Source organism: Ochotona curzoniae, unplaced genomic scaffold (genome assembly GCF_017591425.1).
Source record: "Ochotona curzoniae isolate NIBS_2020 unplaced genomic scaffold, NIBS_Ocur_1.0 contig_3255, whole genome shotgun sequence".
Classification (NCBI taxonomy): domain Eukaryota; kingdom Metazoa; phylum Chordata; class Mammalia; order Lagomorpha; family Ochotonidae; genus Ochotona; species Ochotona curzoniae.
The window spans coordinates 3,971,180-4,039,697 of record NW_024465777.1 but is presented as its reverse complement, the minus strand read 5'-3'; the positions used below and the strand labels follow the sequence as shown (position 1 = coordinate 4,039,697).

The 68,518-nt window shown below is 53.4% G+C and overlaps 3 protein-coding genes across 4 annotated transcripts; 2 read left to right on the top strand and 1 right to left on the bottom strand.

Annotated features, from left to right (window-relative positions):
* The first annotated feature begins 8,204 nt into the window (after positions 1-8,204).
* SLC30A2 (solute carrier family 30 member 2) lies at positions 8,205-13,603 on the top strand. 2 transcript variants are annotated; one of them, XM_040979756.1, is made up of 8 exons: positions 8,205-8,254; positions 8,900-9,120; positions 9,557-9,703; positions 10,678-10,831; positions 11,157-11,331; positions 11,934-12,039; positions 13,028-13,162; positions 13,387-13,603. In XM_040979756.1, the coding sequence occupies exons 1-8, from the start codon at positions 8,205-8,207 to the stop codon at positions 13,530-13,532; spliced, it is 1,134 nt and encodes a 377-aa protein (XP_040835690.1). In that variant the 3' UTR covers positions 13,533-13,603. The 2 variants fall into 2 exon arrangements, with proteins under 2 accessions (XP_040835690.1, XP_040835691.1); XM_040979757.1 differs by lacking the exon at positions 9,557-9,703.
* Positions 13,604-16,293: 2,690 nt separating this feature from the next.
* On the bottom strand, positions 16,294-27,034 carry EXTL1 (exostosin like glycosyltransferase 1). Its single transcript, XM_040979732.1, has 11 exons — positions 26,271-27,034; positions 21,986-22,076; positions 21,637-21,744; positions 20,659-20,778; positions 20,016-20,148; positions 19,743-19,849; positions 18,930-19,019; positions 18,300-18,386; positions 17,835-17,995; positions 16,603-16,771; positions 16,294-16,476 (listed from the first exon to the last, which is right to left on the bottom strand). Exons 1-11 carry the CDS (start codon positions 27,032-27,034, stop codon positions 16,294-16,296), a joined length of 2,013 nt encoding a protein of 670 aa, XP_040835666.1.
* Positions 27,035-37,890: 10,856 nt separating this feature from the next.
* On the top strand, positions 37,891-65,835 carry PAFAH2 (platelet activating factor acetylhydrolase 2). The gene is made up of 11 exons (XM_040979612.1): positions 37,891-38,008; positions 45,590-45,727; positions 46,631-46,784; positions 47,474-47,570; positions 52,053-52,121; positions 52,457-52,598; positions 53,488-53,601; positions 57,565-57,656; positions 59,754-59,924; positions 61,150-61,304; positions 64,735-65,835. The coding sequence occupies exons 1-11, from the start codon at positions 37,898-37,900 to the stop codon at positions 64,827-64,829; spliced, it is 1,338 nt and encodes a 445-aa protein (XP_040835546.1). The 5' UTR covers positions 37,891-37,897; the 3' UTR covers positions 64,830-65,835.
* The last annotated feature ends 2,683 nt before the right edge of the window (positions 65,836-68,518 follow it).

Below are 68,518 nucleotides of genomic sequence, written 5' to 3'. Positions count from 1 at the left end.
CAATAATGCCTGGTCATTGTGTGACTGGCCATGTCAGAGAGCGGGGAGGGAAGCCAGGTTGATAGAGCTGCCCACTTCCTCTCCCTGGTGGGAGGTCTGGGAAGCACCTGCAAGCCTAGATGGGAATGTGTACCCTAGGTCAGGGCCATCCCGAGGCCCGGGGAGGCCCCTGGCTCTGTGCTATCTGTTGTTTCAATAAATGCACGATGCTCTCTTCCTGTTACCACAGAAGAATTAATGGTGGCTTGTTCTACTTGTCTTCCTGGAGGAGAGAATCTTCCAGCGGTGCTTGAACAGAGGCCCGACAGGCAGGAGAAGGCTCAGGCGAGGTCCAGGGTTCCAGCCTAGCGGGGATGCCCTTTGCCGCAACATTTCCCCAGCGAGTGAGTTGTGCTCAGTGGTCACTGGGAGACAGAGCCTCAGGCCAAGTAGTGAGGCATTGGCTGCAGGTGCAGTCCTTGGGCAGGTAGAAGGAAGCAAGGAACTGGTGTGCAGCATTGCATAACTGAGCTGATAACCAGTGGTTCTCCGGAGAGGGTCCCAGCCAGTCATCAAATATACACATAGGGGTCCATGTTGGGGGACCTTGGGTTGAGTTGCCTACCTACAATGCTGGCAGCATTCCAGATGAGTCCTGGCAACTCTACTTTTGATCCAGCTCCCTGCTACAGCACATGGAAGAAGCAGAAGAGTACCCAAGGTCTTGGGTCCCTGCCACCCCATGGGAGACCCAGATGGAGTTCCAGGCTTGCTTGCTTGCTTTCTTCCTTCCTTCCTTCCTTTCTTCCTTCCTTTCTTATCTATCTTCCTTCCTTTTTTAAACTCTGTCTTTCATATATATATATATATATATATATATATGTTTTATTTATTTTTATTGGAAAGATAAATCAGATATACAGAAACAAGGAAAGATTTTCCATCCACTGGTTCACTCCCCAAATGGCCACAATGGCCAGAGCTGAGCTGATCTGAAGTCAGGGGCCAGGAGATTCTTCCAGATCTCCCATGTAGGTATAGGGTCCCAAGGCTTTGGGCAGTCCTCGACTGCTTTTTTCAGGCCATAAGAACTGAGCTGGATGGGAAGCAGGGCAGCTGGGATATGAATTGGCAACTACATATGATGCTGACTCTTGCAGGCAGAGGATTAGCCAGTTGAGCCATTGCACCAGCCCTTGAAATAAATCTTTAAAGTACATTGACATACACACACAAATTCTGAACAGTTCAAGAGAGAGGCAAAGACATAAGTTTGCCTGCTGGGCCCTCCCTGTGTCCCAGTTCTCAGTAGTGAGTTTGCCTCCCAGAGCATTAACTGCTCTGGCATTCCCAGGTGGGGTCACTTGACCCCTTGGGTGGGGAAGTTGATGACTCCCCTATCCTCAGCTCGCAAGGTACCCCAGAGGCTGCTGGCAGTGGTAGAGGGAGCCAGGGCCTGCATGGTCTTTTGGGGTCGGGCAAGGGTGCTCTTATCACACCTCAGGTGTGCTGGAACCAGACTGGCTCAGGGAAGGCCAAGGCAGGCACCAACGTTAGGGATGGCACCATAGTGAGGCCATGGTGGCAGTGGACTCTCAGTGGGTGAGGGGCCAGGGACCTGCCAGAGAGGCGAGAAGCAAAGGCTGACACAGTGTGGCCTTGAACTCCAGGGAGCACTGCCAAGTCTGTCCTCTGCACCAACCTGCAGGACATGCCGGAAAGGCTTCAGGCTCTGAGCAGTCCAGACATAGCAAAGGCCAATTCATGCCCAGAGAAGGACCCCAAACAAAGACCATGCAACCCACAGTGCCTGGAACACTGCCTGACCCTCAGAGTGCTGTACCTGTTTAATGAACATTCCCCAGAGCTCCTGTACCATGAAATTCACCCTGCGAAAGTACTCCACACCCTCCCACTTCAGTTGGCTTTCACTTCTAGGAGATTTTTTATATTATTATTATTGCTTTATGATCTGGTTCCATAGGTCTAGGACTTCTTGTCCCCTTCCCCAAGTTTCCTGCACTTTGAGTTTTTTTTTTTTTAAGATTTATTTTTATTATTTTTTTATTGGAAAGGCAGATATACAGAGAGGAGAGACAGAGAGGAAGATCTTCCATCCGATGATTCACTCCCCAAGTGAGCGCAACGGCCGATACTATGCCGATCTGAAGCCAGGAGCCTCTTCTGGGTCTCCCACGCGGGTGCAGGGTCCCAAAGTTTTGGGCCGTCCTCGACTGCTTTCCCAGGCCACAGGCAGGGAGCTGGAAGGGAAGCGGGGCTGCCGGGATAGAACCGGCACCCATATGGGATCCCGGGCATGCAAGGCGAGGACCTCAACCACTTGCGCCACCACACCGGGCCCCTAACTTTGAGTTTTTAAAGATCTATTTCATTTAGGCCCCAGTGCAGTGGCCTAGCAGGTAAAGTCCTTGCCTTGAAAGCACTGGGATCCCATATGGGCATCAGTTCTAATCCTGGCAGCCCCACTTCCCATCCAGCTCCCTGCTTGTGGCCTGGGAAAGCAGTCCACGACCCAAAGCCTTGGGACCCTGTACCCACATGGGAGACCTGGAAGAAGTTCCTGGCTCCTGGCCTCAGATTGGCATAGCACTGGTCATTGCAGCCACTTGGGGAGTGAATCAAAGGAAAGAAAACCTTCCTTTCTGTCTCTCCTCCTCTCTGTGAATCTGACCTTCCAATAAAAATAGCTAACTCTTTAAAAAAATCTATTGAATTTACTTGAAAGACAGAGTTCCTGAAAGACGGGGAGAGACAGAGATTTTCCATCTACTGGTTTATTCTCCAAATGGTTGCAACATTCAGAGCTAGGCTGGTCTGAAGCTGGGAACCAAGAGTTTTTTCCAGGTCTATCACGTGAGTGCAGGGTTCCAAGGGTTTGAGCTATCCTTCCCAATTTCCTAGGGTATCAGCAAGGACCTGGATGGGAAGTGGAGCAGCTGGGACATGAACAGACACCCAAATGGGATGCTGGAGCTGCAAGGTGGAGGATCAGCGTGTTGAATCACCGTGTGGGCCCCCAACCACTACACTTCTGATCCTGCTCCCTGCTAATGCATTGGGGCTCCTGCCACCACGGGATACCCTGAGAGAGTTCCTAGTTCCTGTCATCCAGCCCAGGCCATCGTGGCCATTTGGGAAGCACATGGAATCTGCCTCCAGGTCTGCCTTTCAGATAAACAAATCCCCCCACTGCCAAAAAAAAAAAAAAAAAAAATGGCTGAAGTCCTCGCCATGCACACGCCAGAATCCCATATGGGCATCGGTTCTAATCCCAGCAGCCCTACTTCCCATCCAGTCCCCTGGGAAAGCAGTAGAGGACAGCCCAAAGCCTTGGGACCCTGCACCCATGTGGGTGACCTGGAGGAGGCTCCTGGCTCTTGACTTTGGATTGGCTCAGCTCTGGCCATTGTAGCTACTTGGGGAGTGAATCAACGGACAGAAGATCTTCTCTGTCACTCCTCCTCTCTGTATATCTGACATTCAAATGATAATAAATAAATCTTAAAAAAAAAAAAGTGCTTACTTCCAGCCCCTTCTCAAGGTCTGAAGCATTTTAATTTTTATAAAATTGCATAGAATGTAAACAATAGATTATTGTTAGGATGAAGCCCTGTGGTACAACCTCTCGGTCAAGAAAAACACACTGTGGGCCTCAAGCTCTCCATCCTGCCGGCGAGCTCTCCGTCCCAGTTCCTCCCACTCCCATCTCTGGAAGACCCCCATCTGGTCGGTTGATGATCCCATCCTCACTGGCCTGGACAGTTTTAGCTCCTCAAGGATCTGAGGCCAAAAGAAAGACAGAGGTTCCAGCAGGTGGAAATCATCGCAGGACTCAATCCCCCCAGCCCTGTTCTCATGTCTCCAGGTTACTGATTACATGGAAAAAAGTACATTTCATAAATGTGTCCCTCTGGGGAGGGAAAGAGGGAGGGCCTCAGTAAGTCTTCACAGTCCGTTCAACCATCAAATTCCAGGAAGACAGCTGGTAGTTACACATGAGGGACTCAACTCTGCTGTCCTTGCAAACTGCCAGACTTTTAGTATGTGCGTGTGCGTGTGTGTGTGTGCGTGTATGTGTGTGTGTGTGCAGTTCTGGGGCCACCAGCTGCCTTGGAGAACATACTGCTGGTGCTGCAAGAGAGAAAAACGGGTCTCCAGGGTTTTCCCAATGAGTCTTGGGGACACTGCAGAGGCTATGCATCTGAATCACAGAAAAAGCTTATTTACCCCCGAGAAACTTCACACACACACACACACACACACACACACACACACACACACACACACACACACCTTGGACCACTTTGTCGGGTCTCTCCTCTCTAGGTGCCCACTATTGACTGCTGTGGCATGAGACCCCTATCTTAAGGGTGGGGATAAAACTCAAAGGGCTGGAGTTACAATCCCATCTAGCCTACTCAAAATAAAATAAAAAGCCATTAGAATGGGTGGTGTGCTTGGTAACTTGCTTATTCTCATGGTAAGCTAAAATCTCAGAATGGTGCACTCACTGCCTCCTTGCTATTCTGACAGTAGAAATAGAAGCCCAAGGGGGGCCCGTGTGGTGGCTCAAAAGGCTAATCCTCCCCCCGCAGGGGTGTCCGCATCCCACATCGGCTTCAGTTCATGTTCCAGCCGTTCCACTTGCAATCCAGCTCCCTACTTACTGCCTGGGAAAACAGCAGAGGACAGCCCGAGTGAGAGACTCAGAAGAGGCTCCTGGTTCCTGACTTGGCATTAGTTCAGCTCCGGCCATGGCAGCCATTTGGGGAGTGAATCAATGGATGCAAGATCTCTCTTTTTTGTCCTTCTCTCTGTAAATCTGCCTATCGAATAAAAATAAATAAATCTTTTTAAAAAAAAAAACACAACACTTTGTCAAGTAGCTCATAGAACTTGGGGGGACACCAACATCTATCAGCTGCTGCTAAAGGTGGAGATGAAGAGAGGCAGAGGGCAAGTCACGTGCGAAGGAGCCCGAGGCTCCCACATCTGCTCCAGGCACTTCCATACATTCAGTTTTCTGGAAGCTTCTTGAACCTTGTTTTTGGTATTTTTGGTGAGTCCACTACATGCACATGTTGGAAGCATGGACAACCATGCAAAAACGAGACTGAGCTAGAAGGGTGTAATCCATCGGTACGGAGTGGGTGGGAGAGCCCAGCAGGCTTCTTGTAGATCTTTCTAGAGTGAGGAGGATCTGGAGACCTCGGGACAAGGGTGCTCAGAGGACACCTTTGCGGCCATGTCTCCACATGGTGGAGAGGGGTCAGATTAATCTTTGTGCTCCACCCAAGAGAAGAGAGAGTCTCGCTTCTCTCTTTTCAAGTTTTTTCTATTTTTTATTATTTTATATTTTTAATGTTTACATAACTGAGATGGATGTATGACCATGTGGACCACTGATTAGGGTGGGAATGATTGAGGAATGGGGGAAAGTGGATGAGATATTGCTCTCAATTTTTTTTTTCTTCCTGTATCTGAGGGAAAAGGAGAGGGCCATTCCCAGCAGCTAACCACATTAGTGCCCAGGGATGGGGGATGGCCACTCGATGTCATCCTAGGGTCTCTATGTGGAGCATGTTCCAAGGGTTTGGATAGTTTTGAGATGCTGTTGATTTCATTGTTCCAAGGTCGAGGAACTCCTGCCGAGGTCCACTGGCTGACATAGTCCACCTTAAATTCTCCCCTGGCTCAGACACTGCGTCAAATCTTGGAGGGGAGAGTTGTCCAGTTTGCCCTGCGCTCTATCCTCTGACATGGTGGTAGATGTCCTCTGCAGGCTTCAATGAGCTGTCATGTCCCCTATGTGCACCTGAGCATGCCTTCCACTGCACAGGCTTCGGCAACCGTGGAGACCCAGTTCTGACACATGCACTCCCAGTCAGACAACACATTCTGGGATTTTCTCCTTGATTGGAGTTTTGAATCCAGTGGTCCAGTGGGGGGGATCCCCAAAGAAACCTAGTCTGCAGTGACCCCAGATCTGACTCCTGTGGGTGTCAGCCAGTGCGGGGTCCAGCTCAATCTGTCACCCATATCAGCCAACATACCCATTATTGGTTTCAGTCTCCTGGTCAGTTGTCTCCAGCCCCATCTCATACACAAGCCAACAGATGCTACCCACCACACACTCAGTCCTCACGCACACCAGCAGAGAGATTGCAGCCTAGTTAGAAAAACTCCCAACAACCTCCAATCAGGCCTGCCCCCAGCCCTAGTTCTTGCGAATGCTGCTATGTGCAGCAGATTGGTCCAGTCTGTCGCGTATCCCATTTGGTTTTTATACACGTTAATGGGTGCTGCAGCCTAGCTCAGCCTGACTGACCCCACTATTCAGCCCACACTTAACCCTAGCAGATGCTACCACCTGTTCAGCCAAGTCCATCCCCCAGCCCTGGCTCTCATGCTCATCAATGGGGGCTACAGCCCATCAGAGGGGTGCCCATAATTTTTCTACTAGGCCCACTCCCAGCCCCAGATGTTGCACTCTCCAGGTGGTTCTGAGGTCTAGCCTGGCAGGATTTGCCCCCATTCCTGGCACTTGCCAGCTGATACTGCAGCAAAGCCCTATCAACCTGCACTTACTCTAGCTCATGGCATCAGTGAGTACACGGTTGCTTAGCCCAGCCTGGCTCTTCCCCAACCCAGCTCACATGCAGGCCAATGAGTTTTGTAGGCCTGCCCAGCCTGATCCATCCCAAGCCCCAGCTGTCATACATAATTACCAGGAGTGGGGTGGCTCACAGGGGAGCCCCCTGATATCCCTCTACTGGGTTCACCCCTCCTCCTGTCTTTCAAGTGTTAGTGGGTGCTGTGGCCCAGGCGGACACATTTTACCTCACCTTGGCATTCACTGGTGGGTGCTGTGCCCTGACTTGGCCCAGCCTGCCCCTGGTTCTACCTCATGCTGGTGGGTGCTGCAGAGATTCTAACTTCTACGACCCATTTTGGGGAGGCCATTATGAGCCAGGAGTGCTGCGTAAAAGCAATGCAAAATGTTCATGAGAGACCAGCAAGGTGGCACAGTGGGTTAAATCAATGCCTGTGACACCAGCATCTCATATGGGTGCTAGTTCAAGTCTTGGCTGCCTCATTACTGATCCAGCTCTCTAATGCTTTATCTGGGGAGGTAGCAGAAACTGTTCCAAGTGCTTGGGCCCCTGTACCCACATGGGAGGCCTGGTTGGAATTCTGGGCTTCTAGCTTTGGCCTGGGCTCTCCTCGCTCCATAAATACGACTTTCAACAGAACGAAATCCTTTTTAAAAGTTCATAATATCACAGGCATTACAAGAAAATGTTGGTTAAAAATACAGCTACAGAAAGAAGGGGAATGGCCGAAATGTTTCACCTGCTGGCTCAACCCCCAAGTGGCTGCAACAGCCAGGGCTGGGTCAGCCTGATGCCAAGGAGTCTGGAATTCCGTTTGAGTCTCCCACATCGGTGGCAAGGGCCCAAGTACTTCGGTCATCTTCTGTTGCTTTCCTAGGTTCATTGGCAAGGAGCTGGCCTGAGGGAGTCGGCGAACGCTGTCGCGCTACCACGGTGGTAGCAGGAGTGGGGACAAAGCCACAGCTGCTGCTGCACAGAATTCGCAAGGGATGAGAATGGGTCCATCACCGGGGAGAGGATCCTGCTGCAGCCTGAGGCGGGAGACACCTTTCCTTTCTGGGGCCAACAAAGCAAGGGCCTGGGACTTGGCAGTGCAACCCAGGAATCCCGCGCTGGAGACGCCAGCGCAGCCACCTGCTGCCGCAATCCAGCACCCCCGGAGCAGCCGCCGACGCGGGCAGCTGGGCTCCTTGGGCCCTGGACCGCCTCAGAGGTCCGGTGCGCGAGACCAGCGCCCGGGCGTCTCTGCAGCCGGCCACCCCCGCCCTTTCTCCGCGGGCTTTTGCACACGACGCGCCGCGGGCTGCTTCACACGAGGTGGCGAGCGCCGGATAAAACGAGCGGGCGCGGGCGCAGCGGCGGCGGTGACACGTGGGAGCGCTCGGAGCGGAACCAGAGTCAGAGCCGGAGACAGAGTCCGAGTCCGAACGAGAACCGGAGCAGCAGCGGGCGGCCTCGGGGGCGCCGGAGCTGGAGCGGACAGGCACGGTGCGCGGGCCCTGGGCGCAGGTGGTGCGCGCTACGGGGCGTCCTGTGCGCAAGTTCTAGCGCACTTTCGGAGGGGCCGCAGCGCGGGGCGCGAGGACCTGCATGGAGGTCACTGAGAAGCGGTACCTGTTGGACAGCAGGACTGGAGTCCGGTAAAGCGACAGCCCGGGGAGGGTGGGAATTTGAGCGGCCGCACCTCCTGTTTTGCGGTCTAGGCTGTGGTTAGTAGTAGTAGGCTGGAAGTAGCTCCAGGCCGAATGGGTGGGGCAAGGTTAGGTAAGAGAAAAGCGAGCCTAGCCACCTGACCAGGGATCATCTCTGCCCCTGGGCCCAACACGAGCCTGATTCCTGCTGGCGGCGGGGGGCGTGGAGGGGTGCGGGGAAGGGGCTCCGATGCTTGGCTCCCCCCACCCACCTTCTTTGCTTCCCAGCATTTGGCCTCCAGGCAGCTACGACCTGGGGTGATCCCCATTGGTCTCTGGAGCCAGAGCCCTGCACTCCTTCTCCCTGCTCCACTAATCAGCCTGTCCCTTGGCCCTTTCCCAAGGTCTCTGCTAACTCTATGCCTTGGAAAGGGTGGGGGAAGGGTGGACACCCAGGGCCAGAGCCCCAGGACACTCATTCCCCCAACTCCCACCCCATTCCTTCCTTCCACGCACAAACTTCTCACCTTCCGGTGGCTCCAAGGGGACTTGTGGGAACATCGAGACCCTCCCGGGAAAGACAGGACTGGCTTTAGTCCTTCCTGTCGCTATCTGAGAACTAAGCTTCCTCTTCCCTCCTTCTTCCCTGGCCAGGTCATACATGGGGTCTCTGTGGCAGGAAGGGATGGGCTGGATCCCCCAGCCAGGGCCTGGCCCAGACATGCAGGCCATGGAGCTGGCTGCCCAGAGCAACCACTACTGCCATGCCCAGAGGGGTGCACACAGTCAACACGACCTCAAGCGGGAGCAGGCCCGGCGCCAACTCTATGTGGCCTCTGCCATCTGCCTGGTGTTCATGGTTGGAGAAATCATTGGTAAGGACTTTGTGCCCGGTAGAGGAAGTTGGTGCCTCCACCGTCTGGGTGTCCCAGTGAAAGCTGCCCTAACAGCCCCATTCACTGAGCATGTACTGTGCTCGTTACAGACACATGAGCTTGCCAGTTCTCTGACTAGTTTTGTACTGTCATTCTCCTTAGTCTCTGATGAGATTGAGGCATGTCCGGGTTAAATGGCATGTTAGTATCAGGTAAGGAAAGGCCCGCATGCCCACAAAGCTCTAATTCAACTTGATTTTCACCTTTCCTCTCACAGTGGATGTTGTTGGCCCATTTCAGGAAGTGTGAAAGTCGAGACTCAGAATAGTCACTTACTCACAGTTGTACTGCTAATGGGTAGAGAGATCTAGAAAGAAGTGCATGCTTTCTAGAAGGCTGCTAAGGGTCCTCTACTTTCCTGGTCCTGTCCCTGCAGGTGGGTACCTGGCACACAGCCTGGCCATCATGACTGATGCAGCCCACCTGCTCACTGACTTTGCCAGCATGCTTGTCAGCCTCTTCTCCCTCTGGATGTCCTCCCGACCCGCCACCAAGACCATGAACTTCGGCTGGCAGCGAGCTGGTGAGGGTCCCTGCAGGCACTGGAGATGGAGCTAAGAGAGGGGACATTGGCTGGGGAGAAGGGGCTGGACAGGGGCTCTTAAAGGGCTCTAGCCAGTGGATCCCCAGGGGATGATAGGAGGGTGACTTGAGTCCAGGAAGGAGGTGTCAGCTTTGGCCTTGTCCCCCCAAATCTGTTGGGGGATCCCAGGGCCCAGCCTTTCAGGAGCTCCCAGTCTGCAGGGAAGCCAAGTTCATCATCCTGAGGAACACATTGGTTTCAACAAATGACAGTGGCATTCACATTGCTCAGGACTACACAGGTCAGCCCTGGAGGAGGGAAAGGTCAGTGGGAGTGACAGGCTTTAAACTCCTCAGTCCCCTGGACTGCGCTGTCATTGTCCTGTATGTGGGACATAACCCAACCACTCCTCCTGGGTCACCTTGGGTTGCCAGCTGAGCAAAGAACATTATTTACTTATTTTTTAAAGATTTATTTATTGAAAGGCAGAGTTACAGATTGAAAGACAAAGAGAGAGAGATCTTCCATATGCTGGTTTACGCCCCAAAGGGCAACAACAGCAGGGACTGGGTCAGGCTGAAGCTGGAAGCCTGGGATTCTATCTGGGTCTTCCATGTAGTTGAGGGGCCTAAGCACTTGGACCATCTTTTAAAGCTTTCTCGGATGCATTAGCAGGGAGCTGGGTCAGAAGTAGAGAGTCAGGGACTCGGAGCACACACAGCAGGTGCTGTAGGTGGCTGCTTTACCCACCGTGCCACATTTGTTCAATAAGCCAGTTTCTCTCCATGTAAAGCACAAAGGTTTGACCTGGATGCCTTCCAGGTTCCTTCCAGCCCCTTCTCAGACACAGTGATGGGATAGCAGCCCTGGCTTCAGCAGAAGGAGGCTCCGACTTGGCAAAGGGAGGGTGGCTCGTGGAGGAGGAACCTTAGGGTCCATGCTGAGGTTGGTCCTGCGGTCTGGTTCCTCCCCAGAGATCCTGGGAGCTCTGTTGTCCGTGCTGTCCATCTGGGTGGTGACCGGAGTGCTGGTGTACCTGGCCGTGCAGCGGCTGATCTCTGGGGAGTACGAAATCGAGGGGGGCACCATGCTGATCACATCCGGCTGTGCTGTGGCTGTGAACATCATGTGAGTGTGACTGGGTTCCCACCTGTGCCAGGCATCCCCAGGAAGGAGGCTGTACCACAATCTGCATGGGCCGCAGTGACAGGCCCAAGCTGTAGCACCTGGAACTCCTGGGTTGCACCTTAAGCTTAGGCCAAGGATGTCAGAAGCTTAAGTCCTGGCTTTGGGACTGGGCCCCTGTTCCTGAGACTAGTGGCTCCTTAGGGAGCCTCAGGGGTCACCCAGCATGTGGGGTTTGAGATTTTGGCGCACAGGGAGGCCAGCCCTGACAGGTAGTCTCTCCTTGCTTACCTATGACAGCCCTTGAACTTTGTCTCTGCTTTTGTAGCATGGGGTTGATCCTTCACCAGTCCAGCCATGGGCACAGCCATGGCCATGGGCACAGCCATGACGCTGGTCAATCACAGGAGAACCCCAGCGTCCGAGCCGCTTTTGTCCACGTGATTGGAGACTTTCTGCAGAGCTTGGGTGTGCTGGTGGCAGCCTATATTTTATACTTCAAGGTCAGATCCGGGACAGTGGGAAGGGGTGGAGGCGGGACACAAGACCCTTCCCAGATTCTTGCTCCCACCTAGTCCACAGTGTTTTCCACAGTTCAGAAAGGTTCTGTGGCTTGAATGTGTCACCTAGCTGAAAAGTTACAGTGTGAGATTCGAACCCAGGACTGTGTGGCTGAAGCCTGGGCATGACCCACCATATTGGGGTGATAGAAAGAGTCAGATCTTTGTCCAGAAGTTTGGCTGTCTCCCTAGCCAGCCATTTGATGTGGAGTGAGGTGTATGCTCTGGGTGAGTCTCAATTTCTCCATCTAGAAAATGGGCTGGCGGCCCACAAGGTATCTAGGATTCTTGTTAGCTCTGTCCTTGTCTCAGCCCACAAGCCAGGAAGGGTAGGAAGGGGCCAATACTGTTTCCTGAACTGTACCCTGTCCTGTCTGTTCAGATTCTGGCAAGGAAGAGGAGGAGAGAGCTGGGAGGCAGGGTCAGAGGGAGGCTCCCATCAACCCTGCAGGGGGTTTACGCACCTCTCACCAGCCCCGGCCTGGGTGGGAGCAGAGAAGGAAGTTAGGGAGAGTCAGGCAGTCTGCCTTCCCCTCTTCTTGCAGCCGGAGTACAAGTACATAGATCCCATCTGCACCTTCCTCTTCTCCATCCTGGTCCTGGGGACAACCTTGACCATCCTGAGAGACGTGATCCTGGTGCTGATGGAAGGTAACGGGCCTCAGGGCCTCCCTTTGGTGCTTGGCCCTCGAGCTCTAGGCCTCAAAAGAAGTGTGCGTGTGGATGCAAATGTGTGTGTTGAAAGATCCCTGCCCATTGGTGGGGAGCCACGATCTGGAACTTGGCAACGTCTGGAAGACCTTGGACCAACCTTGGATGACTTTGGCCTATAGCTGAAACTATTCTTGAAACTGTCTCCTGGCCCATGCCTCCCCTCTGCTGAGGCATCCACCTGGCAAGTCCGGTGGCTACCTGTGGGGTCTGGCACCAGGCACTCCAGCTGTACCCTATATACTTTCTGCTTCCAGTTGCGTTCCCTCAGGAAAGAGAGGGGGCACCAGGATCATGCTTCCCATTGCACGGAGAGGTCGACTGAGGCTCCAGACCGAGTATCAGCCCTGACCAAGTCTGCTGAGTGTACTAAACTGTGCCTCAGGAGGGCTGGCTGCCTGGGGAGGGGCTCAATAACCTCTCATCTGGGCTTTCCGGGGCGCTTGGGCCTTGTATTGTAGGTCATGGTTGTGGGCCTCTGTGGAGTCAGGGTTAGGCTGGAGTGAAGTCAGCTGCTGCCTGGGGTGCAGCTCAGCGCTTTCTCTCCAAAGAAGGGGGTCCCAGATGGCAGTGGCAATGATGATCTTGCCCTGGGGGTCCAGGACTTCACAGGTTCTGTCTTGTTCTTCCTTTCTGCCTTCTGTTAAACATCAGCATTTACATAGCACCTGCTAGGCCTTGGGTCATGTTCTGGGAATGGAGACTACAGTGGTGAACCATAGACCGCCCTGTGTTCAAGAGGGGATAGTAAATAAGTCCCATGGACATTCTGGGGTTCTTGGAACAGGCTGCTCCCATGTAGGGACTGGGAGACACCATCCTGCTGGCCAACGGGACCAACGAGGAGGAGAAGGAAGAGGAGCCAGCCCTGCCCCTCAGCCAGAGTTAGGGGAGCTGTTGACTTTACCTTGTTCCCTGCCATCCTCAGGGACCCCCAAAGGCATGGACTTCACAGCTGTGCGGGATCTGCTGCTGTCGGTGGAAGGGGTGCAAGCCTTGCACAGTCTGCACATCTGGGCGCTGACCATGGCCCAGCCCGTGCTCTCCGTCCACATCGCCATTGGTGAGTGGGTGGGACACTCAGGATGGGGCGAGGACATGCCCAGGGGTCCTGATAACCTCAGCTGTAGGAGGCATCCATGCATCAGGCCTGGCCCAGGTCACTGGTACACTCCCATGGGCCCTGTCCTGTTCTGTTGGGGAGGGGTGGGGAAGGATGGGTGCACAACTTGGGCTTCTGATTGTCGCCAGAGACCAAGAGTAAGTAAACCTTCTCTGGTGCCCTAGCGGAGAATGCAGATGCTCAGGCTGTGCTGAAGATGGCCAGTGCCCGCCTCCAGGGGAGGTTCCACTTCCACACCATGACCATCCAGATCGAGGACTACTCTGAGGACATGAGGGACTGCCAGGCATGCCAAGGCCCCTCAGACTGATCTCCTAGCCCAGGGCCCACAGGGACACAAACAGGACCTGCAGGGAGCCGGCCTGACTGTCCCCAGGCTCAGCCAGGACTGTGCCTGCCCGAGCCGTGTTATAAACCAGCCCTCCTCCGGACTTCAGCCTGCAGGTGTGGGACGGATCCTTGCCTGACTCTATGAATGGATCTCTTCCTGGCCCCTCCCACCTGACTGCAGCCAGCCCTGGGGGTTCCTCAGCAGATGTGCAGGTGATGGGATTCAGGCCTACAGCTCCCTGCAAGGCTGTGTACCGGCTATGCCCGCAGCCAGCGCTGTCCTCCCCCACAGCATGAGTGGGAGTATAGGGCAGGCAGACCACAGCGTCCTCCAGCTGGCACCTCACCTTCCCTCACGCAGCTGGGAGGAAGCCCTGAGACCGAGTCCCTCCTTCTGCAGGAACAGTCGAGTTGAAGGCAGCCTAAGGGGGTGCAGAGCTGTGAGGAACCCACATCCTCCTTGGAGTCCCCCTGAATCAGGGAACCAGGTGTCTGAGTCCTGGCTGAGCCTTAGTCCCTTTGGCTGGGAGTCAGACACATCCCTTTCTTGGGGGGGCTTCAGGAGCTGCCTCCTGGATAAGGACCTCGCCTTTTGCCTCTTTGCTTGCTCTCCCTGCCCAGGAAGTTGCCCCAAGTGGTATGAGCACATCCAGGGTTCACCCGGGACCCTCCGCGTACAACCTCTCCCTGGGCCACTCCCCTATCTAGTTGCAAAAGCTGAACTCTGACCGGGCTGAGCCAGCTCTACTGCCTGTACAGCCTGATGGGGTTGCTGTACCGGACACAGCTCAGGGGGCCAGGGAGCCATCTGCAAGGGAAGACGCTGACTCCTGGGCCGAGAGGGGGAGAGAGAGAAAGAGAGAGAGTTCACAAGAAGGAAGACCAGTGTCTCAGAGGTCACGCACCTGAGCCCCAGGTCCAAGATCTGTTCCTGGCCATTGCTAAGCCTTTCTGTGCCTCCGTCTCACCTGCAGTCAGTGCCTACCTCACAGAGCTGTGGGGAGGACAGAAGTCAACTCAGCCACGGACCTGGAGTGGTTGTCTGCTTTGATCATTGGCCTGGAAAGCTAGGACCCCACAGCCTGAGGCTGCCTTGCTGAGTGGCTGGGCCCTTGGCAGCTCCAAGTCTGACTCTGTCCTTGCAAGAGACAGAGGGAGGAGGAGCAGGCCATCTGCCTTTCCCTTTCCATCTGTAAAATGACCTCTGCGCCATGAGGCCTGCAGGAAGGCATTAGGGTTGCCCTGGAATGGGGCCTATAGACTCCAGGATCCTAAGTTTTGCTGTGTGCCAAGTCCTTACCCCTCTCTGAAGAGATGGCCACAGTTGTCCTCCACGTTTCAAACAAGGCTCAGAGAGGCTGAGTTCACTGCCTCAAGTCACACAGCGAGGAGGAGTCAGGTCTGGGGTTTCTGCCTCACCAAGAAGGCCTTCTGCTCCTATCAGGGCTGGAAGCTGTGGGCTGTTGCAGGCTAAGCAGTTTGCCCCATGTATGGGGCAGCTGCGACTGGAAAGGTGCCCATCTCCTGGCTGGGCCTGGCACCTGGAGCCACTGGCCCTGGGAAGGCCTCTGGTGCTGCAGCTGTGTGCCTGCACACCCACCTCCTTGGCCTTGACTCTGAGCCAGATCTCACCTGCTTTTCACTTGCAATCCCCCTGCACCTGTTACTGCATGACCCACATCTCCCCCACAGAGAGCCCACTCAGTAAGCCCAGCTGTGACAGGCCCCAGGGACAGCCTGAGTCACCCCTAGGCTGAAGGCTTAGGGGACGGCATGCCCAGCCAACGGGCCAGTCACGGGAGTTTCCAGAGCCGTGAGGCCATCAAAGCAAGAACACACCCAACACCCCCACCCTCCCAAAGTCGCCTTCGCTCCAAGGCGAGTCCTGAATTTCCTCCCCGCGCAGCTGCTGCAAGGGTATTTATAGCCTGGGCGTGAGGGGGCAAGGACATGAGCTTTATTTCGGAAGTGATAATTCCAGTTCCAGGTGGGTGAGTCCTGGAGAACCTTGGGTCCCCTCCCAGCCGTCTCCACTCCCGCGCAGCACCTCTAGACATGGCCCTTTGCTGAACTGCAGATGTACAAGCCACAGGGGCCTTCTGCATTTCTTCTGTACTGTGGGTTTCCAGTCCTGGGGCTGCGGATGCCCCTGACCACTTAGGGGCTGGGCACTCTGCTGGGATACCAGGCGGAGGCAGTGCAGCGCGGTGCTGGCCTCTAGTGGTCCAGTCCGGTAGCACAGGGAGGGCGGGAGCGCCTACACTACTGGCTTCCTCACACTCTTTACCCAAGCACCTGTGGATAGCTGCCTCTCGCCCCATGCCTAGCAGGCCCAGGACTGGGGCACCAGCTTTTGTCTCGGCGCACCCTGTTTCAGATTCCTGTGTGACTGGCACACAGGTAACATCTCCCTCTACCAGTTCCCCAGATAGTGGCCAGCCGGTGCCCCTGCCAGGCTGGAGAGAAGCTGACATGATCCATCCTCCAGGGCTCTCTGGCTGTTTGGGACCTGAGGGTCTAGAGCTTGCTAGGGCTGCAAGAGCGCCAAGGAGCCCGACCCCCCAGCGGGCGGGGGCAAGGGTTGCACAGTGCTGTAGGAGCAGGCAAGGACCCAGGCTGCAAGCAGTTGTCAGCGTGGGGGAGGTGTCCCGGCCGTGATCGACTGGCTCGGCTCTGACGCTTGGCTTGGCTACCTGGCCACCCGGGGTTGGTTCTCCACCTTCCTGCAGACAGGTGCCGCACTAGGACTTCTCCAGACTGCGGTACTTCTTGCGTTGCACCGACACTGGGTCTTTGAACAGCACTGGGTCTAGCCGCAGGCGAGATGATACCAGGGGCATGTCGCCAAACCATGCAACCACCTGGTTGATGCAGTCCCGGGCTGAAGGCTGCGACTCTGGTCCAGGCCCTGAGCCCCCCGGTGCCTGAGAGAGTGGGGCAGAAATGTCTTGATTGGCTTCTCTGTCCTTGCAAACTTCTGCCCCGTCCCCCAACAGGAAATAATCAGGTTCAAGCACTCCTAGGGCGGCTGGTCCCCCTAGCTCACTCACCGACAGCTCAGCTTCCTGGTGCCACCTGGCATGGGGCACTTTGATAGGGGGCAGCTTGGTGACAGCTGCCACTAGGAAATTCATCAGGATGTCCAAGCACGCAGGTGACTCATCTGCCAGGGTCCTCAGTGACTCGGGCAGGGAGTGAGTGAAGAGGGTATGGTAGTACCTGGGCCGGGTGGGAGAGACAGACTGCAGCAGAAAGAGGGTGTCCCCCAGGGGCCCCATCCCAGGGACAAACAGCTCCCCCTGTCCTGGGCCCACGTGCAGCCAAGTGTGCATCTCCACTCCCTCCCTCGCAGCTTCCTGGGGCTCTGAGCTCACAGGCCGACTTGGGGTTGAGGGAGATCAGCTCATTTCAAAGCCACCTAGCAGGCACAATAAGAGCAAGTTCAAAGAGCTAAGGCCTGAGCCCGGGCTGCCTGGCTGCCTGGGACAGTCTTCAGGCATTCGGGTCACTCTCCAGAAAATTTCCTGCTGAGGTTCTGGGTCAGTGCACGGGGGTCTCCAGGTGAGACACACACTCAGTTTAAACCTGTGCAAGGAGCCCCTGCAAAGGAGTGAGTCCTTCAGAGTTCAGAACCTGCCGCAAGGCTGGGGTACCACAGGCCTGAGATGGTCCCTCGAACACATCACACCCACATTTATGGAGCATCAGAGCCAATAGGGTGGCACGGTGAGTTAGGCAGCTACCCGCCAACACTGGCATCCCATATCAGGGTGACAGAGTTCCAGCTGATCCACTTCTAGCCCTGCACCCAAGAGAGCAGCAAAAGATGGCCTAAGTATGGACCTGCCACCCACATGGGAGACCTGGCTGGAGTTCCAGGCTCCCAGTGCTGGCCACCGTGACTGTCTGGTGAGTGAACCGGTGGATGGAAGCTCTGCCTCTCCCTTTCAAATAAATAGATAATCTTTTTTTAAAACAATGATCTTGTCCTATGACCACCAACTTTCAACCTACCTGCTGACTCAACTCATGCTGTAATTCTACCTACAAAAGTACCAGCTGGGATTTGGGGGACATCATGTGCCAGGTGTTCCAGGTTCCAGTCATACCAGCACTGTGGCGTGGGGATGTCCCATTTTATAGATGAAAAAGCAGAAAACTTCAAGGGAGAGGAAACTTGCCCAGGGCAACATGGTTGGAAGGGGCCGCTGCAGGCCTTGCACCTGGGCTCTGTACTTGAGGACCTGGTGCCCTGACCCCTGGGATAGGGTTGGGTTGGTACCGGTGGTAGAAGGTGGCTGTGGTGAGAACCATGGAAAACTCATTGGCCCTCTCAGCAGTGTGGCTCCAGCCACCCCCGGCTTCGTTCCAGAAGTGGCTATGTGTCACAAAGCCCACCATCCGCTCTGGAAAGCTCTGCCACACCCCGAAGGCAAAGTCCACCTGTAGGGGAATTTAGGCGAGTTATGAGAAAGGACTTACCAAACACCTTGCAACAGCCAGAGACAGGGAGAGGAAGCCTGCCTGGCTGAGGGCTTAGGGTGTGAGGCTCCAAGGACAGGAGTTGGAATTGTCTAGAAAAACAATATTCTCAAGACTATGACAAACCTCTGACTTTTCAAGAGCAAGCTGACATGGCTTGCTGAGGATGAGGGGGCGGTGTCAAAAGCAAGTAGCTGAACCTGCCGTGTGTGGCCCTGCCAGCTCTGGGAATTGGGGTGGAAGGGGGTGCTGCCAGGGCCCTCACCTCACTTGTGGAGACGCTGCTCTGGGCGTCCAGGCTGAGGACAGCGTCGGTGCTGATGGTGCTGTACGGGAGGAAGCGGGCGCTGGCCTGCAATGGGAGGGGGCGGGCATGACTCAGCTGGGGAACACCCTCCCTCCCTCCCAGTCCAGAAGGAAGGGTAAGAATCCACAGTCCTGCCCAGAACCCACTCTGGACCTGTTGAACATGTGTGGATTTCAGGTCCCCTTGGGAAAAACGGGATGTTTGATCTCTGGGGGTCCTTCCAGCTTTGAATCTCAGGATTCTTCCATCAGCAGCCTATTGGATACTCATATCAACCCTGGACGGGGCTTTGGAGGAAAACAAGGCTATGGAGCCAAAAGATGTGACCAAGAGTCTATGGCCAGCAGGTGGCAGGCGTCAACCTTTGGCCAGCCCCAGGGGCTGCCCTCTGACCACTAGTGTTCCAGATGTATCCCTGTCCGGGGCTCCAGTTCACAGGGTCAAGGAGACCCCGGAATCGTTTCTACTAAAAGCACAGCCTGATTTCCCCCGGTGTAACCTGACATGAGTGTGGACTCAGGACCCTGGAACACAGCCCAGGGCACCCTCCTGGCTGCCAGCATGAGCCCACCCCTTCCCATTCCTCACCTTCCTAAGCCCATCAATGACGGTCACAGGCACTGCTGTGTCTGGCCACCTGGTTGGCAATGGTCTCGCACTGCTCCAGAGAATCAAGATCTAGCAGGAAAGGCAGTGAGATGGAGGTGAGGTGGGTGGTTCCTGAAGTCTGGGGCCTCAGGCAGAAGTGGGGAGCCCAGGAGGCATCCTTCCCAGGACAGAACAAGAGTGGGAGATCAGCTGCATACGGGAGGGTGGCTTAGCTGGACTCCAGGTTCTTCCATGGCCATCTGGGCTTCTGGAAAGTGGCACTTCTGGAGACAGGAAGGCACCTGCTGGGCCTAACTACATGCTCCACCCCCACTTGCTCTCTGAGATCTCCTCTCCAACTGGTTCAGAAGTACCCTCCACCCCCAGCCGAGTTCATGGCTTCTTTCAGACTTCTCCGGGACTGAGATCTGACAGCATGCCAGGCGATGCTAACTGCATTGGAACCCTGCACAGAATCCTTTCCCGTCTGTTTCTGGTCCAGTTCCTGACCTCAGAATAGGACTGATGACTGAATGAATGAATGGCTTATTTTCTTTTAGTCCCACCTCCCCCACCACCCCCAGAAAAGGCAACTGCTTTTCAGTGCGTTTCACCACATTCCAGGAGAGTCGGTGGGGGGGTGGAGGGAGGAAGAACAAGAAGCTTGGAACTTGGGAAGGCAGCCAGGGCCCCTGCCCCCCACCCCAACCTGGGGTGTATGGCCAACCTGGGGCCCTCCTGGTCTCCAAGGGCCCAGTCCCATCCCTTGCCCCAACTCTGGATCCCAGGACCCTGGTTGGCAAGGATGCAGACCTGGGCGCAGTGCTGGGACTCTGCTACTGTGTGAATGAGCTTCAGAGGTGGCTGGCTGAGGGATCCAACCCAGATCAGGGCACTGAAGCTGCTCTCAGGGCGGGAACCTGGGCAGAGGAGACGTGGGTGTCAGGGAGGAAGGGGACAGAACCCTTGGAGAGTGATGGAAGTTGGGAAGAGGGTAGGGATGGGGGCCGGGAGAGGTGCTGGGGGCTTGGAGCTCCATGGGGGCAAACATGGGGAGACTTTAGGCTGTCCTTCACCCAAGCATACCCTGCTGCAGGTGGTAGAAGGGGAAGTCCCGGGGGCTCATGGAAAAGGTGGGCAGGGCCAGGAGTGCCCCTGGGGGGTTATTCCACAGCAACCAGTCATGCACAGAAGCTCCAAAGATGCGAGCCCGCAGAATCTGAAATGACAGGTGGCCATGCAGAGGAAGTGGCCAGTCTGGTGGTGGCCACAGGCCCTTGGCGTCTCCAGGGAGTCAGCAGCTGCATGGCCAGGCCTCAGCACTGGGAAGCTGCGGTCCAGCATGGAGACCCCTGAGATAAGGATGCAGAGGTGGCAGATGGAGACAGGCTGGCCATCCCCACTCTCCCTCCCCCTTCCCATTTCCTTCCTCACTGGTGGGTCAGGATCTTCTTTCCTGACCTGGGATCCCTCCTCTGAGACCAGCGCTTGGCCAAGGAAGTGTGACTGCGGACTGACCAAGTGGGCACCTGCTTGGAAATCGACCTGCCACAGTCAGGGACAGCAAGGGCAAGACAGGAGCAGAAACCCACCCAGGGTCTCACAGCCAAGTCCCAGATCCACTGCAGAAGCATTTTCAAAGGAGAAGCCCAGGAAGAAAGAATAGAGTGGGGATGAGGATGAAGCAGAAGTTCAGGGACCGGGCCCTGCTCTGGGGAGTGTCTCTTACCTCCAGAGCCGTGTGCACGACCTTCTCCACGGAGGAAAAGTAGGCTGCCCACAGAAACTGGGTCTGCTGCCGCAGGGCGAGGACCCGTGCAGGGGGCATCTCCCGGAGGGCAGCCAGGACCTGCAGGACACAGACAGGGGAAGTGAAGAGGCCTGGAACCTCAGCCAGCCTGGTTTCACTGGTGGGGCAACCTGCAGAGGAACCCCATGATCTCAAGTGGGTAGCAGCAGCCACCCCTGGCCAGGCCTCAGGGAATGGAAGAGCCAAGGGGCCAGGGCCCACCAGAGCTGCAGTAACATGGCAGCCAGGCGATTGTCATCAGATCGCCCAACCTCCCCATCTCAGTCTCATCATTGATGTGGAGGGGCTGCCCTCACAGGGTGGGTATGAGAGTTAAAGTGGATGACATGCGTGCAGTGCCTGGCACACGGAAGAGGCCCAATAAATAGACAGTAGCAAAGCTGGCACCATGGCATAGCAAGTTAAACCTCTTCCTGTGGCACTGATATCCCAAAAGGGTACCAGTTCAAGTCCCAGCTCACTTTCCATCCAGCTCCCTGCTAATGCACCTGGGAAAGCAGCAGAAGATAACCAAAGTGCTTGAGTCCCTGCTCAAGTGAGAAACGCGAAAGAAGCTCCTGGCTTCTGGCTTTAAACTGGTCCAGCTCAGGTTGTTGCAGCCATTTGGGGAGTGACCAGCAGATGGGTACTGAGGTGGCCATGAACCATGAGAGCTGGGTACATGGCCATCATCTGGTCTAAGTGAAGAACTGGGGAAACTGGACCTGGAGGAGGACTGGGACTTGTTTTTGAAACCCCTAGGAGTGTCTGCCTTCATGGGATTTTAGGGGTGTCAGGGGTGGGGTGGGAAGGCTGAGAGACTCATCACCAGGCATCAGAAGCAGGGAGAGCTGAGGGCTGAGGCCAGCCTGGGTACCAGCATTCTTGGGGTCCTTTGCGGATTGCTGCCCGAGTTACCTGTAGGGCTTGCCTCTCATCCACTACGATGGATGCCTTCGTCCAGTCGATGACCTCAGAGAAGGGAAGCTCCCAGCGTGGGCTGAGCAACACAGGGATACAGCCAGCCTGGCAGGGGAGTCACAAGGAGAACCAGGTCCACCCTGCACAGATCTGCCTCTTCCAGTTCTAGGCAACAGTGACTGTGGAAGCGGTGGTACAGGGGGCGGTGTATGTGGCCCCAGGTGCACCCTGGGCCCCGGAGTAAAGATGTGGGTGACTCCCGGCTTCCTCCCTAGTTCCCTGCACCCAGTTCCAGCTCAGGAGTGAGGGGCCACTGATAATGAGGGATGCCCCTGTTGGGTTGTACCTGTAGAGCTTGGAGAAAGCGCCAGGCGTCAGGAAGTTGGCCAGGGATGAGGCAGAAGGTGGCATTGGGCAGCATCTCCCTAGGCTGGCTCCTAAGAGACATCTGCACTTGAGACAGTGCCCCTTTGCCCCTACCCCTGCCAGGCCCCCGTTACCAACACTCCCGGGTGCAGCCACACCAGCATGGTCGCCCACCCATGTAAGCAACACCAGTGCGCATGCGTGGATGCACCGCCATAACCACAAGCCACGCGCCACCTCTTCTGCTATGGAGGTAGGAGCCCAGTGTGGCCTCCAACACTTCATTTCCTTCCCTGTGCCTCAGTTTCCTAGGCTGCAGAATGGGAGGCAGTGAAACCCCGATCCCCCAAGGCCGTGTGTGGCTCAGGAGGGTGCATGTCTGTCTTCCCACTGCCCTGCACACACGCTCTGGGTGGGGGCCCTCACCTGAGAGGCCTGGCGCCTGACCCTCCCCCAGCCCATGAAAGGCTGCTCTGTCCGGAGGCGGCAACTGGGCTGCAAGCCTAGAACCGCACAGGAAGCCGCTGCCCGGAGGCCCTGGGTGGAGGACAGGCCGGCTCTGTTCCTCCCACCTCCTCCAGCCCCGGGCCACACTCGGGCTGTGTATGTGTGTGGGAGAGGAGTCAACACTGCCTCCCCCGGGGTGTGGCAGGAAACGCTGCTGCTGATCACACCGGGCAGGTATGGGGTGGGGGCCGCAGGGGTATCGGGCCCAGAGGGTCAACCTCTGCACCAACCCCAGGTGAAAGATAGGGAGCTGGAAAGACCTAGAGACGGGCCAATGATCCCAGGAATGGTTGAGCCTACCCCTGACCCCAGGCCATCTGAACCACCTCAGAGCTGGGGCCTGATGCCCATGGGACAACACCTTCTTTCTCCTCTTTCTCCTGGAGGAAGCCACATCAAATCAAATAGCAGGTCCCCTTCTCGTGTAAAGCTGTTGCATCTGCCCCAGCCAACCAGGCACAGGCCACAAACCGTAAGTGTTACAAAGTCCTAAGTTAAGGTTTGGAGGAGACCAGAGAGCAGCGCTTGGATCCCTGCCTCCCTGGACCCTTGCATGCCCTTTTGCTCACCCTGGAGTGCCCCTTTTCAAAGGTGCAGAAGTCACCTCTGGGAAGCCCCTCTTGTTTCTCTCTCTTTGTGTCCACCTCCTATATGCTGCGGTCATCATGATCCCGGCTAACCTTTGGTGAGTATGTACTTCTGCTCCATGCACACTGCTAAGTGTTTGTCTCAGCCTCATGGCAGCTCCATGAGCTGTGCAATGTTACTGTTAACATCCCATTTCACAGACAAGGAAACTGAGGCCGAAGGTGTCCCGCCGCTCTGCAGCTCACACAGCCTCTCCCTGCTCTGCAGAGTGTGTCCAACCCCCGACTTGTCTGTCTCCCAAGAGGCTGAACTCCTCAGGAGGCTATTCTGCCCTTGTCTCAGTCTCTCCAGAGCCTGGCAGGGTGTCTGGTGGAGAATGGGCACTCACTGGGTACTGAGTGCATGCCTGCCCTGTGCGGCCCTAGAGGACGGGTCTGAGGCCAGCGGACCCAGGGCCTGGGAGTTCGGTTTCTACACAGATGGAACTTAGTGTGGTCTCGGGCGCTGCTAAGCTGCCAGTCAGAGGAGGAAATAAGTATTTGCGGGCAAGGAAACCCCTGTGTAGGGGGCAGAGGGAGGGTGCTACAGAGGGAGTTGTGTGGCACTCACTGGGGTCTGACACAAACTCAGGATCTCTGGACTCATGGGGTTGTGTGGCCCTTCTCCCACTGTGGGACTCTTCTGGGGCCTGGCCACGGGCAGCACCGCACGCTGGCTTCCACATGGTCAAGGCACTTCGACCTAGACAGCTCTTTCTGCCGTTGTAAAATGGCAGTGGCAAGTGTGATGATGTAGCACGCTAATCCTCTCTCTGCAACCACCATCTCATATGGGCACTGGTTTGAGTCCTGGCTGCTCCACTTCCCATCCAGCTCCCTGCGTGTGGCCAGGGAAAGCAGTGGGACACCTTGAAGACCCTGGCTTCCAGCTCTCGGATCAGCTTAGCTCTGGCCATTGTGACCATCTGGGGAGTGGACTAGCAGGTGGGAGATCTCTCTCTCTCTCTGTCTCTCCCTCTTTCTCTCTAACTCCGACTTTCAAGTAAAAATAAAAATGAATAAATCTTTTTAAAAAGCACTGTGTTGGCATAAAAACTAACACGTTATATCAAAAGACTTTCTTGGATCTAAAAGTTCATTGTGCCCTTCTGTGTAGCAAAGAATCCAAAACATTTTCTTGGAGTCCTAAAAATGTCACAGGCCCCAGACAGTGGTGGCAGGCTAAGGTTAGAGAGGGCTGACAAGACGCATGCCTCGCGGGGAAAGCAGGCCAGGGCTGGCCTCGCTGCACTGGGCTGCCCGCGGCACAGCCCCTCCAAGCAGAAGCACAAGCCTTTGGCAGTGGCTCCAGGAAGGGACGCTGGTGGGTGGTCAGGAGGCAAGGAGAGGGAGGAGGCTTCAGACTCTGTACCCTTTTGTACCTTCGAAATTTTGTGGGCTGTGAATGAATTACCTATTCATACAGATGAATAAATAACCATTCTCAATGGGTAGAGACTTATTCCAAAGCAACAAGGAAAGTACGAGGTTTGAAGCCAGATGTATGGGGCGCTGCTGCAGAGTGTCTGATCTGAAAGGTGAGGGGCAGCAGAGGACAAGGGCCCCCTGTGAAGGCACATGTCCTCCGTCTGAACGTCAACTTCCCAACCCTGAGATGGAGAACAAAGGATCCCACTGGAAGGGTGCCTGAGGGGCTTACAGGTGTGTGGCCAGCTCTGTGACCTTTAACTTTGTTTTTTAAAAAAAATCAAGATAACTTTGCTTTGGTATAAAATATTTTGACACCCGTGCATATGAAGGGTCTTCAAAAATTCATGGATTATGCACATGATGGCAAAACTATGCACAAATGTCAATTTTTTTTGCAGCAAACGAAACATCTGTAATTCAATTTTCTGCAGATTTTTTGAGGGAACTGCATAGCTATCAGATTCACCTGTGACTAACTGCATGTAATGATAGTTCAAATTAGCTGAGGGAGGGACTTCCTGAAAGCAAGCAGAGCTGAGTGCCTCATGAAGTGAACAAGGGAGTAGGGCATGCTGAACGGACCACCTGGTCACCAAAGCTGAGCTTCAGACGGAGCCCTGACATCCTGGGGGTCAGCTAAGAATCTGCACCATGCGTTGATCCTGGCAGAAGGACTGCAGGGCTACATGGGGTGACCCTGGCTGTGAGGGCTCCCTGCCTCCCAGGAGACACAGGAACCCCATTCCCACTGGAGCCCCAAGCCAAGGCAGAAACAGAGTTCAGTGGTGAGAAGAATTCCCCAGGAGGGAAGTGGTGCTTAGAATAGCTGTTGTTGTTCCAGTAGAGATCAGAGAGGGACCAAGGGAACACAGCCACACGACAGTCTCCAGCTCAGGTCTGCCCTAGGCGCTGGGACAACCTCGGAGGGACCTCTATGCTGGCCTGCCCAGCAAGCCATTAGAGCTGCCACCTCTGGGAACACAGAGGGACCAAGGGCCACCATCTCACCTGAGTGTGTCACTAGGAGCAACCCATAAGGTCCCCAGGTGGCACAACCCCCAGCTCCTGTACATTATCAGGCACTTCCTCTAGCACCAAGTTTTTCCTCCCATCCCACCTGGATCTGGGTCCCATCACCTAGAAGGGAAGGCTGCAGCTTCCTTGGAGGGGCTGTTCCCCATGGCAGGTGCAGGAACAGCCTCCAGTTGTGATCTGCCACTCATCTCCCTGGCCTCTCTGAAGCATGCCACAGGCTTGATCATGAACTCTCGCTTGAAATTCACAACTTTCCTACCACTGGCTTTAAAGACAGGTGATTTTGGATTAAAACACCAGCTGTGTCCCTTCTGACCCAGTTACTTAACCTCCCTGAGCTGTCATGTCTGATAGAGACACTCAGGGTTAGCGATTAGCACTATCATATTCATTATTACCAAAGCAATAAGTATCAAGATGCCACACGGTAGCAGTTTCAGAAAATGCCAGGGCACAGGGGACTGAACTACTGGAGAGGGAGTTGGGAAGGGAAGAGAAGGGAAGGAGTTTCGTTTTTTTAGAGGCTCCTGAAACAGAAGAATAAAGCCTGCATATAGACAGCTGAAGCCAATGTTTGCCAGGACCAGCAGTTTCTCCCTCTTAACCCTTGACACTCCTAGGTCAGCTCCCCTCCCACCCAGCCCCCAAAGGGACAAAGTCACTTACTGCTCGCTTCCAGGGTCCTGATCACAGCTCCCATCCCAGGAACCGGCAGAGGAGTTGGCCCTTGCGATGCACCACCTGCCCCTCTCCCCAGCCAGGGCTAACAGGGCAGCCCCAGGGTGGGGGCTGTGCTGCCGCAGCTGCCCAGGAGCCCCACCTCGCAATGGGTGGGCTTCAGGGAGGTGAGGGAGGGCCACATCGAAGCCAGGTCGGAAGGTATCCACTGTGGGGGTGGCCTCCGCCACCATTGCCTGTCCCAGCTGGAAGCTACGTGGGCAGGAGGCTGGATGGAGAGTGAGGACCATGTGGTTCTTGCCCTCGTTCCACTGCGGAGGCACCTGGCTGCACCCCTCAGGGCCGGGGAGGAAGAGCAGAAGGCAGGCCTCGGCTGGGCTCCACGTATAGTAGGGTAAGCCCTCCAGGGAAGCCAGGATCCTGCGATGAGCCTCCGAGGTGGATCCCACCACTGGGTACGCGAACACCTTGAACCCATCTGCCCTGCACTTGTGGGCATCAAAGCAGGCTCCCCGGTAGCAGCTGCCTCCAGTGGGGGCTTGAGGTGGAAGGGCGGTTTCCAAGAGTTCCTCAGGCTGGAAGAAACTCTGCAAGAGTTCAGCATCCTGCCAGCGGGGCCAGCCATGGGGGGATCCCGGGCCAGGCTGGGGGGGCACTGCTGGGCGCAGAAGCGGAAAGATCTCCAGAAGGATGAGAAGGAGACAGGAGGCTGACAGTGCCAGCCACAGGGGCTTTCGACCCAAGGACTGCATATGGGGCACCCCCAACTATGGCTCAGGGGAGCTGGGGGCCCCTTGCCAGCAAGCAGCAAGCAGTGAGCAGCAGGTGTGGGCACCCAGAGCTGGGATCAGCGTCCTAGGCTAGCACTCTCACGGTACAGATGGAAAGATGAGGCCCATGAGGCAAGTTTTCTGTGTGAGGCTGAACAGCAAGTCATAGATCAGGTGGAAAGAAACCCCAGCTGCCCAGCTTGGCCCCCTTTGCTCACTCAGGACTCTGCCTTCTCCGTTTCTGGACACCCAAGCCAGTGTGGCTCTCCCAGAAGGGTCCCTGCCCCTGAGCACGGCTCAGGCTGATGCAACCCCTACCCAGACTGCAAGGCCATGCCATGTCCCTCTACCCCACTGGCCACACTCCCTGACCTCGCCCTTGACCCAGAGGACGGCTGTCAGCCAGGCCATGGGCTGGTCAGAACTCCCCCAAGGGTGACTGGCCAGGGGCAGGGCTGGTGGTAAGCAGGGTCCCAGTAGACCCAGCCACCTCTGTCCCTCCTAGCAGGCACTCCCAAACTGTGGCTGTGTGGCTGGAGCTAAAATTAGACTCCACATCCCATATAGGCCATCGGGTCAACTGAAGTCAGGACTGGGGTGTAGCCAGTGCTGCTCCCCCAAACTGGCTGGTGGAGAGGGTGCAGGTGGTGCTGGGAGGGTTTGCGGTCCTGTTCAGTCTGCTGCTGTCCCAGTTCAGTCAGCACAGCCGCCCCTGTGCCCAGCCTGGCAGCTCCCCGGCATCCCCTGGCTGTCACCATGCAGAAGCTAAGGCTGCCACCGTGCCAAACTCCTGTCCCATGCAGCCCCAAGCTCCAGCGGCGTCCCAGCAGTATCCTGTTCCCTCTCCAGGCAGCGTTGGAACTAGTCTCAACCCTTCTCAAAGCAGCTGCAGCTCCTCCCAAGACAGCGCTGATTGGCTCCCAGCTAGGAGGCAGGGTCTCAAATTTAACCCCTTCCAAACCAGTTTCCTAAAATGCTGGGATAAGAATTGACCAGTACCACACCTCCTTGCTGGCTGTGTGCCCTGGCAGCCTCTGGCTCCCAGACTCCTCCGACCACCTTCCAAGGCAGAGCCCTGTCATCTCTCAGGCCCCAAGGAAGTGGAGCCTCAAGAGGAATGAAGTCTTCCTGTGGTAGTCCGGCAAAGAAGTAACAGGTGGGAATTTGCACCCTGGGCTGGATGTCAGCACACCCTGGGCTGGATGTCAGCACAGAGTTGGGGGGTCGCCTACAGAAGAGCGAGAAATAAAGGAAGGGAGAGTGTGAGTCGGACAATGTCCCCACAAGATTGGTCCCACCTTCTTTCAGTGTCCCAGCCCCAGCCTTTTGCTTCAGACCCTGTGGGTTCCCCTTCAACTTGATTCCGCCAGTCCATGTCCCAGTGAGGATTCCCCCAGTGAATTCTTCAATGTGCGCTTTGTGGGGAGAGTCAGGAAGTAGGCAATAGGACCGTCCTTCACTGAGGAATTACCCCTCTCATGGGGGAGACAGATTCTGGCTGCCAAGAGCCCCAGTCTGATGAGGGAGGCACACAGGGATTCGGAAGACCTGGAACAGAGCTTTGCCTCCATCTGGCTGCTGCTGGGGCCTGCTGGGCCTCTGGCCCTAGATCTAGGAGGTGAGCAGCTCCCTGGCCTGGCCCCTGGGTTCAGGATGGGGAGCTGCTCCCTTCCTGTGCTGGGCCATGTTGCCCCCATGAGCAGCCAGTCTGAGGGTACGAAAGAACCAGAAGATGAATGAAGGGAAAGCGGTGTCGTGGCACTGATGGCAGGTCACAGAGGCGCACATGGTGTCCCTGCCTGCATCAGACCCTCTCAGGCTAAAGGGAGCTTTGAAGGAGCCAGTGCTACCAGGCTCAGTCCCTTCCTTCCTCCTGGCCACTGCCTCCTCCTCCCATAGGAGTCCAGGGAGGCTCCAGTCTGCAAGAGGCTGCCCCAGCGCTCACACTGGGTTCCTCTAGGTTCTCATGGCACTCTTCATCCTTGTGCCCATCCATCCATCCATCCATTCATTTCTGTGGCAAATCCTTCAGAGTACAGGGCTGGGCATTGGGAGACGTGGCTTGAGACTCCCAGGTCCCATGTCAGAGTGTGTGGGTTTCAGGCCTGGCTCTGCCTCTGAGTCCAGCTTCCTGCAACTCTGCACCCTAGGGGCAGCAGGGGATGGACCAGTACTTGAGTCTGCCACTCACTCACATGGAAGATCTAGATGGAGTGCCAGGCTCCTGGCTTCTTGATCTGCCAGGGCCTAACTGCCACGGCATTTGGGGGAAATGAAAGCTCTATGACTCTCAAATAAATATATTCTTTAAGACCCTAAATACTGAGCCAGGTTCTATGTGAGGTTCGAGGGACACAACCCTGGGAAGGGAATGGCCAACTTTCCTATGTGGCAAGTGTGCTCTCAGAGCTAATAGGATAATTCTGTCTTTGAAGAAGGGTAATGCAATGATCCCATTCTACAGATAATGAAACTGAAGGTCAGGAAGCTTAAACCATCTGTCTCCATCCCCACAACTAAGCTAGGGTTTGGGTACAGCCCATCTGTTAGTCCCTGAGTGAGGCAGCAAACAGCAGCTCCAATGCCCTCATCCTTGCCCTTGCCTTCAGAGCTCCCCGTCCAACAAGGAGAAAGCAGCAGGCAGATGAAGCACCACTGAACTGTTTGGCAGTCATCACCCTGGAGTGGAGCAGAGGACAGCAGGGCACCAGCCTCCCTGGCTGCCAGCATTTGAGCAAAGCCTGCCACGGAGGGGCTCGGAGTGAGTGTTAGGTGAGAGGAGTTTGGCCAGGAGGCAGCCAGGACGTGACTTCTGAGCAGGAGTAGACCACAGGCAATACTTGGCTGCAGGGCTCAGGATCTCTCAGGCCCCAAGGAAGACAAAACAGGGAGCCTGCAGGGTGGGGCTTTGGGACAGGGGAGAAAGCATCTAGGGGGTGTACATGGAAAGCATAAGAAGGCGTTGAGCCCCAGAGTTTTCTGCTCTGGGGCAGAAGGACAGATTTGCACGGGGATTGGCTGTGAGCCACAGGTGGGACAGAGATGGAGAGGGACAGCTTGGGGAAGGTCACGAGAGGCAAGGGGCTGGGTCCCATTGTCCTTCTTATCCCTAGAACAAGATAGCCAGAGTCCAACAGTGCTTGAGGAGGGGTAGGAAGCTGGCTAAAGACTGGGGTATTGGGGTATTGCTGCAGTTCCCCAACCCTAGCCCTAGGCACCTGGGCTGGCTCCAGTGCATGTCCACATTTGGGCATAAACATAAGCCTCTTCTGCCTTCTCCCTACAGGGGAGCTCGAGCCTGCAGGCCCAGGCCTGTCTGCGCTGGGCTTCACATGACTGCCCCTGGGGCTTGCATGAAGGCAAAGAAGACAGGCATCCTGGCAGTCCTGCTCATTCTATAAATAGATCTCTGGGCCCTGCCCAGTGCTCCAAGGCCTCCGGCAGGCTCTTCTGTCAGCATCATAGCCACCAGGAGTCTTTGTGCTGTAACTGGGCTCTGATGGATGGGACAGATGCCACCACTGTGAGGGATGGGAGGCAGCCGAGGAGCAGGAGGAGGCAGCCCCATGGAAACATGGGAGGCTTTCTAGAGGAGGCAAGGCCTTATTTTCTGCAGGACAGGGTTGAAGGGGCCTTGTTTAGTTCAGGGTCCTGGGCTGCCAGCACCCAGGATTGCTTCCCGCCTGAGGCATCCTCTCTGCACCCTGCCTAGGCCTTCCCTTCCTTTCCAGTCTTCAAGGGGAAGGGGCTTGGAGCTCTGCAGGGTGCAGGGGCAAGAGCACAGCCCAGCTCTGAACAACCCTTGCATGCCAGAGCAGGTGGCGTTGTGGCTCTGGGCTTCTGTCTGTAGGGCAGGGTACAGGTGGTAGCATCTTTCTCAAGGCATGTTGGGAAGAAGGCGGAGTGAGGCGGTGAACAGCATCTAGCAAGTGATGCCCCAGCAAGCGATGATTTGTCCCAGAGACACCATGTTCTTTATCCTGGGGAAGGGAAAAACCAGGACTCAGGGGTTTGCTCACCTTTGTCCATTTTCCTCTTGCACCCCCACCTTCTTCAGCATGAAAGAAGACACAGAGAGACCATCATTCCGGAAGCTGCCAGCTTTCCTCCAACTCTGGGGGCTCCCTGCAGGATTAAGGGGTTTGAGGGCTCTGGGGCCTCAGCCCTCATACTTGTGTGACACAGATAATCCTAGAACGTGTGTGTTTTCATGTGACTCTGCTGTGCTGACCAGCTCCAGAGGGACCAGTTGCTCCCACCTGCACCACACAGAGCAGTTTCTGTTCATAGTGTGGTTCATGTATGAGGTATGAGGGACACAACCTTCACCCACTGGGTACAGAGCCAGGGATGCAGCCCAGGGGCACACCACGCAGGATGGGAGGTGGGGGAGTCAGGCTCTGTGCCACTGTTCATCTCCTGGCATGGCTGTGTGACCTCCAACAGGTCACCCTTTTTCTGAGCCTTCCTTTGCTTGGAATCAGCCTGACATGTAGCAGGACTAGGCCTTTCTTTCTTTATTTCTTTCTTACTTTCTTTCTTATTAATTAATTAATTTTATTGGAAAGGCAGATTTACTTACAGAGAAAAGAAACACGGAGACAAAGATCTTCCATCTTTTGCTTCACTCCCCAGTCACAATGGCCAGAGCTGAGTCAATCCTAAACCAGGAGTTTCTTCCAGGTCTCCCCCAGGGGTGCAGGGTCCCAAGGGGTGCATTGGGCCATGCTCTGCGGCTTTCCCAGGTCGCAAGCAGCAAGTGGATGGGAAGTGGAACAGCCAGGACACAAACTGGTGCCTATATGGGATGTCAGCACTTGCAGGTGGAGGATTAGGCAGTTGAGCGGGCTCCAGGGATAAGTTTCCCAGAGCACCAAGACCAGGATGCTGACAGGTGGGAGGTCAGTCCTTTTATTTCCCATCCTGTCAACACTTGGCGCTTATATATATATATATGATGTGTTGATTCATTTGAAAGCCAGAGAGAAAAATCTTCCATCCTCTGGTTCACCCCCTAAGTGGCAGCAACACCAGGGCTGGACCAAGCCAGAGCCAGGAGCCAGGAACTCTGTCTGGGATTCCCATGTAGTTACAGGAACCCAGGCACTCAGACCATCTCCTGCTGCTTTTTCCCAGGTGCACCAGCAGGGAGCTGGATTGGAAGCTGAGTCACCAGGATTCCAGCCGGTGCTCTGGTACAGGAAGTCGGCAATACAGATGGTGGCTTAATCAGATGCACTACCACTGCCCCGCAACACCTGGCTTAGCTGGGAAACCATACTAAACTCAGAAGTGAGGGACCCAGGAGACCGTGACCTCCATCAGCCACGAGGGCTCTCTAAGCCCTGAGACTCCCTGCGGACTCATTTGTTTGACTTTTATTCCTGAGGTTTTAGGATCAAGGCATCTTTTTATTTTTTTAATATTTATTTATTTTTGTTGAAAAGGCAGATCAGATGTACAGAGAAGAACAGAGAGGAAGAGCATTCATCTGCTGGCTTTCCTCTCCTTCTCCATCCCCTCAGTGGCCACAACAACCAGAGCTGAGCCAACTTTCTACCTCCTGGTCCATTCTCCAAACGGCAATGATAAGGACCCACCAAAACCAGCCGTTAGCAGCTTCTTCTGGGTCTCCCACGTGAGTGCAGGATTCCAAAGCTTTTGGGGGGGTCATTCACCTCTACTGGATGCTTCACTGGAATTTGACCCTCTCAGAATGTTCTAGAAGCCATGTTCAGCCTCCAGTAAGTTAGTTCCTGGACCTTCCTGGAGCAGACCACACCCAGACAACTAGGAGTTAAAGGAACCAGCTTGGCAAGTGTTTGCCTAGCAAGCTGATAGGTGATTGAAGGTGTGCTTTTCCAAGCCCAGGCAGGAAAATTCACATCTCCTCTGCCTCTCCCCAGCATTGCCTCTGGGCAGAGTGAGCAGTGGCAGAGAGCAGGTCTGGGGGCAGCAGGGGGAAGCTGGGCTTCCAGGAGTCTTGATCCCTTCTGCCTGCTGGATGGCAACTGCCATTCTTTCTTTCATGATTAAACCTCTGCAAAAGCTGAGCCCCTGCAGACCTGTGCTTATGGAATTTTCTCGGGAACCCAGAATGCCCTGTCTACTACCCAGTCTAACTCCTCACACAGAGTTATAGAGAAAGAGAGGGAGAGATAAAGAAAGAGTGTGCAAGAGAGAGATCTGCCATCTGCTGGCTTACTCCTCAAATGGCTGCCATGGTCCAGATCTAAATTAAGCAGCCAGGAACTCCATCCAGGTTGGAGTGGATGCAGGGGCCCAAGCACTTGGGCCATCTTCTGTTGTTTTCCCACATTAGCAGCAAGCTGGATTAAAAATGGAGTTGTGGGCCCAGCGCGGTGGCCTAGAGGCTAAAGTCCCTGAACGTGCCAGGATCCCAGATGGATACCAGTTCTAATTCCTACTTCCCATCTACTTGCTGCTTGTGGCCTGAGAAAAGTCAAGGATGGTCCAAAGCCTTGGGACCCTCCACCCATGTGGGAGACCCGGAAGAAGCTCTGGGCTTCTGACTTCCAACTGACTCAGCTCCGGCCGTTGCAGCCACTTGGGGAGTGAACCATCGGACGGAAGATCTTCCTCTCAGTCTCTCCTCCTCTCTGTATATATCTGACTTTGCAATATAAATAAATAAGTCTCTTAAAAAATGGAGTTTTGGGGACTCGAAGCAGCCCTCTGATGAATATGGGATGTTACCATTACGAGCTGTCATTTTACCCATGGTGCCACAGCGCTAGCCCCTAGAGGGACTTCAAGCAGGGGTAAGGGCTACTTTTATCCCAGCCTACTCCATTGCACATCCATTTCCCCTAAGCAAACCACAGCGCGGTGCTCACCAGGTCAGCCAGTGCTCTGTAACTGGCAAGCATTCATCTGACGATGTGTGATGGCTGGATGATAACCAGGCTGGGAGCCAGGAAAGAGGAGATGGAAAGTGGAAATTCAGGCCCGCCTTGGCCTCTGGGCATTCCTGAACTGGCCCAGCCTCCGAGAAGCATTTTTGATGAGAGATTCTGGGAAGCAGGAGCTTGCTGAGGCAAAACTCTCACCGGTCCCGGGTGGGCAGGGTGGAGGGAGGGGCAGGCAGGGGGAGCCAGATAGTAATGCCCTCATCCTGTCCTTTGCCCCCACCTGGCCTCCTTTTTCTGGACTCCACAGATCCCTCTAGGGATTGGCTGCCTTGCAGGGCATCCTCCCAACACTAGAGTTAGGCCTGACAGCAGGAGACAGAAACAGCCTTACAGGGGCTTGCTCCTGTCCTTGGCACCAAGGCCAGGAAGCAATGCAGTGGGCCTGCTTTCCCCTTGCCCTGGGGGTTGTCATTGACTAGAAGCTGCCTGCTGTAGTTGACCTCCACTTCTTGCCCCTGACCTCTCTCTCAATGCTAGTTGAGTGAGATGGTATGTGCCCAACACCTGAGCACAGGGGTTAGTAGCCTATCAGCTGCAGCATGGCAGCAGGTACGGAGTGAAGTAGATAGGGTCTTGGCCACATGGGTTTAACATAAGTAATCCAACACATGTAAACACAGTGGGGGGCATGTGGGCAAAGGTGGGTACATGGGTGGCCAAGGATGAAGATCGGTGGGATCAGGGTAGTTTGGGCTCCAGAGGCTGGCTAATCATCAAGGGCTCTGTCTTTGAGTTCCCAGGTACGAGGGGCAGTAGCACTGTGGGAATGTGATCCATGGGGACCTGGTCAGCCACTTGGGTGGGTGACCTTGGATGAGACACTTGGGTTCTGTCTTAGCTTGTAGCCTCCTCAGCCAACCCCGGCTGGGATGCCAGCACAACATGTGGGAGGTGATTCCAAGTAGCAGAGGTGAGGGCAGGAGAAAGCAAGACAAGGAGCTCGTTGTTGCCCAGCGAAGTTCTCCTTGGGATTCCCTACCCCACGCCAAGAGACGGTGGTTAAGATGGCTGCATCCCTCATCGGAATGTCTGGCTTCAGTTCCCGGCTCCATCTCCTGACTCTAGCTCCCTGCCACTGTGTCGCACCCCATCAGTAAGAAAGCAAGAGGCAGCTGTGTCCTCTAGACTCTGCCTGGCATTTCGTTGGCCCCAGTGGCCTCACACTGAATGGAAATCAGTTCCCAGAATGACAGGGCATGCAAGGGCACTCTGACAGTGATGGGCCATCCCATGCTGTCTGAATGGAGACATCATCCTTGCTCCAGCCACAGAAAAGGCCAGTCATCCTCCTGGTCTGGCTAACGTGAGGCCTCCTCTATTTTTCCTAACATCAGCCTGAACCCTGGGTTCGTCCTCCCTCCTCCCAGATCATCGTCTGTATGATGTGCCTACGAAGGGTCACCAGGTTTCCTTCCTGGGCACCCGCCTTTCCTGTACTGTGCTGAGCAGTAAGGCAAGACACTGGTTGAATTACAGGTATGTTCCTGGCACTCTTCAGTGCAGTGACATCAACACCAGTGTCACCTGTTGATGGATGGCTTAGCATAAAACATCACTATCAGAGGTTACGAAAATGGGGTTCCCCCAAAACTAGTTGATGATGACAGACAGAAAGTGGCAGTTCCCTCCGGGGGAGGAGGCGGGGATTGACTTCACACCAAGGAGGCATCGTGCCAGGGAACACGGGAGACATTTCTGTACTTTGAGCTGGGGGATGGTTACAACAAATGTTTTTAACAAGCTAAGCTGTATATTTCAGATTAGTGCACTTTATTGTATACCTTTTACACTTTGACTAAAAACGATTCTCTACCAACTTTGGCAGGTAGAGGGAAGAACAGAAAACCTAAAGCTAGTCACCCAAATACCAGCATAAATTAACTTAGCAAGAAAAGTGAACCACGGTCGCCATGGTATATGACTTAGCGGCAACCTTGGAGTGTTGGAGGACAAGATCTGTGATGAAAAGGCTGGAAAAATCAGTGGGTTGCTGAAAACCTAAAGGTTCACGTTGTTCGTCACAGAAAAGATTATTTTCCTATTCCAGCTTCCTACTAATGCACACACTGAGACACACCAGGTGATGGCTCGAGTCCTTGGGTCCCTGCCACCTATGTGGGAGACCAGGACTGAGTTCCAGGCTGCTGGCTTTGGCGTGGCCCAGCCCTGGCTGTTGCAGGTGTATGACGGGGGAGTGAACTAGCAGGTGGAAGATCACTGTCTTTGTCTCTCTTGCTTTTCAAGCAAATAAAATTGAAATTAAAAAGGAAATGTAATTCAGCAGCTTTATTTTGCCCGAGGAGAGTTTGGGTTCAAGGAAAATCTGCCTAACATTGACAGACAAAGAAGATAAAGCAGGGCAGGTGGGCGTTGCCCCACAACTAGCTTGACATCTGCTCCAGCTTCCTGCTACATGTCTGGGAAGGCACCAGAACATGGCCCACATCCTTGGGTCCCTGCTGCCCATGTGGGAGATCCAGGCAGAGTTCCTGGCTCCTGGCTTCCACGTGGTCCAGCCTTGGCTTTTGTAAGCATTTGGAAGATTCTCTCCTCTCTCTCTCTCTCCCTCTCTGTCTCTCTGGCTGCAGCATGGTCTGGCCTCAGAGCAGAAGATGGGAAGGAATGGCTCCAGCTGTCCCTGACCTGGCAGGAGACTTGGGCGTGCCCCAAGGGTTCCAGGACAGCTGCACAGACTCAATGAATGAGCTCAAGGGAGGCTGTCTCTGATCTGCACTCAGCTTTTAATATGCTGCGCCCACCACCCCCAACTACAGCCTTAATTAAATCCAGGGCTTAATTCCAATGTGGTGCCACCCTCACTCTCTCCTGATGACTTTATATTGGCTCCTGGAAGAATGGCAAAGGCAGACATACAGACAGGTGGGCCTCAAGACGTCTAAAGGGCTCTGGACCCCTGGGGTTTGGGAGGGGTTGGAAAAGTGAGAACATGCACAGAAAATTCGGGTGCGCCTGGTTTGGGGGAGTTAAAACCTCCACCTAGCAGGTGCCACAAGGGCGTGGGGTGGAGGTTCCAGGGAGAAGCACACAGACAGGTCCCAGCAGAGGCCCTTGAGGACGGGAGGGGTCAGGGAAGCAGAGGAGGGCATTGGAGAAGCTGTAAAGGAAGAAGAGCTCCCACTGCCCGTACTCTCTGCTAGGTCCTTTCCCTGGGGCCTGGGTGGTAATACAGCTTCCTCAGCGAAGTCTTACTCTCCAGGCTCACTCTCCCACCTTCCTTTCCCAGGCTCCCTGCGCTTGCTGGGAGTCTCCCACTGAAGCTGTTACCATTCGCTTGTCCAGCCCTCCGCTATACTGAACCCAGCTGGGGCCAAGGACGACACCCTGGTCACCAGCACACTCCCTAAGAGTCAGCACTGGGAAGTAAAGTAGGGGTGAACGGCCAGGGCGCGGGTAGGACGCGTGGCCCAGCCGATCTCAGCTTCCTCCCAGCCCTGGGCCAAGGAATTGACTATTAAAGCACAATGGAATATCACAGGTGTGCAAGAGGTTGCAGGCAGGTAGGCCACGAGTCCTCCGCTCCAACTGCCCGATAGCGGGACGCCCACCATGCGGGCCCTCTTCCCCACATCGCGAGAATAAACGGAAACTCGTGTTTCCAGGCACGCCTGGGAACTATTCAAGGGCCGGTGAGGCGGAAGGTTACTGATCTTCAACGTAACGTCGCATAACTCTAAGCAGGAACCCTCCGCTGGCGCCTGTCACGGTAGCGATTGAGGCTGAGGCCACCAGGGGGAGGAATCGCACCGCATCCTGTGCCTTGGTCACTCATTCAACGGACGGGGTCGCGTGGAACTCTGGGAACTGTAGTTCAACCTGTACTGCTCCATCTCACGCGGGGCACTGCGGGAGTTGTAGTTCCAGCCAGAAACGCGAGCAATGTTTTCAAACGCCCATGTTGAATCCTGAAAACTACAACTACCTAAGGATCACAGGTTCTTGGGCGGTTTCTCCTTTCGGTCGAGTTAAACGCCTGGGATTACTTCTGAGGAATCTCTTGGACCGGGTAAGTTGGTGTGGAGAAAGCTTCTCTGAGCTGTAACTGTCAGCTTTGTTCTGACGTTGCCTGGTGTGGGGCTCCCTCGCGTCAGTCACCTCAGGAACTGCACAACGATCTTTCATCTTCGTCTCCTCTGTCTCTTACACACCTCCAGTGTCCTGCCACTCCCTGGAGCCTCTTTGCTCTCTCCCGGGCCCCGGAATCCCGCCCCAGTCGGTCCCGCAGCGTCTCCCACGTCCCGGAGCCTGGGGGAGCCTCGCCTCCCTGACGTCGGGCTGCTGCTGCTTTAGCGATTTGTTATATTTGAGAAAACGCAGAGAGGGGGAGAAACGAGATCTTCCATCCGTTGGTTGACCCTCCAGCTGGCTGCAACCGCCTGGGCTGGGGCAGGCTTGCAGTCAGGAGCACGAACCCCATCCAGGTCTCCCCCGTGGGTGGCAGGGCCTGAATAACTGAGCCGTCATCTGCTGCTTCCTCAGAGCGCTATGGCAGGGAGCTGGATTGGAAGCCAGGCAGGAATTGAACCAGGCATAGAGGGTAGGAGCATTACCGCTGGCAGCTAAGGGCGCCCCAACCCCTAAATTCAGTAGACCTGTGCAGCGTGTGCCTTGCAGTTTCTCTGGCTGTCCTGGTATTTCCTGCTGATGGACAAGGTCCCCTTTTCGTCTTCCCAATCCACTGGCACCGTTCTAATCCAGCCCTCCCTGCCCCTCACACTCTGCCACTTTGGAGGACTTTGCTTCTTCATGGAGAAATTGGAAATGCACTTCAGTGATGTGGCAAAGTTTGTGTGGTAGAGCCAATAAAGCAAATACGGGTGAAAGGGCTTTGCAGCTGTGAGGCCCGGCTGGTGGTATAGCCCAGCTGGTTAACTGTGTACAGGCATGAATCCCAGCTGTTCCACTTGCAGTCTGGATCCCTGCACATGTGCCTGGGAAAGCAGTGGGAGATGGCCCACAGGGGAGACCCCAAGGGAGTTCCAGGCTCCCGGCTGAGCCCTGGCTGCTGCTGCCATTTGGAGAGTGAGCCAGCAGGTGGGAGATCTCTGTTTCTCCTATCTCTGTGGCTGCCTTTCAGATAAATAGAAAAACAAATCTTCACAAATAAAGAATTGCACAACCTCCAAAAGCGACAGACAGGACGTCTCCTGCCTTATTAACTCTCTGGGCCACGGTTTTCAGGGCTGCGCCCCTCCTGTGGCCATGTGGCCACCCAGTCTGTCCCTGGAGCCTTTGGTGGCTGCAAGTACTCTGGAGCAGGGTGACACATCCCTTCCTGCAGGCACCGAAGGTTAGAGCCAGCAGCTTAGAGTCCCCAGAGGGCCTTGTCTGAGCACAAGAACCGGCCCAATGCTGATCCTGGCCTGTAGCCCGGAGTGGCCAGAGATGAAATTCCACAGGCTGCCAGAAGGACAAGCCCTGCCCACCGACAGCAGGGCCTCAGCAGGACAAGAACAGCGACCTCCCTTGTTCCCTTTGGCCTGTTCTGGGCCAGCACCATAGACTCTCTGGCATGGGGTGAGGTGTCTGATGCCCAGGAAGCCTAGCAAAAAAAGAATCCACTTTAATCCAGCAAAAATGGAAGATGGGCATAACAAGGTTCCCGAGTCCCTGCCAGTTCACCAGGGTGTAAAATGTACCTGGCTTCAGGAGATAACAGTGTTCTTGTTTTTGTTTTTGTTTTTAATCTATTTATTTGAAAGGCAGAATTGCACAGAGAGAGGAATCTTTCATCTGCTGGTTCACTCCCCAAATGACCGGAATGACCAGAGCTGGGCTGGTACAATGCCAGGAGCCAGGAGCTTCTTCCAGTCTCCATGTGGGTGCAGAGGCCCAAGCACTTGAGCCATTTTCTGCTGCTTTCCCAGGTGCATTAGCAGGAAGCTGGATTATAAGTGGAGTAGCCACGATTCACATTTGTTACCCATATAGATGTGGGCAGCACAGGCAGTTGGCTTTACCTGCTATGCCATACAACCCCAACAATAACAGTTTTCTTACTTAAATTTCTTATTATGAACTGTCCCCATTTTATATTTAATAGATGATATAGTTAGTTTTTAGGATTTATTGATTTATTTACTTTTAAAGATTTATTTATTTTTATTGGAAAGGCTGATATACAGACAGGAGGAGAGACAGAGAGGAAGATCTTCCATCCGATGATTCACTCCCCAAGCAGCTACAATGGCTGGAGATGAGCCAATCCGAAGCCAGACTTCTTCTGGGTCTCCCATGCGGATGCAGGGTCCCAAAGCTTTGGGCCATCTCAGTTGCTTTCCCAGGCCACAAGCACGGGGCTGGATGGGAAGCGGGGCTGCCAGGATTAGAGCCAACACCCATATGGGATCCTGGTGTGTTCAAGCTGAGGACTTTAACCACTACACTATCACGCCATGCCCAGATTTATTTGTTTTTATTGTAAAGGCAAATATGCAGAGAGAAGAACACGCAGAGAGAAAGGTCTTCCATCTGATGCTTCACTCCTTAACTGGCTACAACGCCCGGAGATAAGCTTATTTGAAGCCAAGAGCAGGAGCTTCCTCCAGGTCACCCACACAAATGCAGGGTCCTAAGGCTTTGGGCCATGCTCTACTGCCAGGCCACAAACAGGGAGCTGGATGAGAAAAGGAGCAGCTAGGCCCTCCTCTTTAATTATTTCAAATAAAAATTAAAAACAAAAACAAAAAAGAAAAAGAAAGAGAGAATGAAACAAATGTCCATCTATGGTCCGCTGCTCAGCTGCTTGTAGGTGGATGAGCCCGGCCAGGCCGGAGCTGGGAGCTGAGAGTCCTTGTGGGTGTAGCAGGAACTCAGCCATCTGGGCCGCCACCATTGCTTTTTATTTGGAGGGCAGAGTGACAGAGAGGGAGAGACAGATATTACATCTGCTGATGCATACCCCACGTGGCCACAGTCACCCGAGGGCTAGGCCAGGCTGAAGCCAGGAATCTGGAACTCCGTCCAGATCTCCTACTCGGGTATCAAGAACCTGTGTACTTTTTTGGGCCGTCTTCAGCTGTCTTCCCAGGAACGTTAGTGGGGGGTTGAGTTGGAAGTTGCGCAGTTAGGACCAAGCAGTTATACAACGTGGGATGTCGGTGCTACAAATGTTGTAAGCGGTGACTTAATTCACTGCACCACAGTGCTGGCCCCTGAGCTGAGCGATGAGCCCAGGCATTCCCACATGGAACAGTGGTGTCCTGACCGTGAGGCCATACGCTTGTACCCTATAAGGCTTTCTGAAACCCAGGTGTTTCTGATAAGCCAAATCGACGCACCTCTGCGCTTGGAAGCTCTTATTCACACGATGTCCATGTGTGGTATGAGTGTGCCCCGTGTGCCAGGCCACCCCTTACAGGAGGAGGATTTCACTTGGTGCCCTACATATCGCTGAGCTCAAGATTTCATTTATCCCATGAACACAAGCTAGCCTTGTACGCACTGATGTCTTACCTGTCCGGACCTACTCCCGGGGTGACACTGGCCACTGTCCTCGCCGCAGGCCAGCATCTCTCTCTGCTTGTTTTCCTCACAGAGTAGGGACTCGTTATGTGTTCCTTCATTTGGCTTTGGCCTGGCCAGCTCTGGCCATTTTTGAGGAGTGAGCCAGTAGGTGGAGGTTCCCATTTTCTTTCTCTCTTGCTTTCAACCCCCTCAAATAAATCTAGAAACCTGATTGGCCTCTGGAAGTGGAGGTTCTAGAATATACTTGTACATTTTTTAAAAAAAGATTTGTTTATTTTTATTGGAAAGGCAGATTCGTTTTTTTTTAAAGACTTTTTTTTTTTTTTTATTGGAAAGGCGGATATACAGAGAGGAGAGACACAGAGGAAGATCTTCCTTCCGATGATTCACTCAACTGCCGGGATTAGAACCGGTGCCCATATGGGATCCCGGCACATTCAAGACGAGGACTTTAGCCACTAGGCCACAGTGCCAGGCCCTGTAGACTGATTTTCAAATGCCTGCTGGCTAGCACGGGGCCTGGCCGAAGAGAGGGAATCATCATGGGTAGTAGGGACCCAATCACGTCACCGTCACCTGTGGTCTACCGCATTAGCAGGAAGCTGGGATTGGGTGCACCGGCGGGGACGCCAGACACTGTAACAGGGAATCTCTGGGTGGCAGCTTTTTATTATTTTTTTAAAGATTTATTTATTTTGGGCCCGGCAGCATGGCCTAGCGGCTAAAGTCCTCGCCTTGAACATGCTGGGATCCCATTTGGGTGCCGGTTCTAATCCCGGCCGCTCCACTTCCCATCCAGCTCCCTGCTTGTGCCCTGGGAAAGCAGTGGAGGACGGCCCAAAGCTTTGGGACCCTGCACCCGCATGGGAGACCCGGAAGAAGTTCCTGGATCCTGGCTTCGGATTGGCATAGCATCAGCTGTTGTGCTCACTTGGGGAGTGAATCATCGGACAGAAGATCTTCCTCTCTGTCTCTCCTCCTGTCTGTATATCTGCCTTTCCAATAAATAAACAAATCTTAAAAAAAAAAGATTTAGTTATTTTTATTGGAAAGATAAATCAGATTTACAAAGAGAAGGAGAGACAGAAAGATCCTCCATCTGCTGGTTCACTCCCCAAGTGGCCACAGCAGCTGAAGCTGAACTGATCTGACCCAAAGCCAGGAGCCAGGAGCTTCTTCTGGACCTCCCTGTCTGGATGGCATCTTAACTGCTGTGTGAACTCCCCTCCCCTTCCCCCGACTAGGTGCTTTGAAGGTGTCACTTCACCCTGTCCCTGTTCCAGCCCCACAAGAATGTGCAAGTGTCCCCAGCCCCATCCAGGTGGGGCTGTGAGGCTGTGGAGGGGCTGGGCCTCCGTGGTGGGTCCCTCGTACCTGCCACCTCGTGTCCCTGATCTAGCCCCTCAGCCTCGCGCTTGCAGAACTGTCCCCTTCTGCAGAGAGTCACAGCCTTTCTCCCCTGGCACCCCCAGCACTGTGAGCCTCTACCTGAAGAGCCGCCACCCCTTCCTTCCCCTGGCCTCGGCCCCTGCGGGGGAGGAGCACTCTTTGTCCGACCTTTTATCTGATTATCTTTGGCTTATCTGTCCTGACAGCCAGGGCGTGCTGCCGCTGCACTGTCATGTGGGTGGCACGAGTCTTGTGACCCCAGCCACAGGTGGTCCCCGCGTACTTCCTCCACCACAAGAAGAGCAAGACCATGAACTGAGACCGGCAGTTTATTTTCAAATCTGCTTCAGAGAAGAGAAGCAAAAATTAAGAAATTAAATTTACATGGAAAGAAAAGATTTTTTTTCAGATTATGTATTTGGGGGCTCCTGCAGTGGCTCAGTGGGCTGGTCCCCTGCACTGTGGCAGCAGCATCCCATGTGGGTGCTGGTTTGTGGTTGATTGCCGGGTGCAATGCCAGAAAGGTCTCTGCTTGCCCAGACAGGCTTTTTTTTTTTTTAAGATTTATTTATTTTTATTGGAAAGGCAGATATACAGAGAAGAGGAGAGACAGAGAGGAAGATCTTCCATAGGATGATTCACTCCCCAAGCAGCTGCAACGGCTGGAGCTGAGCCAATCCAAAGCCCAGGAGCCAGGAACCTCTTCCGGGTCTCCCATGCGGGTGCAGGGTCCCAAAGCTTTGGGCCGTCCTCCACTGCTTTCCCAGGGCATAAGCAGGGAGCTGGATGGGAAGCAGGGCTGCCAGGATACGAACCAGCGACCATATGGGTCCTGGTGCATTCAAGGCAAGTACTTTAACCATTACACTATCATGCCAGGCCCCAGATAGGCTTTGATTTGGCCTTGCCAATCCCTCCTGGAGCATATTAAAGGAAGCAAAATAATCTAATTAACACTTGGCCTGGGAGTTGGTGGATTCAGTTCGATACTTTTGGGGCAAATAACAGAAATCTGCATCCAAATGGTTTAAACAAGTAAGTCTAAAGCCCAGTATTGTGACACAGCAGATTCAACCGCTGCTTGCGACACCAGCAACTCCTGTCAGTTCAAGTCTTGGCTGTTGTGCGTGGTTCAAGTCCTCACTGATCTTGCTCCATGCTAATATGCGTGGGAAAGCAGCTGAAGACAGCGCAAGTACTTGGACCCTTTCCGTTCATGTGGGAGACCTCGCTGGAGTCCTTGGCCCCGGGCTTCAGTAGGCATTTGGGGAGGGAAGCAGCAGATGGAAGATGATGTTCTCTGTCTTTTTTTTTGTTTTCCTCTCTCTCTGTTACTGTGTCTTTTCAATAAGTAAGTTTCTCTAAAGCAGAGAGAAAGTCTGGGTTTCAGATGCGGCCTGATCCAGGGAGTCTCACTCCACACAGGTGGCTCCTCTGTGGTTGTCCATTCTCTGCCCCTCACCTTGAGAGAAAGGCTCGTCCCCCTGGTCCAAAGTGGTTACCCAGTTCACGGCCACTTGGCAGGTGACATCTGAACATCACTTTTGCTCAACACAAGGGAGAACTTGCTCCCCTCAGCCAGACAGGACCCATTTAACGCCATGTGCCGCCCTCTTCCACCACAGAGTGGTCAGGAATAATTGGCTTGCATTAATTAAGACTCGATCCTCAAAACGGGAAGCAGTTGGCCCCAGCCAAATCCTGAGGCAGTGGATCGCGGGATGGTGGAGCTCTTCCTCCATGAAATAGCCACCTGCCGTCGTGCGAGGCCTGGCTCTGCCAGCTGCCTGCGGTGGGTCAGATGACCCGGCTTTTTCAAGCTTGAGTTTTCTCGCGTGCAACATGAGATGATATTACATATCTCAGTGATTTTGGTAAGGGTAAAAAATGGTATGATACACACAAAGACGTGTGTATCATGATGGTGGGGGTGAGACGGTGCCAAGGAAGCTGAAGAGGGGCGGGAGGTGATACCTTTGGCCCCAGTGTAGGAAGGAGCCAAGTTCTGGCACGCTGTGGCCTTAGAAGCCCGCACACTGTCACACCAAAGCCTTTGTTGCCATTGGCTGTCCACACCATCTCTTCCCCATCTCTGCCCTTTTGTGCTCTTCCATGATGTCTTGCCTAGCATCCTCCCTGCCTCCCTGGCCCCTCTGAGCGTCCTCATCATCCGAGGCTCAGCACAGGTTTGGGCTGGTGACTTCGTACTTGTGTGCAGCCTGTGTCTGCCACGTGCAGACCCATCATGGTTTAGAAGTTAGCTTCTGGATTAGACAGGTTGGGTCACTGGGGGAAATGAGCCAAGCTCTCTAGACCCTAGTTCCTCTTCGCTACAACAAGGCCTTCTCAGTGCCTGTCTCGGAGAGCTGTAGAGAGAGGTCAGTGAGGTGGGTGCCTGCACAGAGCTTGTCCGGTGTCTTGGGGTCAGTAAGGGATCTTCATGTTTATTGTGAACCTCATAGAGGCCGCTGTGGTCTCCACAGCACTTAGTGCTTGCAGGGCACAGAACAAAGTGCTGAATAAACACTCCTTGGGAGGTTTGCAGTTCTAACTCCTCCAACTACCGAAAAAAAAAAGCAGCCCTCACTTTGGTAAAGTCAGAGTAGATGAGGTGCAAGATTTGGTGCACGGTTGGCAGGGAGGATGGCCTGATAAGGAGGTGAACGGGGGTGGCTGATAGCCTGTGTAAGCCGGAAGCCAACAAAAGACTGCTCTGTGTTCCTCCTCCCAGCTACCCAGCTCAGCACTGCCCGAGTCGTCGGAGTCAGCTGGTGACGAGATGGGGGCCAGCCAGTCCGTGTGCTTTCCCCAGGTCACAGGCCCCCACCCGGTAGGCTGCGGCGATGTGATGGAGGGTCAGGGTCTCCAGGTAAGTGTCCCCAGCGCCACCAGCATGTCCACAGCTTTTGCCTGCATGGTGCAATGCTTGCTGCAGCTCTGGCTGTGTGATTCCAGGGGCAGGAAACCAAATCAGAGCTGTCTAGATTGCCTTCTGGCACCCCCAGGACTGTCTGCTCAAACTGTTTTCTTCTTTCCTAAATAGGAGAACTATCCCAGGAGGCGGAGGTGAGAGGGTTCTCGCCTCCCAGACAGCCCACAGGTGTGTGCATTTGCCTGTCTGGGGGGCAGATGCCTGGCCCTAGGAAGGGATCTAACTGTGCCCTGCTCGCAGGGCGTGATAGGAGGAGCCCTGGGCCCATGCCCTTGTCTTCCTGACCTGGGCAAATAGGCAGTGGTCTTTCTTGTCCCTCTGCTGGCTCCACCTGTTCCCTCCTGCTCTCACCTCTGCCAATCTAGGCCTCTCTGTGCCAGCCCTGTCCTCATTACAGGAGGCACACACCATCTGGGAACCCTTCACCTACTCCCTGTGAACTGTGGGTGTGCTGCCGCTTCCAAGGCCGGCCAGCCTGCCAGAGGGGCTCGCCACTCCCACCAGTGCCACCTCATACAAGCTTGAGAGCTGGGTCTATGACTCTTGGGCTCCTCCAAGCCTGGGTTCGTGGCCAGATTTAAAACTTTTAAATGTTTCAAACACTCAGATTATTGTAGTTGAAAATACCGTGGACTGAAAGCACGTAAGCCTAACATGTATGCTCAAAAAAAGTTTGCTTCTCTCTGGGTTTCCTCAAGGTGAAGAAGGCTCAGTACATTAGTGTAGTGTGCGTTTGCTTGTACTTTTGCCCCGCTTTGCTAGTGCCCCATGCACCTGCCCAGGGGGCGTCTGCTGGGGAATCACACAGTGCTTAGCTTCTTGCTCTCCTCTTTCCTACAGGGAACCTTCTTTCGAATCTTCTACCCCTGCCAAGAGGCGGAGGCCACTGTAGAGCAACCCCTATGGATTCCCCGCTATGAGTACTACACGGGCCTGGCTGATTACCTGCGGTTCAACAAGCGCTGGGGGGGAATGTTGTTCAGCCTGGCTGTGGGTGAGGACCAGCCCCGCCCCCAGCCATTTCCAAGCCCCCATGGTACCTGAAAGCTTGCAGGGTCCACCTTTGTAATGGGTGTAGTGGAGAGAGAATTAGCTCCTCCTGGGCTCAGATCCAGACTTTGTAATCTGCCAGCTGGGTGGCCGTTGTAAGTTACTTAGCCTGTGTGAACACTTTGCAGAGCTGCCTGTCTGGGTTGCATGTGGAGCCCACAGGGCAGTGTTTGGGACACAGAGTATCTTCCATTATTCGTGGCTGTTAACTTGTTTATTCCCCATGTGGTGTTGTGGCTGTTAACTTGTTTATTCCCCACGTGGTGTTAACTCCCACCCTGCACAGCTATTATGTAAATCAAAGCCAAGGAGCCTGCAGTCTCCTGCAGCTCTCCATCCAGTCCTGCTGTCTTCTGCCAAAAGCCCCTCGGTTAGAAGCTCGGCACCCAGGGAGTTATTTGCCCCTGATTTGCCCCTGAGCATTCAGTATTGGCCCTTTGGCTGTGTCTTCCTGTCCCTGTTGTCTTCACTCTCCCTTGGATGGAGGTTGGGAAATAGGTACACCAGCCCTGGGGATAAATGAGGCTCTCCGAAAGGGAAAAGCACCTGAGTTCCCACCCATGCCTGTGTCCACGCTGCCTGGGGTAATGACGTCAGGACAGCCAGACATTCTACAGCCCATGTCTCTGTTAGGATCTTATCGCCTACCTGTTAGCTGGAATGGGCCCTTTAAGACAAAGGACACTGGATATCCCCTGATCATCTTCTCCCACGGCATGGGAGGTTTCAGGTAAGAGCAGCCCCCCGCCATACTTGCCACCTTCCTTGTCGCCAAGTGTTAACCTCTCCGAGGGCAGGACCTGCCAGCGGCTGCCATCGCATCTGCTCCTTCCCATGGTCTCAGTTCTTCACCATCTCTAGAGCACCTTTCCCTGACCCCTGTCAGCCCTGTCACCCAGAGGGGCCTTCGGCGGCCTTCACAGTCCTTGCTTCACATGTTCCAGCACATGTGTGTAAACTCTTTACCTGTGTCACACCCGGAAGTACTAGAAGGAGCTTGAGCTGGACAGTTGATGTATGCTGGGGGACTGCTCTGGGTGTAGCACTGATGTACAGCGAGTCATACCCCCAGAGAGATGACTGCCCGAATCCCACCCATAACACTGGTACCCGGCTGAAACCAAGATTTCCTCACCTGGCAGGCGATATCTTTGCCCCCAACCATTGTGCACACTGTACGCCAGGGAGATCTGTCTTTAAACCAAATATGACCTCATCATTCTAGCACCTAGAACAATGCCTATATATCATAAGCACTCAGTAAGCATTTGTTGATTCAATGAATGAATATCCCGCTCCTAATTAAGAAAAATTATTTTGAAGGCAGAGTAACAGAAAAATAGATCTTCCATCCACTGGTTTACTCCCACAGTGGCCAGCTGGGGCTGGATAAGCAGAAGCCAGAAGCTGGGAACTCTGTTCTGGTGTCCCGCATGGATGACAGGAGCAATGTGCTTTAGCCATCATCTGCTGCCTCCCAGGGGCTCAGAAGCCAAGTAGCCAGGACTGGCACTGGCACCCCAGCATGGAATACTGTCCTCTCAGGCATCCACTTACCCTGCTCTGCTACGACACCCTACCAGAACACTTTAACAGCTCCTTGCACTTCATTTAGTTTTCTTCTTGGACAATGTCTCCAGCCTCACTGCTCACTGCACGCCCACTTCCAGCAGTCTGGACAAACTGATCTTTGCTCACTTCTTTCACCTACTTAGAACACAGGGCCTGCCTTGTGAGTCTCTCTCTCTGCTTGGTGGCTGTTTCTTTGCTGCCTGGAACAGTTGCTTTCTCCTCTCCTCCCTACTCTCCTTCTTTTGTCTGGTAATTCCAAATTACCTTCAAGCTCTTAATTTGGATGTTACTTTCTTAGAGACGCCCAACAGATCCTTATATTAGTTTAAGTTTTCCAGGTATGTACCCAGTATGAGACATCCTGCATTTCTCAGTATTGGACTCATTATTGGTGTAATTTTTTTCAGACTAAATGGCATTTGTTTTTATTTTATTTAGATAAGTTTACATAGCAGAAAGAATATGTAGAAGGTCAAAATTTAAAAATCAAGTATAATATATTCCTAGGGAAAAATACTGTATTTGAATAAATTTCTCCCAAACCTCCATTTTCTCCAACAGTTTCATTGACCTAGATAATTATGTCATGCTCTGAGACAAATCCAGATTTTGTTTTATTTCTAGTGTGTATTTTTTTAGTATATATATATATATTTTTTTTTTTTTTAAATGTTTGAGAAGCAAAGCAACAGAGAGGGAGAGCTAGAGATTTTCCATCTGCTGCTTCACTCTACAGATGCCTGTGACAGCCAGGACTGAGCCATGGCCAAGCCAGGAGCCAGGAGCTCTATCTACATCTTCCATGTGGATGGCAAGGGCTCCAGTACTTGGGCCATCGTCTGCTGCTTGCTCAGGTGCATGAGCAAGAAGCCGGGTTGCAAGCAGAGCCCCGGGACTAACTGATACTCTGAGATGGGAATGTCAGCATCCCAAGTGGCTGCTTAACCCACTGCAGCTCAGCGCCGGCCCCTTGTAACTGTGCTTGCCTGTCTTCCCCACTACATTGCGAGCTCCATGAAGGCAGAGACTGTGTCTGTCTTCCGTAGCCTAGGACAGTGCCAACAGATGGCGTTTTTACAGGAAATGTAAGAGAATTTCAGAAAGTTCTTGGACAATGCATATTATGAAAAAAACTATGCATGGATTTCAAAGACATTTGCACCAGATTGTAAACTTACCTTTTAACCCCATTTTTCTCAAACCAAAGTCTCCTCATATTGAATGAGCATGAGAGTTGTGTTTTGTTCATTGCTATCCGCAGACATTTGCTGTGCACCTGCTTTCTACCAGCCTCTTGGCATTGGAGATAAACACATCAGGGATGTCGCCTCAGCTAGAGGAGCCGGAATGTAGGCTACAGTCCACAGTGCACAGTGGACGTGGGGAGGCAAACAGATGGTTGGCAACATTATTTTCTCAGCTCTTCTTTAAATAAATGTGTCTTTAAAAAACAAAAACAAACAAAGAAAAAAAAAAAAGCACCAGGACTGGCATGATGACTCAGTTGGCTAATACTCTACCTGTGAGTGCTAGCATCCCATGTGGACCCAAGTTTGTGTCCCAGCTGCTCTACTTCCCATCATGCCTCCTGCTATGGCCTGGGAAAGGAGTTGAAGATGGTCCCAAATATTTAGGACCCTGCATCCACGTGGGAGACCCGGAGGAAGCTCCTGGCTTCGGATTGGCTCAGCTTCAGCCATTGAGGCCGCTTGGGGAGTGAATCATTGGACGAAAGACCTTCCTCTCTGTTTCTCCTCTCTCTGTATATCTGCCTTCCCAATAAAAATAAATAAATCTTTAAAAAAAAAAAGAAGGGAACATTGTCCGTTTTGGTTTTGTTTTGTTTTACATATGTGATTAATTACTTGAAGGCAGAACACACAACTCTGGTTTGCTAGTTTGCTTCCCAAATGCTTCCAATAGGCCTCTGGCTGAAGCCAAGCGCCAGAGCCAGGGGCCCAATCATCTGGGTTCCCGGGACCTTTTTTTTTCTTTTTTTTTTTTTTCTTCTTTTTTAAAAGAGTTATTTGTTTTTATTGGAAAGGCAGATATACAGAGAAAGAAGAGACAGAGAGGAAGATCTTCTGTCTGATGATTCACTCCCCAAGTGAGCGCAATGGTCAATGCTATGCCGATCCGAAGCCAGGAGCCTCTTCCAGGTCTCCCAGGTCTCCCGCACGGGTGTAGGGTCCCAAAGCTTTGGGCCGTCCTCAACTGCTTTCCCAGGCCACAAGCAGGGAGCTGGATGGGAAGCAGGCCCGCAGGGATTAGAACCGGCACCCATTTGGGATCCTGGGCGTGCAAGGCGAGGACCTTAACCACTTGCGCCACCGCGCCGGGCCCTAAATAGAATGTTAAAGTTTACTTCACTTAAAAAAAATTTTTTTTTAATTTCTTTTTATTGGAAGGGCAAATTTACATAGAGAAGGAGAGACAGAAACATCTTTCATCCACTGTATCACTCCCCAGATGGTCACAATGGCCAGAATTGAGCTGATCCAAAGTCAAGAGCCAGGAATTTCTTCCAAATCTTCCACGTGGGTGTAGGGACCCAAGAACTTGGGCCAACCTCCACTGTTTCCTTAGGTCATAAGCAGGGATCTGGACAGGTAGTGGAGTACCTAGGACTCAAACTGGGGTGCTGGCAACATAGGCAGAGACTTAGCCTGATATACCAGAGCACTTGTCTCCCTTTTTAAAAATTTTAATATAAATTGACATGACATCTTAAAATTCACTCAAGTTTTTGAATTATTATGTTTCTGTTGAATACCACACAGGCAAATAAGGCTGTCGAGGAGGCTGGAGAGATGTAGCTGTGACAGCATCATCAGCCAAGAATCAGGGTCTGTTATTTCAGAGGAAAGTTTTACCTGGTTTAAAGGTGTTTGGAACAGGCCATCAACACCATCAGCCTTATTCCATTTCCTTCAGGAAAGTTGGAGGACGCACAAGAAATCCACCTGCTAAGTCACAGATGAAAGGGCAGGCATTTGGTGCAGCAAATAAGATGCCACCGAGTTAGAGTGCTCGAGTTCAAATTCCAGCTCTGCTCCCAGTTTAGCTTCCTTCTGACCCATAACCCTGCTGGCAGCAGGTGATGGCTCAAATGTATGGGTTCCTGCTACCTTTGTGGGAGACCTGGATTCATCTCCTGGCTCCTACCGTGATCTGGCCTAACCAGGTCTGTTGCAGGCAGTTTAGGGGAAGAGCCAGGTAATGGGTGTCTCTGTCTGCCTCTCAAGGAAAAATTTCATCACAGAAGAGTCACCCATTGGAGAAATGCCCAGTGTGTTTAGGGATGATCCTGTATGACCCCCTGTGAGCACCATCCACAAGGACCTTCACCAGAAAACTCGGCAAACGTAGACTGTTCAGGCAACACAAATGGAGCCCAGGCAACCCAGGTTTATCGGGGGAAGGTGCTGGACTGACCCTTGGTGGCATCGGAAAAGACTGTGACCAGGTTACACATAGCAGCGTTGGTGAGAGATGGTCAGTGCCAGTTTGAGAGGACACCTGGAGGTGGCTAAAAACTCCGTTCAGTCTGAGGAGGGGGCCGCCACTGACACAGCACCCTAGGGGCAAAGCCCGGGCCAATCTTTGATGCCTTTTTCCTTGTTCTTTCTGGAATCTCTAGGACATTGTATTCAGCTTTCTGCATGGAACTGGCCTCCCGTGGCTTCGTGGTTGCTTTGCCAGAGCACAGGTGAGGGATAGCAGTCCTGACGAGCTGTCCAGGCCCCAGGGCCTGCGGTGAGCTGAGGTGACGGCCAGTCCCCTGTCCTTGTAGCATTTCTCATCTTGCCACTGCCCCTCAAAGCACTTATCCTATCTATTTTAAAGAGGAGAAAACAAATCAAAGTTCAAAGATTTGGGGTGCACACCAAATTCAGTCTCCAAAATCCTGGGATCTTCTGCCCTAGATGTTTTACCTTTCTAGCTCAAGGGGATCCCCAGTTTCGTGGCTGAAAGGGAAGAGTTGGTGAGAAAGAGCATTAAGAGAAGCTCCGGCTTCCTCCCTGATGCCTGTGTGTGTTTCAGGGACCAGTCGGCTGCGACCACCTATTTCTGTAAGCAGACCCCTGAGGAGCACCAAACCACCACCAAGTCTTTGGAAGAGGAATGGATCCCCTTCCGCCGCATTGAGCAAGGGGAGAAGGAGTTCCATGTTCGGAATCCACAGGTAGGTAGGCTCAGGCCAGCTTGGGAGGGAGTGAACGAGCCTGCCCTCTTTGTGCCTGACTCAGTGATTAAGCTAGACTTGGAGCTGATCTTACCTCCTGAGATCTCAGTCACAAGGTGTGAATTGCTGCATCAGTGGCAATCAACGGGATATTCATAAAATTACGAGTGGCAGTAGCCCAGCTTAAGCTTGCTCGGGAAGAAAGGGGCCAACTGCTAGAAGTTGGCTGTGCGCATACCATCCAATCCTGCTTTCAGTTCTCACCTCTGCCTCTCAGTGGGCTTGCTTGCTGAGGTTAGGACTCTCCTGGTAGCCAAGTGTACATGGTTAGCACGTTCATTAGACAATAGGACTAGGGGAGCTGCTCCCCTCAGGCCTCACCCCTGCACTCAATTGCAGTATAAAAAATCCTAGGAAGGGATTCCCTGCCTAGGGAGAGAATTGAGGGGAAATTCCCGTCAGAAACTCATGATTGCATCTGGAGCCTGGGGCAATCCTTGCAAGACAGTAAGGGGGCAGCAGCTAAGTGCCCAACAGACAAAATGTGTGTTATAAATAGGTGCACTGACTCCAGTGCCGGGTGGATAATAAAAACACTTAATTCTGTTTGTTTTCAAAATGTTTTTGTATATAGCAATTCATTTTATTCTGCTGACAACCCTTTTGGTAGATAGGTGGAGTCTGGGCAACAGGGATGACTCCATGTGCAGTGAGGCAGTGGCTCTGTGAGCTACCAGGTAGCTGGGCTCTCTCAGGACACAGGGCATGTGTTGCCTGCTGAAATGCAGCAAGCCACCACTACCTCCCTGTGTGGCTCAGTGGCTGAGTGGAATTCTTGCTGGTTGCTTGTGGAATGTTCCAACTCCCTCAGGACCTGTTTCTCCTGCAGGTGCATCAACGGGCGAGGGAGTGTGTGCGTGTGCTGAGAGTCCTGCGGGAGGCAGCGGCCGGCCAGACTGTTGACAACATCCTACCCGGGGGTTTGGACCTGAAGATGTTGAAGGTGAGGTGGCAGCTGCATGACTCTGAGTTCATACACTCGTTGGGACTTTTCTCGGTTGAGAATAGTGGAAACCCCACTAATTAGGTTAAACTAAGCAAGAACTTAGTGGCTCGTGACTAGGAAGATCGAAGTCCAGCTTTAGGCCGGTATAGCTGGATCCAAGGTCTCAGACACGCTCTTCTCTCCCTTTTCCTGCTCAGTTTCTCTGTCTGTGGGCCTCGTTCTCATCAGCCTCTTCTGCATTACCTAAAAAAGATGGTTGCTGGCAGTCCCCAGGCCTGTCTCCACTCACAGGTACAGATTTCAAAAGAAAGGAGCCTCTCTGAGCTTCCGCTGGTCTGGGAAGGCTGTGGCCCTTCATGGATTCCTATGCCAGAACTCATTGTGCTGGAGGGAGAAGCTGCTCTCCTTGACTTCTGTGTGTGTGCGTGTGTCTGTGTGTGCGTGTGTGTGTGTCTGTCTGTCTGTGTGTGTGTGTGTGTGTGTCTGTGTGTGTGAGTGTGTGTGTTTATACGGTTCAGCAGGGCACTTGGAGGAGGTCAGAGAAACCTGAAGGTGGGATTGTCAGTCTCATCTGATCACCTGGGTCACATGGTAGGGGAGAGATGGTTTGTCCCCCAAAGGGAAGGCCCAAGCAACAACCTGTGTTTGCTTCAGTCTGCCCCTTGCTGTGAGAGAACCCCAGGAAGCCTCCCAGGAGTCTGATGAGGATTTGAAACCAGCCTGACTGTGGAACTGAGAGGAGACGGTACATTCTGCAGCCCCATCCCTGTCAAATCATTTTTTTCCCCTCTGATTTCAAAAACAATTCAGTCTCTATTCAGAGAACCAGGAAATCACACAAAAGCATGCAGAAAAAAGAAACTTTTTTTCAAACATCTTGATGTTTGTTCTTCTAGTTATTTTAAAATGAATTAACATGTATTATGTGTATCTGTTTATTTAGATTTAAATTTCATTTATATATATTATAAAGATTTATTTTTTTAGGGGCTGGTGCAATGGTTCAAGTGGCTAATTCTCTGCTTGTAAGCACTGGGATCACATACGAATGCCAGTTCATGTCCCTGCTATTCATTTCCCATCCACTTTATTGCTTGTGGCCTGGAAAAGCACTGGATGATGAAAAGCCTTGGGACCCTTTATGCATGGGAGACCTGAAAGAAGCTCCTGGCTCCTGGTTTAGGATTGGCGTGGCTTCTGGCCATTGCGCCCATTTGGGAAGTGAACCAGAAGATGGAAGATCTTCCTCTCTGTCTCTCCTTCTCTCAGTAAATCTGCCTTTCCAACAAAAATTACTGAACCTTTAATAAAAAATATTTGTTTATTTATTTGAAAGGCAGAGTTACATAGAAAAACAGAGAGATTTTCTATTTGCTGGTTCACTCATGAAATGGCCAGGAGCTAAGAGATTTATCCAGGCCTCTCTCACGGGCACAGGAGCCCAAGCACTTGTCATTCTCTGCTTTCCCAGGCACATTAGCAGGGAGCTGGATCAGAAGTAGAGTAGCTAGAACCAACACTTAATAAGGGATGCAAGCATGGCAGGCAGCAGCTTAACCTACTGCATCAAATAGGTGTATATTTTAAAAAACAAAAACAATAGTGTTATTTAATACAAGATGTCTTGTAGCTGCTTTCTCATTTAACAAAATAGTTTGAGTATGTGCTCTTTCAGTTACCACTTGCCTATGGCATGCTTAATACCCATGTAGTCAATTTCATTACCATTGAGTAACAGTGGTACATGCTGAGGGTACTCTAAGAAGTTCATGGGAAATGGTGCAAACATTTTTGAAATCCATGCATCATTTTTTCATAACACATTTTCCTACAAACTTTCTGTTCACTGTTAAGAAAATTGCCACACATGAATATTTATAATAAGAGTTCCTCACTCAGAATATGAAATAAGTGCTCTGACCTCTTTCCACGGAAAGAAACCAACTATCAAAAAGCTAAGCAACTACCCAGATTACTGAGCTAAATGATAGAACCAGACCTTCAACTGGGGCTAACTTACCTTAAACCCTATGCTATGCTGTGTGCCCCGCAGCCCCTTTAGAAAAGTCTCCGTGAAAGGTTAGGATGTCCTCAAGGGAGAAGCAACTGCCCGGTGGCCAGTGGTGAGGCAGGAACTGGGATCTGGGTGCTTGGCCAGCCCCATGGGTCACACAGGGGCCCTGTGCCCAGAGCTCTGGTCTCTTCGCCCACGAGCCTGACACAGGCCCTGGGCAAGGCAGACTCCAGTCCAGCCAGCTTCATGAAGAGACTGTCTCTGGTGGGAAACACAGAATGGAAAAAGCTGAATTAGTTTTCCCTAACAGATTAAGACCAGAAAGTTTTAACATTTAGGCAGTTGACAAAGCTGTAGGACAGTGTGGTGTACCCCCGTTGCTAGTGAGGAGTGCACATTGTCCCACCCGTGGGAGTTACTGTGGCGATGGCTTTCTGTGATAAACATGCACATATTCATACCACCACACGCGGGATGCTGGTACCACATGTGGGAGCTTGGCTTACTATGCCATGGCTCTGGTCCCTACTGTACATCTTTGACCCAGCAACTTCCAGTTCCGGGAAGCGATCCTGTGATTCCTGCACTCATGCAGCATGACGTGTGTACAAGATGATGCCTTCCAATCTTGTTGGTAATAGCAAGAGTGAGAGTAACCCAAATGCCCACCAGGAAGATCGGTTTGATAAGCTGTGGATCAGTAAGTGGCCCACTGGGCACGCCTTTGCAGGGGGCGGGGTGGTAATTTCAGGAGTCCAGCTTCCTTTCCTCTTGCAATCCTGTCCCTTCTTCACTGGGGGCATCTTAAGTTCATGGTCTACACTGAGCCAGTGGAGCGAACAGCAGCATGAGCTGGTACCAGGGACTTTATGGACCGCCCTGGTTGTGGAGGCAGCACATTTTTGCCCACACTGAGTTGGCTGGAACTCGGTTGCCAGGCCACATTAGCCTCCCGGGGAACTAGTCTGGCTCTGCATCTGGTGATCGCTGTTGTCATGACCACAGGATGAAAACAAGGACTTAAGGTACTAGCATTGTTATGTACAAAGAAAGTAAGCTGCAATATCACATCTGCATACAGGGGAAGTATGTGACTAAGTGTCACATGCACAAAGACAAGTACAAGTTTCCCTGAATACGCAGAAGCCGCCTCTAGGAAGACACGGGAGGAACTGCGGCCTGTTTGGGTCATGGGCGATGATGGTAGACAAAGGAGAAGACAGGAGATTTGTGGGTACTTCTGATTTTAGAGGTGTACAAATAGGTGACAGCAGAAGGGGCCATGCAGCCAACTTGTGACTCGCAAGGTCCCGGGGCAATCAGGAAGCTTGGAGTAAAAAGCCTTGGAATGAAAACTGGGGAGCAGGGGCAGCAGGGTTCCAGAGCGGCCGCTGGGCCCCCAACGCCTGGAGAGAATTCCCAAACCCCTTTGCAGGCAGCTGTCTTAGCTTTTTATATAACCAGGTCCTGATGGCTTCCAGGGACACTCCAAAATAGATACTGCATGTTAGAACAAGGCAGATATTCCCTTCTCGCCAGTGCTTTAGATAAAAATCAGGACAGATCCCTAAAGAGGAAGTGGGACTCAAGTTGGTCTCTGTACAGGCAGCCCTGGCCGAGGCGGTTTGGGGGGGTGGGGGGGTGTCAAAGGATCTTCCCCTTCCTTCTCCCCCACTGTAGGGTGGTCACGTAGCATTCCCCTGGGACCAGTTTCTAGGCCAGGGGTTCTGGCAGGTGGGGAGGGCCCTTATCATCAACAGGTTTTTGGACTGGCCAAGGTAGACAGAGTCTGACAGTCCACATCCATCCCTTCGCACATAGACACCTGCACTTGTACTCCAGGGTTGCCTGCCCGGCTGCCTCCTGGGGCTCGCCCCCTTGGCCTTGGGGGAGTTCCTGCAAAAGCAGTCCCGAGTTTCTGACGTGGCTGAATTCACTCTCCTCAGGGCAGCATCGACATGAGCCGTGTGGCTGTGATGGGACATTCATTTGGAGGTGCCACAGCTATCCTGGCTTTAGCCCAGGAGACTCAGTTTCGGTGAGTTTCCAGGTGATGCCGTTGCTATTAGCTTCATACTTCTCCATTCACTCATTCCTTCGGCAAGTGTTTTTTGCCCAACTACTGCACTCTAGACACTGTGGGGTTTGGTGCTGGGGATGCAGTGATAAACAAGTGATGTCCTTGTGGGAAGAGACACGCTGAAGAAGCTGCTCACAGGTGCCATCCCAACACCCAGGTGCAGTGAAGAAAATAAAACAGGCTGATGGGTAGAATATGTAGAGGTATCCCCAGAAAGCCCCATAAACCAGGACTGGAGAAGCAAGGCAGCCAGCCCCCACGGAGGCCTAGAGTAAGGGTGGAGGCGTCCGGCCAACAAGCCATGGAAGACCAAGGCAGGTGACAGGTGGAACTCAGAATTCAATACATCCAGACAACAGGCTCATTTTTTTTTTAAAGATTTATTTTATTTTTATTGGAAAGGCGGATATACAGAGAGGAGAGACAGAGAGGAAGATCTTCCGTCCGATGATTCACTCCCCAAGTGAGCGCAATGGCCGATGCTATGCTAGTCCGAAGCCAGGAGCCTCTTCTGGGTCTCCCACGTGGGTGCAGGGTCCCAAGGCTTTGGGCCATCCTCAACTGCTTTCCCAGGCCACAAGCAGGGAGCTGGATGGGAAGCAGGGCTGCCAGGATTAGAACCGGCGCCCATATGGGATCCCGGGCGTGCAAGGCGAGGACCTTAACCACTGCGCCATTGGGCCGGGCCCAACAGGCTCATTTTTAACTTCATCATTTTATGTGGCCTGCAAATGATGTGACAGTATGTCCATGGCCATTGCAGGAGGAAAAAATGGTTCCCCATCGCCGCTGTGGAGCAGGGTGTTCCTGCTAGTGGGCACAGTCCATGCCAAGGCTTGAGGGAGGAGAGAGAGGGGTGGAGCAGAAGCCTCCTGAGTGGGTATGAGGGGGAGTGATTGAAGATGTAGTTGGTGAGAAGCCGGAACCAGTTCTCAGAGCCTATTGGCTAGATTCAGATAGTATAGGTCTTATTCTAACAGTGATGAGATCACGGAATAGTTTTTTTTCCCTAAATTGGAAAGGCAGATTTGCATAGAGAAAGAGGGACAGACAGATCTTCCATCCACCAGATCTAAATAGCCACAATGGCCAGAGCTGAGCTGAGTCAATCTGAAGCCAGTAGCCAGGAACTTCCTCCAGGTCTCTCATGTGGATGCAGGGTCCCAAGGCTTTGGGCCATCCTCCAGTGCTTTCCCAGGCCACAAGCAGGGAGCTGGATGAGTAGTGGAGCAGCTGGGACGTGAACCAGTGCCCCTATGAGATGCTGCCACTGCAGTTGAAGGAATAGCCAGTTGAGCTGTCACGCTGACTCCTGCTGAAGAATTTTTAAGCAGAAAAAAAAAAATCAGTCTTATTCACATTTTAAAAGTCTCTCTGGCTGCTGTGTGAAGTGGGGCCTGTAGCAGGACAGATCTGAGAGCTGGGAGGCTTGTAAGGGGAAGTGTTAGAATGAGGATAGGATGTGTTTCAGGGTGCAGGACTTGGTACTATTATAAAAAATAAGTGGAAAGTGATTGTCCAGCATTGAGATGGAGTAGACCGGGGACAGGGGAGCTAAAACCTTGCGCTGGAGCTTTGCAGCAGCTGGGAGAGTTCTGCTCTTGACTCCCCCACCACCTGCGCTGTGGGCTCCCAGCATCTCACATTCTCAGAGCACTGAGCCATGTGGTTTTGTTCTGTTGTTTGTTGTGTCTTCCCTGCTGGCTAGGGAGCTCCTTGGGAGCAGGGACTGGTGTGATTTATCTCTGCGTCCAAAGTCTAGGGCTGAGCCCCTGGTGGGCATGCAGCCAGGGTCAGGCACGTGAGCCTCCAGAGTCCATCCACCAGGAAATCTGATCCCTACTCTCCAGAAGTGCAAATTCCGGGCGGGTCTTTGGTGGCAGGTGGAAGTGACGCCCACCGGGGATTCTAACTGCAGGAAGTGGTGGCCCTGGCGCCTCCTGCTGGATGCACCTGCCATGCCTGCAGTACAGCGCTGGACGAAGCCCCCCACCCCATGCCCCCACCTCGTCCAGATTTCCATGTGGCAGTCCCCAAGATCTCATCCCTTTCCAGGTGTGCCGTGGCCCTGGATGCTTGGATGTTCCCCCTGGAACGAGACTTCTACCCCCAGGCCCGGGGCCCTGTGTTCTTCATCAACACCGAGAAGTTCCAGACGGTGGAGAGCATCAACTTGATGAAGAAGATGTGTGCCCAGCATGGGCAGTCCAGGATCATCACCGTCCTGTGAGTAGCCCCGAGGTTATGGTCCCGGGGTGCCCTCCGCTTCCCACTCGGCCGCGACACCCTTTGTTTCTTCTCAATTGCCCAAAATTTTCTGCCCATTGATAGAATGCCTAAATACTTCCTGAGTGTACAGTCTTAATTCCGTTAGAACGTCGTCTGTCCTTCCTGCCTACTAAGCTCCACCCGCAGTGACTTCTGTAGGATTTACCTGGTGTTTTCTGGAAAAGCAGAGGAAAGGGGCTGGGGCTGGGTGGGTTCCAGAGTTCTCTGACCGCTTTTGGCAATTTTAGGGAGGCTTTTCTGAAGAGCAAGGGTATAGTAGACTTGGGAAAGCAGCGCACAGAAGAGTGCCCCCTGCTGGCAGCGACGCATTGCTTCTGCTGAGTCCTGGACACCAGACTCAGCTGTGCATTCATTATTCTACAGCCTTCCTCTGGGCCCTTGAATGATGCAAGTGTTAAAAATCAGTTTTCCTGCATGATATCAGGCAAATACCTTCATGTTTAGATTTTTTTTCCTCCTTTGCTGAATTGACTAGTGAATTCAGGCTGGGTTTTACCTGGGAATTAGATGTATGTCATGTTAGAGGTCTTCCGTTCTAATCCAGAACCCACTTTTCGAAATGCAATCTAAAGGGGTGGGAAATATCCAGGCCGGGGCTGTGGAGCAACCACAGGCAGGGCATGATCTTGAAGTTGATCATTTTGTGTGGCCTCAAATGATGTTCTAAAAGTCTCTGTGGCCCTTAGCAGAGAAACGTTCCCACGTACGAAAGCAGGAGCACCCCCGCATATTCCATGGAGCATTTCTGAGGAAAGAGCTCAGGGGTCGTGTGGCTATGGGGAAGTCACCTGAGAATGGCCACTGGGTAAGAGATTATTGTGACAGAGGAATGACAGGAGCCCAGAGACTTTGCCCCCTCACCCTCTGGCCCCTATTCCCACTGCAGCTGACTCAGCCTCTGCCCTGTGCAAGGAGGCTGTGTGCCCCAGGGGCGGAGCCCACCTGGAAGCCTGCTCGCCTGGTTCTAACCCAGCCCTTCCCCAATGCATGACTGCCGGTAACTGCTTGTTCAGGTTCTGTTACAGGGGAAGATGCCTCCCTTGCAAAGTTGCAGTGAGAATCAAGTGTAACGATCGATGTGTGCGCTATTGCAGGAGCCCCTGGTACCCAGCAGGTGCCTAGCAAATTTGTGTCCCTACCACTTGTTTTTCTTTTCTTCTAGCGGTTCTGTTCATCACAGTCAGACCGACTTTGCTTTTGTGACTGGCAATTTGCTTGTCAAATACCTATCCAGTCATACCCGTGGGAGCCTGGATCCCTACGAGGCCCAGGAGACCATGGTACGGGCCATGCTGGCCTTCCTGCAGAAGCACCTTGGTAAGGAAAGAACCAGGGTCCCAGGGGCAGCCAACCTGTTTGAGGGGTGTGGGGTTCCTCAGATTCCCCCACAGCACAGTGGGCTGTAGGGACATATCTTGGAACTAAGACATTTGATGGCATAGGCAAAGCCCACATAAAGGAGACAGGTACAGGGATACAGCACAGATGCTCGACTGGAGGCATAGAGAACTCCGCTCTTTCTCATTGTGCCGTGATGTTGGCCTCTGTGAGCCTTGGTCTTCTCACTGTACATGGGAACATGCATCTCTCCACTCCACCTCCTCTGTGCTAATCCGAACCCATCAACACTGTGTGTGAATGGTGGGGGAGATCGTTGGGTTTTTGGGCTAAATTTATAGAAGTGCTGCAAAGAAGCCATTGGAAGGTCACCACTGATGTCAGAAATCACACACCTGGGTGGGCGTTGTGGCGCAGCACGTCCAGCCACCGCTTTGGACTCCCAGATCTCAGAACACCAGTTCAAATCCTGGCTGTTCCGCCTGCCATCCAGCTGCCTGCTAATGCATCCTGGGAAGGCAACAGGCGATGTCTCAAATGCTCGGTCCCTACCAGCCACGTGGGTGATCTGGATGGAGGACCAGGCTCCTGGCTTCAGATTGGCCCAGCCCTGACTGTTGCAGGCACCTGGGAAGTGAACCAGCAAAAAGGACCCCTCTCTCCCTTCCCTCCATCCCCCCCCCTTTCCTCTATTTCTGCCTCTCATTTTCTATGTAAATATTACTTTAAAAACCACAGGCCAGAGAGTGTTAACTGGACCTGTGTTTGGTGCAATCATGCATTGCAGGGATGGATGGGATCGCCGGGGTGACAATCAGAGAGCTCAGGTGGTAGGGTCTGAATAATGCTGGTGATGGGAGGTAGGACCGAGCCTGAAAGAAGCCGCAGCTCTCGGGCCAGCATCATACAAAGACAAGAAGGCTGCAGTCACCAGCTGCAGGTGACCTGACTGAGCCTCTCACTCCCAGAAGTTTCTTCGACCCCAGATAGCAGCACATCTGGGTGCCATGGTGAGAGGACCAGCGCCTCCTCCCCAGGGACCTCATACAGCTCCCACCGCCACCTCCTCCCCTTCCCGCTGGCTCAAAAGATGACTTCTCATCTTTCCTCCCTCCTGTGGCTCCTGACGCCTCTCCCCTCAGCTGTTCAGCTCTGCCTCCCACTTCATGGAGCACACAGAAGGTGCTCACTCCCTCAAGACTGCCTAAGGAGAGAGTTATGGTCAAGTGGGTTAGGCTGCCTGTGACTCTGGCATCCCATATGAGTGCCAGTTTGAGTCCCAGATTCTCTGCTTCTGATCCAGCACCCTACTGATGTGCCTGGGAAGGTTGCAAAGGATGGTTCAAGTGCCTAGGTCCCTGCACGTGTGGGAGACCCAGCTGGAGTTCTGGGCTCCTGACTTCAGACTGGCTTGGCCCTGACCACTAGGGAAGTGAAATAGTGGATGGGAAAATTTCTCTAACTCTGCCTTTCAAAAAAAAAAAGAAAAGAAAAGAAAAGAAAAAGACACCGCAGCTTCCCACTTACATGCAGCAGCTTGTACTCTCTTGTAAATCCCCTGCTCAGGCTTGGCTCTCAGGCAGCCCCGTTTCCCACACTCAGGTGCATTCTGCCGGCTCCTGGGGGTGGTCGACCATTTACCTTTTTGCCTTTGAGAGGAAGAGAGAGAAGTCTTCCATCTTCTAGTTCACTCTCCAAATGCCTGCAATAGTCAGGGCTTGGCCACACCCAAGCCAGATGCTGGATGCCAGGAACTCCATCCACCTCCCCCATGTGACAGGAACCCAGGCCCTGAGCCTTCCCTGCTGCCTCCCAGGGTAGGTTAGCAGGAAACTGGACCGGAAGCAGAGGTGCTGGGATGCAGGCATCATAACTGCCTCTTCCCCTTCACTCCAGGTCTCCCATTCTCCTCTTTCTGCTGGCTCCTTCCATGCTGCTGTTTCTCTCCTGGCTCTGCAAGCACCCAACCCTGCCCGCCCCTTACCCTGGTCCAGGTGGCAGCAGCAGAACTGCTTTGAAGCATTTTTTAATTCACCCCTCACTGTTCTCTTATTGCCTATAGCGGGTTTGTGCCCCCAAACACTCTGTCAGAACTGCCATTGTCTCCACAGTGAGCCTGGCCGTGCTGAGTCCAGGGCTAGGCTCTCCCGTCACTACCAGGCCTGTGTGGGGTGGTGGAGGATGAGCCCTTGAGGATGCTTGGACCATCACCAGAATTTTCTGATCGTGCTCAGGTCTTGCTCTTCGCATGCGCTCCTTGTCAGGCCTGAGTCACACCCTGTGCCATGACCCTCCAGCTCCCCACCACCCTCCCGGCTGCCTTAGTCAACTTTGCCGTCTGCACCAGGGCTCCCAGTGTCCCAGCTCATACCTGCCACGGGCCCTTTGCACTGCAGTACCCTCTGCCTGCAGTATTCCTCACTCCCTCCTCCTTCAGCTTTCTGCTAAAATGCTGTCAGCGAGGCCACCCTTTATAAGGCATTGTACTCTCCCAGCCGCCACTGCCACGTCCCCCCTGGGGATGTGTTTTCCCATCTTGTCCCCTTTTGGCATCCTGTGTCATTTCCTGTGAATCTTTGTTAGATCATCAGTTCTAGGAAGGCAGAGGTTTCTGTCTTTTTTTTTTTTTTCCTTACACATATTTTTGGCACCGAGCGGAGTGTGGTGCATCGTGAGCCCGCTCAGGCGTTTTTGATGGCGTGAACGTGCAGCACCTACGTGTCCAGGACCCATTTCATGCCAAATTCTTGGCAAACAACCTGGGCTCCTGAGATGATGGAGAGGGCTCCCCACCCTCAGCCCACATCCTTGGGCCCCAGGGCTCAGTCCCCCTCGACCATTCTTACCATGTGAGCAGGCCCCACCTCCCCGGGGCCCATGCTACCTGCTGATGCCACTGTGCTATGGCACCTGAAGCCTTGCGCCAAGAGTGTGCCGGATTTACCTCGCCTGGGGTACTTAGCCCTGGAGGAGGCTGTGTGTCTGCTCTGCCTTCCTGCTCCAGGGTCAAGTTCTTTCTCGCTCATGTCCCAACTGTGATGACCCTGGGCAAGTCATGTGGCTTGCCTGAGCTTCAGTTTCCTCTGCTATAGAATACAACGAACATGGGCTTGGTGCATAGAGTTGGGGTGACAATGACGCCATGCGTGAGAGACATCCTGCACAGTCCCTAGCCGGAATCTTTCTCTGTTCGTTTCAGTATTGAGTTGTCACGAATTGAGTAAGGGATCTGTACAGGCGTGGGGTCAGTTGTGGGCATCAATGCTTCCGCCATCACGAGGACTGTTTCTGGTCCTTGTGGTGTCCAGGGTGCTCCTCGCCTTAGGGATGACCCACAAAACCCACAATAACCACTCTGTGACTCAACCGTTAACCTGTCACCTGACCTTCCTGATTTTCTCCCCTTCAGACCTAAAAGAGGACTATGACCAATGGGACAGTCTCATCGAAGGCGTCGGGCCCTGGCTCACTCCCGGCGCCCCCCACCACCTGTCCAGCCTGTAGGCGCAGCTGACCATCTGTCACAGGTCACGTGAGCTGTGGTTGCACTGCAGGGTAAGGGGCTGCCCTGGGGCACCAGTCACCTCCCTCAGGAAGTGGTCGGCATGCCCCTTTTTTCTCAGATGGAGGGGATGTAATCACACCGCTGATTGGCTAGTGGGATGCTTTGATCTTGGACTTGTCGATCTTACACTCACCCGGGACTTGAATCACTGAATGCTTGGCAAACCTGCCTTCCCGGGGGCCTGAGCCCTGAAGGGGTGGGAGAGAAGCTGAGTGCCGTGAGGCTGAATGAGAAGGTTAGGCCCGGTGCACCTGCTCCCTTCGCTCCAACCAGGGCAGTTTCTGCAGTAGAAGTGCCAAAGCCAGAGGGAGGGGCCCTCAGCCCCGCCTGGCGCCCTCTCTTGCCCACCCTCAGCCAGCTCCCTCCTGGGCCACTTGGTGAAAGATGAGCGCTTGAGGACACTTTCTAAGGTCTGCTTCATCACCAGGTTTTTCTGATCATGCGCAGATCTTGCTCCTTGCGGGGCAGAATGCCTTGTCAATCCTGAGTCTCACCCCGTGAACCCAAGGGTGGGGAAGGAGGGGGCCACAGCAGGCTCTCCCCACACAGGGCTACCTCGGAAGCTCCAGAAGCCTTAGATTGTGTACACAAGTGGTTTGAGGTGGGGGTGTTATGATCAGGGTTAAACAAGTACTTGCAAATGCCTTGCCACAAGAAGGGGGAAGTGTGGCTAGTCTGGACCGTGGAGGACATGCCGGGAGAGGTGCAGGAACCCCTGAGCGTCACCTCTCAGTTCCAAGGTCGTGAGCTGCCAGCATGATGAGAGTGTGGACGCTTGGGTCATCTGGCCTCCTGGCTCTGAGATCCTCACCCCAAATTCAAGTCTAGATACAGACCTCACTGTCATCCTGTCCCATGTATGATGAGAACAATGTTAATGCTAATGAAATGCTGGAATAATCTCTGTTCAATCTGCAATAAAGCAAAATGGGGAGCCATCTGGAAGTGCTCGCTCCTTCTGTCCATCTTTGTTCCTACCTGGGTCCCTGAGGGGGGGAAAAACCTCAGGAGGAAAGGAAATTGTCCCAGAACCTGACTCCGAGTGGTGCACGAAGGTCGGCCAGGAACTGCCCCTCCAGCCCGGGAGGGCATCCTGCAAAAGGCGCATGCCAAAGGGGAACGTGTGTGCGTCTCTACACCACAAGGCCACATTCAGGGCCACTGGCCAGCTTGGACGAGATCTCCAACCTCTCAGCACCAGGTCCTTTTGTTTTGTTTTAAAGATTTATTCATTTTGATTGGAAAGTCAGATATACAGAGAGGAGGAGAAAGAGAAAGATCTTTCTTCTGCTGATTCACTCCTCAAGTGACCGCAACAGCCAGAGCTGTGCCGATCTGAAGCCAGGAGCCAGGAACCTCTTCTGGGACTCCCACATGGGTGCAGTATCCTAAGGCTTTGGGCCATCCTCAACCGCTGTCCCAGGCCACAGGGAGCTGGATGGAAAACGGGACTAAAACAGGCACCCATATGGGATCCTGGCAAGTGCAAGGTGAGGACTTTAGCTACTAGGCCACCACACTGGGCCCAGCAGCAGGTTCTTTTAAGCTGACGAGCGCATCCATTGAGGCTGTGGACCTAGGAAGGGCCTGTGTCTCCACGCAAGCAGGGCAGTGGCAGCAATGAGCTCACAGGACAGGCTCGGGGCCTGGCTCCAGCCCTGCTAACTGGGTAAATGGGAGCAAATCCTGTTCTCTTGCCAGTCTCAGTTGCTGCGTTTCTAAAATGAGCGTCTGCATTAGGAGTATTTAGGAGGGTTGAGCAGATGCCTCGGCCACAGGTTATTTTAAGGCACAGCTCCTCCTTTCCAAGCAGAAGATTTCTCTCATTCTCTTGGAGTTGTGATAGCCCAGCTTAACTGTTTCCTGACCAGGGACGAGGACTTGTCAGCCCAGGGTGAATTCAAACAACAGCTGTTCCACAGACTCCTGCAGGGAACCCTTATTCTGAGGTTGTTCTCTTTCTTCTTTCACCTTCCCAGAAAGGCAGAAAGGTCTGTGGGCCCTCATGTTGGCCTGGATTCCCTCCAGTCCTAGAGCCAGCCCCAGGCCGGCCTGTGTGGATGCCACCTTATGCTGGTTCCGCCGGTGCTGGCAGCAACAGCGGCAGCGTGAGAACCAGCCTCTGCTGTAACCCCAGAAATAATGCAGGAGGAATTGGTGAGCCCCTAACAGGAGCCCCAGAACCTCATCAGGGGAAGGGAACAGCCTAGACGTGTGCTTCCGCTCTCATATGTGGGTTCCCGTCTGGGCAATTCCTTGATCTAATTGCATTGGACAGAGCAGGTCAGAATCCTATTTGGATAAAAATTAATTTCTTTAGAAAATTCTCTCTTTGGTTAAAGATTTATTTAATTTGAAAGATTTAGAGAGAAGGAGAGACATACAGATGGAGAGAAATCTTCCATCTGTTCCCCAAACAGCCAGGTCTGAGCCTATCCGAAGCTGAGAGCCCGGAGCTGCCTCCAGGTCTCCCATGTGGGTGCAGGGTCCCAAGGACTTGGGTCATCCTCCACTGCTTTCCCAGGCCACAAGCAGGGAGCTGGATGGGAAGTGTGGCAGCCAGGATTCAAACTGGTGCCCGTATGGGAGGCTGGCACCAGAGACAGAAGCTTAGCTTATGATATTGATGCTTCTACATGGTAGTGCACCAGAAAGATCCCTCCCCGTGCACACGTGCACAACTTGTTCCACACAAACTGGACTCATTCAGCCTAGAATGAGTCAGTCAGGGTTATAGGTTGAGCATACAGTGGCTGGAACGCTCATGTCTCCAGGATTGATTAAGCTGTCTTGATTTAATGATTACATCTGAGGGGGAGGTCTTTGGTCCTGGGGGACATGCCCTTGGAGGGACATGCCCTTGGAGGGTGGATCTGGTTGGAGGTTTTGATGGTTTGAGTTCAAGCTGTGCCCTGCTGTGGTCTTGGCATCCTGGTCCTGTGTCCTTACTCGCTGTAACCAGCCTTTGCCTCACGCAGCGCCATGGGACCACCTGATCCTATAATCCCCGCTGTGAGCCAGGATGAGCCATCTCTCTCTCTCTCTCTGGGAACCTCCTCTCAGACACTGTAAAGTAATAAGAAGCCAACTAGTGTGGTCAGGGTGGCTGGAATCATAGGGTGATAATGGATTGATCTCAGAGCAACAGAAGGTCATTTCTCACCCACGCTGTTTGCGGGTCAGCAGCTGCCATGCTTGGAGTCATTTTCACTTTCACTTGGGGCCAGGGACTGGTGGAGCTGCAATTCCAGAGGCGATGCTGGGCACCATCATGGGGCCAACTTGAACTCCCAGCCCTACAGCACCTGCCCAGCAGGCACAGTTGTTGCTGCCATTCGTGTTTCATGGGCCAAGACAAAACCCATGGCCATGGCTGACATCCTGTGCTGTCCCAAGAGAATGACCAGACGAACTGTTTCTGGTTTGTGAAGATGCGCACAGCTGTTTGCACCTGCACTGTGTGGACCCCAGCAGCTGTCCCTCTAGCTCTTCCGGTTGCTCAGCCATTTATGACGTGTGCCCGTGGCCAGGCTGCAGCCACAATCTCTCTTCTCTACATCGGATGTGCCAGCCCTGGCCGCACCCTCTGGTCCCTGCACATCTGTGACTTCTGAGGTGTGATGGACTC

Excerpts from the sequence above, each read along its gene's own strand:
- SLC30A2 (XM_040979756.1), top strand. The coding sequence starts at position 8,205 with ATGGAGGTCACTGAGAAGCGGTACCTGTTGGACAGCAGGACTGGAGTC. Across the intron at positions 9,121-9,556 it reads CATGGTTGGAGAAATCATTG|GTGGGTACCTGGCACACAGC; the intron begins GTAAGGACTTTG and ends CTGTCCCTGCAG. Across the intron at positions 10,832-11,156 it reads GCTGTGGCTGTGAACATCAT|CATGGGGTTGATCCTTCACC; the intron begins GTGAGTGTGACT and ends CTGCTTTTGTAG.
- PAFAH2 (XM_040979612.1), top strand. The coding sequence starts at position 37,898 with ATGTTGAATCCTGAAAACTACAACTACCTAAGGATCACAGGTTCTTGG. Across the intron at positions 47,571-52,052 it reads CACGGCATGGGAGGTTTCAG|GACATTGTATTCAGCTTTCT; the intron begins GTAAGAGCAGCC and ends TGGAATCTCTAG. Across the intron at positions 61,305-64,734 it reads CTTCCTGCAGAAGCACCTTG|ACCTAAAAGAGGACTATGAC; the intron begins GTAAGGAAAGAA and ends TCTCCCCTTCAG.
- EXTL1 (XM_040979732.1), bottom strand. The coding sequence starts at position 27,034 with ATGCAGTCCTTGGGTCGAAAGCCCCTGTGGCTGGCACTGTCAGCCTCC. Across the intron at positions 21,745-21,985 it reads GCTTTCTCCAAGCTCTACAG|GCTGGCTGTATCCCTGTGTT; the intron begins GTACAACCCAAC and ends CTCCCCTGCCAG. Across the intron at positions 20,779-21,636 it reads ATGAGAGGCAAGCCCTACAG|GTCCTGGCTGCCCTCCGGGA; the intron begins GTAACTCGGGCA and ends TGTGTCCTGCAG.